The following is a 72,089-nucleotide window of genomic DNA, read 5'->3' on the forward strand; positions in this document are numbered from 1 at the left end:
ACGGTGGAGACCACCTATAGAACCAAAATTTATTAGATATATGGGAATATAACTTTTTAGGAAAATCATTAATGTTAATGTAATAGCAGAAGAATTTACCATATATTTTATGTGTTCTGCGGGTTTTAGAGACAAGAAGTGGCATCTACTCCCCTCTAAATGAGTTTTATGGTCCAAGAGGAATATGGTATCGAACTCATTGCTTGACCCATCTTTGTTAGTCTTGATATGCGTCACCACTGATAACATTTTTCCTAAGCTCTTCTGTTATTTTCTTTTCTTTTATTGAAGTCTTGTACTTTTCAAAGGTGCTCAAACTCGGCTCCAAACTTATTTCTTTCGCATATTGCAATGTTGCTGCCACCCCAACATCCATCACCACCTCTATCAAACTTTTAATTTGTGTTATTGTTAGTGCAGAGCTTGGTGAACTTATGCCAAAGTCGAATGAAGGTACATCAAAGTCATCTTCCAAATGCTAAGGAGGGGAAGACTGCAAGGTGACAGAGGAAAATTTTCAAAAATAATAAAAAAAAGTATTATGATATAATATCAAAATTAATAAAAAAAAAATTTCAATAGAATTTACTCATTATCAGGAGCTTCTTGCTCTGATTTTCTTGCCGAAGTTTTTGTGGGGACTTGCCGTTCAGGTTGTGGAGGACAGTTGAATTACATAGTAAAGTATTTCAAAATGAACCAAAATTATTATGATATGGCAACGAAATAATAAAAAGGATTTTAAGTAGAACTTACTTATTAACATAAGCTTCTTGCTCTAATTCCCTTGCCAAAGTTTCTGCGGGGCTTGCTATTAAGGGGGCAGCTGGATTACACAATAAAGTGTTTCAAAATGAACCGAAATTATTATGATATAGCATTCCTCATTAATAGAAGCTTTTTCTGTTTGAGTTATAAAGGGATAGAGGTAAAAGTTTTTTCTTGTTTTAGCTCTTCCTCAAGAGAACTTGAAAACGCAATTGCAATAGGAACTCTAATGAAGGTAAACAAGAAAGGAGTTAACATGCAGTAAAGTAAATTAAAAATTTGCACTAAATGAAATCTGCACATTAATTAGAATAGGAAAGTAAATTGAAAAACTCACATATCCAGAAGTTGAGATTGACTTTGTTTTCAAACTACAAGGATTTGTTCTTCGCGATCAGGCATTAGCTGTTGGGCTACTCATAGTAAATAAAATTCCGTGTCAATAATTAAAAAAAATATTATTACCTAAATTTAATAGAACAATGTAAGTATATAAACTTACAAAGTTGGAGGTTGTAAACTATGTTTTTTTCTTTTTTTCATGCCATTTTTTTCTTGTAAAAAATCTAACAGAAAATTAAGGGGTATTTTTTCTAAAAAAAAAGATACAAAATTAAAATCATCAACCAAGATATTCTAATTAAAAGCAAAAGAAGTGAATAAATGTTAAGAGAAATTAAATGGTATTGCTCGGTGCGTTTACAAACCCTTCCAAGCTTGTTTGTTTTTGAAATACAAGTTCATTTTCACTGCCCAAATTTACAGCTGGCAGTCTAAGATGAATCCGGTTGAACAACTTTTCTTTTTTTTTTTTTTTGCTTATTTTTTGCTATTCTTTGTGGTTGTTTTCGTTTTTTTTGGTGGTGTTTTTTGTATTTCTTCTTCTTCTCTGCAATACATACAAAATATTTTTGTTAAAATAACAATATATAATTTTAAATAAATAGATAGTTTCTAATAAGTCATAGTGAGAAGCATACTTATATTCAAAATCAATTTCTTCTTCCGAAGACAAATGCAAGATGGCAAGTTTTTTTTTCTTTCTTCTTTTTTTTTCCTTCGTTTTTCCTTTCTTTCCTTCTTTCTCTTCCCCCTCAGCTCTGCTCTTTTTACGATGTCCTAAAACAAAAACTTATTTAATTAGCACAATAATCTAGAAACAACTGAACCAAAATTTTAAGGGGAATATTTTCTTTTAGTTAATTACCATTTCATTCTTTGCCTCAAAGGCAATCCTATCAACCAGCCTCTTCCATGCCCAGTACGCCACCCATTGTGGTCTAGGAGTATCATCTTCTGCTGCGTCAGCGAACATTGATTCATGGAAATAGATAATCATCAACACAAAGACGCAACCTTCAACTGAAAATTTCTCTCTTGCTTTCTGGGCTTTGATCCCCTTTATCAGGAAGCTGAGCACATGAGATGCTCAATTCCATTCTTGGACTATGTCTACATGAAGGACAGATGACATATGGACTGGGGGAGATTTTGCTTTGTTGTCGGCAACAAAAAGTAATTCTAGATAAAGAGGATGAATATCCTATTGAATTTCAACAGGTTTTCCTCCCCCTTTAAAAGTCATCTCCAGCACAAATTTTGTCAAAGACACAAAAGTAAAACCCTTGAAGCTGTCAACAATTTTCTTTTGCTCCTTATTCAGTTTGTTATACACTTTTTCAAAAAAATTAGCCCCTACAATAGCACCAGCACCGAAATAGTTTAATATAAACAAATTAATATAAAAATAACAGCAAAACTTTATTGATAGAATATAGTAGAAAAGCTTTTTTTTTACTGCTTGAATTTAGGCCCAGTGCATCTCTTATCTTGGCAGGGGTTATGTAGCTTTTCTCATAGCGTGTCTCCAAGAATCCTTTATAGAGTTCGAAGGAAAGTATCAATTCCGTGTGAGACATTCAATAATGGAATATGTCTCAGTACACCAAATCCCATTTCTTCGACGATAGCTTTCTGTCGATCACTCATGTTGGCGAATACGTCGGCTATCGTTCTCGTTGAGCATCTTAAATCGTGAGGTTTTTATAAGGATTTGAAAAATTATGTCATATGATATATTTATAATACAAAAATAGAGTTGATCTAATGTGTATATGTTTACATCGTAAAGTGTCTTCTCCTTTTTTTGAGATGGTCTTTTTTGTCATTTTGGTTGTAAGGAATAAAAAATTTAGTCAATACTTAGCAGCAGTATCAAGTGAACCTCAATTAATTCACAAATAAATCGAAATTAGGTCAGATTTGAACAAACAGTCAAAAAAACTCGATCACCAATAAAAACACATCGAATTCATTTCTGGATCCAAATAACCTCAAATAAACTAAGAAACGAACTGAAATTATTTAATGGTAGCACCAGAAAAAAATCAAAACTAATAAAAATGTTAGCAAAATATTACAGTAAAAAAAATTATATCCTAACATTCACTAAAAAAGGAGAACAAAAGTAATTACCAAGTACTAAACATATCACTTGACAAGAATTGTGCATTGTACACAAATCATGCTTCTCTACCATTATGTGAAACATAACAAGGCTATAGTGAAAGATAAAGTTCACTATGCCATCACAAAAAGTATAGTACTTAATTGACCATGAACATTAAAATGATCCCAAAGTTTTCACTAAAATATACATACACATAATTAGCAACTATTAGTAAATCCGATTGAAGATATCCAAGCAGCACTTTTTGATATGAAAATGCTCAAACTATTAGAGTAAAGAACTACTTCATGTAGCTAACAATATAATTTTCATGAATGCAGAAGAACCTTACAAAAAAAATGGAAACCCTAGCAAAAAACATGACATATGACATCATTTTCCTTGAAATGAACCGAAATTATTTATCAGAACCAATATAAATATTAGCAAAATGTTATAGCGAAAAAAAACTTTATATTCTAACATTCATTAAAAAAGAGAACAAAAATAGTTATCAAATACTAAACATATCCCTTGACAAAATACGATTAGAGTAATGACTAATGAGTGATAAGAAAATTACAACCAACATATATATCGTAAGAAAAATTGCATCTTATTATAAATTATTCAAGTGTATACAACTGACAAATATCAGAGTTATAACTAACTAAACAAGTACACATGAACAAATTCAGCAAATTCAAGCGAAATGAAACCAAATAAACCTCAATTAAACAAAGAAATGAACTAAAATTACTTAATAAACCAAAATTACTTGATGAAACAAAACCAAATCAACATCAATTAAAATGCAGCAAAACTACTACAGTTTCATTCGATGCCATAATTACAGAAAAAAAAAACAAGAAAAATTGAATCAGAGAAACTTGATCTACTAAATGAAGATCCACTAAACCCTAAACCAAACTAATAGAAATGCGAAAAATGCGAAGGAGAAAACTAAACATAATAAACGCAGCACCGGATTTTTCTGTAGTTTTCGAATTCAAAATTCAAAAGATTTTTTAGAGATTTTGGGAGAGATTTCAAATTCCTTTGTTGCAGTTTTGAGTAGGAGATATGAATGGTTTTTCATATTAGAGCGAGAGGTAACGTTTGTTTGGGGTTTTGGGCATGTGTTACACACTTTTTTAATAAAAGTGATTTTTTGTTGGTGTTGGGCTTACTTGGTTGGATTTAGATGGTAATAAGGCTTGAATATGTAGCAAATCTAAATGATTTTTCAAACACTTATTTTGTCTCTCTTTAAATTGTGTAGAAATATGTGTCTTTAAGAGGAATTTCTGTCTAGTTGTAAGTATAGTTCTAAAGATTGAATTGGATAGATTGGTTTAATCGATTAACCAAAAATTAATTTTTTATTGGTTCGGTTGAAATAAAAAAAACTATTTGATAAAAAATCGTGAAAGAATCAGTCAAAACGACAATTAACCGGTAAATCGATTGAACCGGACGAATTTTTTTAAAGATTTTCGGTTTTAATTTAAAAAAAAAAACCCAGAAAACCCCGCCCTCCTTTTTCTCTCTCACAAACGATGATACAAACCCTACCACCAAACCCTATCACAGGCTCAGAGTTGCAGCCACCTTCAAACCTCAGAACGCCACCACTATCGCCGCTGGCGGTGACAGCCAGAAGTTTCCGTCGTCACCTCTCGAATGTCTGCTCGGCTCTCTTCTCTTGGATACGCTTCTCCTCGACGTTGCTAAAAGGTCGATTCGGAGCTGTTGGCGTCGCCGTCTCTGTCCTCATCGTCAAGCCAGTCTCCGTCGTCGTCGTCGTCGTCGTCGTCGGCGCTGAACTCGTCTTCTCTGTCCTCTTCGTGAAGCCTCTGTCTTCGAGCCCTCTCTCTTTTCCTCTCTCTGTGTCCGAGCTCACTTCCCTTCCTTCCTCGCCGTCACTTCCCTTCCTCTCTCGCCGCTGGTATTTATGTTTGCTTATTTTGTTAATTTTGCTGATTCTGAGTTGCTGAAATCTGATTCTGAGTTTTTTTTTTAAATTTTTGTTAATTTTTGCTTATTTTGTTAAATTTTGATGGATGATGGCTGGTGGTGTTTTGTTAAATTTCCTGCAATAATTTTGTTATTCTGAGTTGCTGATTTTCTGAAATAATTTTGTGTTCTGAGTTGGGATTGTTGCTGATGTGATTCTGAATTTAGTTTGGATTCTTTGCTTAGTTTTTTTTTTTGGATTCTCTGGCTTTGGATGCTGACAAGATTTTGGATTCTGAGTTTTTGTTGAATACTTGATTAGTATTGAGGATACAAATGTAATCGAACAAGATTCGGTTCAAGAAAGAATGATAGAAGAGTGTTAGACTCTTGGTTAGTTAGTTATTCGGTTTTTAGTTCAAAATAATATGATCCGTGTGTATTGATCCTCAATAATTCTGTTCTCAATTCTAATTTCAATTGCAAAATCTCTAGTTGTTTTTTTTGGTGACAAAATCTCTAGTTGTTTTATTTTAATAAATAAACACTTTCTAAAAAGATTTCCTAATAAAAAGGGTGGCATTGTACTAAAAAGGAAAGGAATAAGGCAAGCAGTATGTTAATTTTTCAACCTTACCTTAAAAGAGTCCTTCCCCTGCGCTGCATTCTTGGACAAAAAAAAATGGAGGTGAAATCAAAATAATATAATTCTAAAAAGTAAGAGCAGCAAATCAAGTACACGTAAAAAGAGATATGTCTTTGAAATCATTTCTTTGTTTCTTATATCACAAGAATTCCTCTCTTCTTTCTTGTGCTCATCACCATTCTCTTCTGATTCTCTTGGAGTGCTTATCTTGATTGTCAAGCAATTGAGCTTGATTACAGTTTAGAAGTTAATTAAAAAAAATTTATTGTGAATTTTTAATGATAAAATATGAACAAGTTACCATGTGAAATGGTAAAATTTTGAATTTTATTAGTTTAGAAAACATTGAATTTGAATATTTGAAATTGTATATTGAATTTTTAATAATTTTATTGTATATTTAATTAAACCGGCTCAACCATAGTTTGACACCGGTTGGACCATTGATCCTCTCACTTGATCGGTTCAATGCTGGGTCGGTTCTCGCAACCTTGTTCTAAATGGATCTGGTGAGTTATTATTTATGAGTTACTTAACAAAAACATCAAACGTTTTTTGAAATTAGTATTTGAAATGTCAGGTGATATTAGTTAAATGGGGATCTGTTCGCAATCCTAGATTTACAAATGGCTACTTTGTCATTTCTGTGTGCAATGTTGCTTATCCTCATCTTTTGTTGTCTAATCCTTTATTATTCTACACAGAGATTAATTTATTAGCAAGCAAAAGGTAGTTAGTAAATAAGTTAAAAAATAACAAAAATTATATTGTGATAAACCTGTTATATTAGATTCTTTTAATTGTGTTCAAGAATTAATTTATTAATATAATACACCATTATACCTAAGCAGTTGGTCTAACTGTCTGACTTAGACGTTTTTGTGGATCAACTGGGAGACAGTTTCTCAATAACTAGGAGCCAGAAATCTGGAACTTACAGTGCACTTATTGATATTTTAATCCCCTTTTTCTCCTTGCATGTGTGAGTTCTTGAGTTGTATAAGATCAGAGGATTAAAGTTGTTGCTCTTCTGCAGATGGCGAGATATTGATAATACAAAGTAACGCACAGAGGAATCAATGCAGTTATAAAGGTGAAAATCTGTTCTTCACTTAATGCTTTTGGTCTATAAGCTTGCTACAGACAGTAGAAATTCAATTATTGGAACAATTTTATCAACAATAGGGGTATGTTGAGGAATTTGCTAAAAGGGAATGTTTGGGGGGGTACATTTGAAATTATTTATGGGTGGGTCATTGAATGAATCCTGACCCTTAGTAGTTTGAGTTGTTTCTTTTCTTCCCCTAATGACATGAAAGCATGTACCAAGAAAATCTCATGCCGAAGCTTTGCCAAATTGACACATCCAAAACCGCACCTTCATGTCCGAACCCCCATAGACGCTTCCATCATCAAGACAGGCTTCATGCCCCAAACATGCCGTTTCAATTTCCTGATCAGGGCCTGTGTTCAACGTGGCGAATTGCGCCGTGCTCGGAAACTGTTCGACGGAATGCCTCACAGAAACACTTTCTCTGCTAACATGATGATCATGGGTTACATACAATCTGGCGATCTTGCCACTGCAACTAACTTGTTTGATGGCATGGATGATCGCAATGCTGTTTCCTGGACAATGCTGATTGGCGGCTATGCTCAGAACAATAGGTTTCGTGAAGCCTTTGGTCTTTTTGTTGAGATGTGTAGGCATGGAGTTGAACCAGATTATGTTACATTTTCCACTCTCTTATCTGGGTTCACTGAGTTCGATTCTGTCAATGAAGTAACCCAGGTTCATGCCTATGTCGTTAAGTTGGGGCATAATTCGGCCATGGTAGTTTCCAACTCATTGCTTGATTCTTACTGTAAAACCCGCAGCCTCGGGTTAGCTTGTCAGCTGTTTGAGCACATGCCTATGAAGGATTCTGTCACTTACAATGCATTAATGGCAGGGTATTCAAAAGAGGGGTTGAATCATGAGGCCTTAAACCTGTTCTTCAGGATGCAGGATTTGGAGTTTAAGCCTACAGAATTTACTTTTGCTACAGTTTTGTGTTGTGGGATACAGTTGGATGATATAGAATTTGGGCAACAAGTTCACAGTCTTCTGCTGAAGACTAATTTTGTGTGGAATGTGTTCGTGGCAAATGCTTTGCTTGATTTCTACTCGAAGCATGACCGGGTTGCTGAAGCACAGAAACTTTTTAATGAGATGCCAGAGTTGGATGGCATCTCTTACAATGTACTTATCACATGTTATGTGTGGAACGGAAGATTCAAAGAATCTATTGAACTATTCAGGGAGTTACACCTCACTAGATTTAACAGAAGGCAATTCCCATATGCTACGTTGCTGAGCATGGCTGCAAATGCATTGAACCTGGAAATGGGTAGGCAAATTCATTCCCAGGCTATTGTAACAGCTGCCATTTCAGACAATATGATTGGGAATTCTTTGGTTGACATGTATGCTAAATGTGACAGATTTGGGGAAGCAAATAGGATTTTTGCAAATTTGGCTCTTCAAAGTTCAGTTCCATGGACAGCCCTGATCTCGGGTAATGTTCAGAAGGGACACCCTGAAGAAGGTATAAAGCTATTCATTGAGATGCAAAGAGCTGAAAAGACTGCAGATGCAGCTACCTATGCCAGCATCCTAAAAGCCTGTGCAAATTTAGCCTCACAGGCTCTGGGAAAGCAGTTACACTCACACATAATTAGATCAGGATGCCTTTCAAATGTATTTTCTGGGAGTGCACTGCTTGACATGTATGCGAAATGTGGATCCATCGAAAATGCACTTCAAATGTTTCAAGAGATGCCAGTTAGGAATTCAGTCTCCTGGAATGCACTGATTTCAGCTTATGCACAAAATGGAGATGGTGAAAATACTCTTAGGTCATTTGAACAAATGGTTCATTCAGGTCTGAAACCAAATGCTGTTAGTTTCCTTAGTGTGCTGTGTGCATGCAGCCATTGTGGTCTAGTTGAAGAAGGATTGCAATACTTCAACTCCATGACTCAAATATATGAAGTTACTCCTAAACGAGAGCATTATACTTCAATGGTCGATATGCTGTGTCGGAGTGGGAGATTCGAGGAGGCAGTGAAAATGATGGCTCAGATGCCTTTTGAACCTGATGAAATAATGTGGTCATCAGTTCTAAACTCCTGCAGAATCCATAAAAATCAAGAGTTGGCAAAGAAAGCAGCAGACCAATTATTTAGCATGAAGGAGCTCAGAGATGCTGCTCCATATGTTAGCATGGCCAATATATATGCAGAAATTGGTGAATGGGAAAATGTAGGGAAGGTGAAGACGGCCATGAGAAGCCGAGGAATTAGAAAAGTGCCGGCTTACAGTTGGGTCGAAATCAAACACAAAACTCATGTTTTTTCAGCAAATAACAAGTCTCACCCACAGATGAAAGAGATCACAAGGAAGCTTGATGATCTGGAGAAGCAAATGGAGAAAGAAGGGTACAAGCCTGACTTAAGCTGTGCCCTTCACAATGAGGATAACGAACTGAAGGCAGAATCCCTTAAATATCACAGTGAATGCATTGCCATTGCATATGCACTGATCAGCACCTCAGAAGGGTCACCGATTGTAGTAATGAAGAATATAAGAGCTTGTACAAATTGCCATGCTGCAATCAAGGCAATATCCAAGATAGTTGGTAGGGAAATCACAGTGAGAGATTCAAGTAGGTTCCATCATTTCAGAGATGGAATCTGCTCCTGTAGGGACTACTGGTAGTGGTAGGTTGCAATTCAAAATCATGTTGCTTGTTTACTTCTTATTCTTAAATAAAACTTTGTAAAAGTTGGTCATCCTGAAGTTTTCAGGAACACATGATGAACATGCCTGTATTTTCTTTATCCGGGCTTCTGAGTTCTCAGATTGAACTTTCTTTTCACTTAAGAGTATTGAAAGTCTATTGTTGAGAGATTTAGGCTCTTGCTGATATATTACCAAAAGAAACACTTCTGTGGAAGCTGAAGCTGCTTAGATCAGCTTCTGCATATGCCAACTCACGCCTTCATGCTGTAAAAGCTCAGGCTTTGATACTATCCAGGTTCATACTCTTTGACACTGTCAATCTCATATCAGTTGTAATTTAGGATCATACGTACTTTGTTAACTTATAACTTCGTGTTTACTTAGCAGAAATGCTTTTCTTTTTCAATAAAAATATAAAAAAGTAAAAACTTTGTTGACGGATTTTTACTTTGAAAACATTATCTTGATGAAAACACTTAAGATTAACTAAGTTTACTGAAATGCTTGACTTCTGTTCATTCTTCAAATATTGGTGCACCTTTATTTTTTCTGGAATGTGGAAACTGAAACTGAGGTTCATCATTTGTCCTCTTAGTGAAAAAGACGAATTACTACCTAGCAAAGAGGAAGGCGAAAGGCTACGTAAGTTATTAGCTAACTCTGAGCTATGTAAATTTGCAGACAGTGGATATTTCCTATTCCTGGTATGATTCCCTCCATTGCTGTTTTTCTTCATCTAACATTCTTGTACTTGTGGAGTAAAGATATCTAATATGTTATGGAAAGTCTTAATGGATCCTAATATGGTGCCTCTGTTTTCCGCTAGCAGGAAGGCAATATTGACCTGGTAACAGTCATCAAGGGAACTTCTTTCTACTGCTGTGTAAAGAAGCATGATTATGTATCAGATTATATACCGCCAACACCTACGGAATTCAAAGAAGTACTGAACTCTTACAGGTAAATATTATGATAAAGTTGATCATATAAGGCATCAACACAGTTAACAAGTCTGCAGTGTTTAAACAAGCTTATCATGTCAAGTTGATGTCTTGGTGAGTATATATTCATGCTATATGAGATAAAGTTTAAAATCTATCAGAAATATATATGGTACTCCAAAGTGGGAAACTTGATTGAACTTGCTAATATCTTAGTTGGTCAAATCATGTATCTATGCTATATCTTCAGATGTGCAACCATGCTTTCTTGATTCATCTTCTTTCTTTTCTTTTTATTTTATTAATTAATAGAAGTTGCAATCATGTCCCCTTTCACTTATAATGCTTGCAGGCTATTGAACACTCTGACAAGTCCTGTAATGTTGTCAACTTTGGAGGATGGAACAATTGTAAAGGTCCTTGCTGGACTTCCTTCAGAGGGACCTGTTATATATGTTGGGTATCACATGCTGCTCGGAATTGAACTCGAGCCATTAGTTTCTCGAAGTTTGACCGAAAGAGATATCCTTGTTGAGGGATAGGACATCCATTGATGTTTAGGAGAAATGATGCTGGACTACTGCCAGATTTAGCTTCTTTTGATTCTCTGAGAGTTATGGGTGCTGTTCCTGTTGCTGCAACTAACCTATTCAAGCTTTTGTCTTCCAAGTCTCTTATCTTATTATATCCTGGAGGGATGCGCGAGGCTCTTCACAGGAAGGTAAATTCCAATATGTAGTTTTCTTTTTTTGGCAACAAGTTATTGCCATCTTTCATATTGAAACAATTGCTCGTTTTACTCCCTCTGTTCTGGCTTCTATACCATCTTGGACATGAAAGAGCATATGAAAATGTGAATTGAATGAGTTGTCACTAACTCAGTATACTGAGAAACATTTATTTGAGTTTATTTAATAGTGTAAGAATTGAAGTGTTTGAATGTATTGTATTATAAAATGTACAGGGAATCAGCCTCTTTATAGAGAAATTACAGAAATAGAAATAACTAGAAAATAGGAAAGAAGGAAAAAATACTAGCCTAAAATAAAGGAAAGATTTCTAATCATAAAATCCCTAAAATTAAGCTAAACCCAAAAAGGAAAAGATTTATAATTAATTCTATTTACATAAGATTCATAAAAGGAATTAGGAATCTGATTTTGATTTGATTTAGTCAACACTCCCCCTCAAGCTGGCTTGAAGATATCATTCATTGACAGCTTGCTTATTATGCTATCAAAAGTCTTCTTGGGTAATCCTTTAGTTAGAATATCTGCTAATTGTTCCGTGGTTGGAACATATGAGATGCAAATCTGTCCTCTCTCAATCTTTTCCCTGATAAAATGCTTGTCAACTTCAACATGTTTAGTTCTATCATGCAACACTGGATTATGAGAAATGGAAATTGCAGATTTGTTGTCACAATACAACCGCATTGGTGGAGAAATGGAAACTTTTAGTTCTCGTAGGATTTTCTCTACCCATATTGCTTCACATATTCCATGAGCCACTGCTCTAAACTCAGCTTCTGCACTACTTCGTGCCACAACACTCTGTTTTTTACTCCTCCAACTAACCAAGTTTCCGCCAACAAAAGTACAATACTCAGATGTTGACCTTCTATCCATGATATTCCCAGCCCAATCTGCATCTGTATAAGCTTCTACTTGAAGATGTTCATGCTTTTTATAGAGTAATCCTTTCCCAGGCGACCCTTTCAAGTACCTTAGGATTCTAAAGACAACATCCATGTGTTCTTGACCAGGTGAATGCATAAACTGGCTTACCATGCTCACAGCAAAGGCTATATCCGGACGTGTATGGGATAAATAGATTAGCCTCCCTACCAACCGCTGATATCTCCCTTTGTCCATTACATTTTCTGGTTCAGCTGGCTTCAATTTTAAGTTAGGCTCTATAGGTGTTTCAGCAGCTTTACAACCAAGTAATCCCGTCTCTTTTAAAAGATCTAGGATGTACTTTCGTTGGTTCATAAAAATGCCTTCCTTAGACCTTGCAAATTCAATTCCAAGGAAGTATTTTAATGAGCCAAGTTCTTTGATTTCAAATGCTTTGGCAAGCTTCTCCTTCAAGTCTTTTAGCTCCAAAAAGTCATCACCTGTCAGAATAATGTCATCCACATATACAATTAAGATGGCAGTTTTATTAGCTGCTGAATGCTTATAGAAAAGTGTATGGTCAGCTTGGCTTTGAGTATAACCAAGTCCCTTCACCACCATTCCAAGTCGTTCAAACCAAGCTCTTGGGGATTGTTTCAATCCATAGAGAGATTTCTTTAGTTTGCACACTTTATTCCTCCCTAGTTCAGCTTCAAATCCAGGTGGAAGTTTCATGAACACCTCTTCCTCTAGTTCCCCATTCAGGAAAGCATTCTTTATATCCAATTGGTGTAAAGGCCAATTGTAATTCGCAGCAAGAGATAAGAGAATCCGCACAGAACTGAGTTTGGCAATTGGAGCAAAAGTCTCTCGATAGTCTACTCCATAGGTTTGTGTATATCCCCTAGCTACTAACCTAGCCTTATACCTCTCTATGCTTCCATCAGCATTGCATTTGATGGTAAAAACCCACCTGCAGCCAACCAATTTTGTATTCTGTGGCAGATCTACAATCTCCCAAATTTCATTTTTCTTGAGTGCATGCCACTCTTCCATCACTGCTAATTTCCAGTTGGGATCATCTAGTGCTTCCTCTATGTTCCTAGGCTCAAATAGATTTGTAATTTTAGAAGTAAAAGCTCGATGTTTTTGAGAGAGATTTTGGTAAGAGACATAATTGGAAATAGGATGGTTGGTGCTGGTTTTAAGTACCTTTTTGGTGCAGGTTCTGGTTTCTTTCTTAAGGGCTATTGGCAAATTATTATTAGAAGTGACAATTTCAGATTTACCTGGAAGTTCCTGAAGTACTACAGTTGAGCCGTCTTCCGGGTTTTCAGATTGGGTTGGTACAGAGATGATGGGCTGGTCTCTAGTCTTCTTGGGATATTTCCGAACATAACACCGAAGCTCCTTTTCTTGTGGTATTTCTTTTCCTGTTTGGATTCCAACTAATTCTGGCACAATTTCAGAATTGGTTTTCACATCTTGTTTTGCAATTGTTTCAGAATTTACTTGATTAGTGAAAGTTGTATCCTCAATATGTAAGATAGGAGTAGGTAAAGGTTCATGCAAAAAATTTTCTTCCCTTAGACTCTCCCCTTGAAGAGAATTTTTTTGAAAAAAGGTTTCATGTTCCAAAAAAGTAACATCCATACTTACATGAAATTTCTTGGTGTGTGGATTGAAACATTTATAACCCTTTTGACTTGGGGAATAGCCAATAAAAATGCATTTTTCTGCCCTTGGATCAAGTTTACTTCGATATGAAGGTGTATGTAAAAACACAGTGCAAGCAAATACTTTTAAAGGTAAGTCAGAATGCAATCTACATGCTAGAAAATTCTTTTTGAAAGTATCCAACGGTGTGCAGTAATTTAACACACGTGTGGGCATTCGATTTATGATATAGGCTGCTGTTAGAACAGCATCTCCCCATAAATACTTTGGAACATTACCCTCAAACATAATGGCACGTGCTACTTCAAGAAGGTGTTTATTCTTCCTTTCAGCAATGCCATTTTGTTGGGGTGTATTGGGGCATGTAGATTGATGTTGAATACCTTTCTTTTGAAGAAATTCACCAAGATTTTTATTAAAGTATTCAGTGCCATTATCACTTCTTAATATTGAAATTTTTGTGTCAAATTGTGTTTCTACCATTATTGAAAAATACTGAAAAATTTTAGAAACCTCAGATTTTTCATGCATGAGATAGATCCAACATAGTCGTGTGTGGTCATCAATAAAAGTTACAAACCATTTTTTTTCAAATTGAGTTGTTATTTTCGATGGACCCCATACATCACTATGAATCAAGTGGAAAGGTTTAGATGCATGATAAGGTTGAGAGTAATAAGGAACTCTATGACTCTTTGAACGAATACAACTTTCACATTTAAGTAAGGAAGAATCAATATTTTTAAACAAACTTGGAAACAAGTGTTTGAGATATGGAAAACTAGGGTGTCCTAGTCTATTGTGCCAGAGAATTATTTGGTCCTTTATAGGCATAGAACTTATACCACTAAATCCTTGAGCTATTTTATCCTCCGAAATATCCTCAAAGTGATTAAGCCCATCCATCATCTTAGCACTGCCAATCATCTTCCCCGAAGTCCGGTCCTGAAAAATACCATGAGTGTCAAAGAATGTCACAGCACAATTGGAATCCTTGCAGATTTTACTAATAGAGAAAAGATTACAAGAAAGCTTTGGTACATGTAGGACATTTCTTAGGTCAATGTTTTCGGACAGTTTAATTGTACCTTTTCCAGCAATAGATGAAAAACTACCATCAGCAACTCTAATTTTTTCATTTTCAAAGCAAGGAGAATAAGTTTTAAATAAAGGGGAGAGGCTGGTCATATGGTCAGATGCACCTGAATCGACAATCCATGGTGCATTCAAGTTTGAGGTGCAGTTAAGGGACATAGGAATACTAAAATTACCTGTTTGAGCCAAAGAACCACTAGGAGTACTAGACACAGAACTGGAATTTAACAGCCTTATGAGCTGCTCAACCTGTTCCTTACTCAATGATGATTTTTCAGCCTCATGAGCAGTTGGGGTAGAGCGTATTTTGAGACCAGGTTTGCTGCCATTAAGGTGTGCTGGTTTTCCATGAATCTTCCAGCAGGTTTCTCGGGTGTGACGAGGTTTATTGCAGTGGTCACACCAAAGATTGGAGGGGTGCTTCTAATTTGATGAACTTTTTAAGTGCAGCAGGTGCCACTAAAAGTGCATTAGACTCCAAAGAGGTCTGTTCAGTCTTGCCTTTTCCCATCATCATAGCTCTACGAGTTTCCTCTCTTCTAACTTCAGCAAATACTTCTCCAATTGAGGGTAGGATTGCTCTTCCAATAATTCTGCCACGAACTTCATCTAGCTCCACGTTGAGGCTTGCAAGAAACTGGAATATCCTCCCTTCTTCCACTGTTTGTTGGTGGTGTTTGGCATCAGCGGCTGAATTCCACTTGTAGTTATTAAAGTGGTCAAGATCCTGCCACACCCGCTTCAATGTGTGGAAATATTTGGTGACATTGTCACCCCCTTGTTGAATTTCTCTAGCTTTTAGAGTAAGTTCATAAATCTGGGATTTATTCCCAAGATCAGAGTACATCTTCTTGACACTATCCCACAATTCTTTGGCTGTGGTATAGTACATGTAGTTACTGCTGATATCCTCCTCCATTGAGTTCACCAGCCATGTCATCACCATGGAATTTTCGGTATCCCACACATGATATTGTGAGTCAGTGATGTTAGGCTGGCTTCGCTCACCGGTGAGATATCCAATCTTCCCTCTTCCACGGATATACATCTGAACTGATTGAGACCACCTAAGGTAGTTTGACCCATTGAGTCGAAATGTGGTGATCTGAACTGAATGGGAGTCACCACTAACTAGTATCCGTTGCTCAGATTTTAAATCTGATGGAGTAGGAGTGGTGTTCTCCTTCTGTTCAGGATTAATGACTGAGGAACTGTCAGCCATAGCTATAAATCAGAGGCACAGTGCAGAGATCCTGCTCTGATACCAAATTGAAGTGTTTGAATGTATTGTATTATAAAATGTACAGGGAATCAGCCTCTTTATAGAGGAATTACAGAAATAGAAATAACTAGAAAATAGGAAAGAAGGAAAAAATACTAGCCTAAAATAAAGGAAAGATTTCTAATCATAAAATCCCTAAAATTAAGCTAAACCCAAAAAGGAAAAGATTTATAATTAATTCTATTTACATAAGATTCATAAAAGGAATTAGGAATCTGATTTTGATTTGATTTAGTCAACAGTAAGGGTTTTACATTGTTATATATGTTGGGTATCACATGCTGCTCGGAATTGAACTCGGTCCATTAGTTTCTCGAATTTTGACCGAAAGAGATATCCTTGTTCGAGGGATAGCTCATCCATTGATGTTTAGGAGAAATGATGCTGGACTACTGCCAGATTTAGCTTCTTTTGATTCCTTCAGAGTTATGGGTGCTGTTCCTGTTGCTGCAACTAACCTATTCAAGCTTTTGTCTTCCAAGTCTCATATCTTATTATATCCTGGAGGGATGCGCGAGGCTCTTCACAGGAAGGTAAATTCCAATATGTAGTTTTCTTTTTGGCAACAAGTTATTGCCATCTTTCATATTGAAACAATTGCTCGTTTTACTCCCTCTGTTCTGGCTTGTATACCATCTTGGACATGAAAGAGCGTATGAAAATGTGAATTGAATGAGTTGTCACTAACTCAGTATGCTGAGAAACATTTATTTGAGTTTATTTGATAGTGTAAGAGTTTTACATTGTTATTAGATACTTACCTTTGTAAGACTTGGATATTTGCTAATATGGTAATGCATATTTGGATATTTGCATTAAACATATACTGAACATTTTAATGATTTTCAGGGTGAAGAATACAAGTTATTCTGGCCTGAACAATTAGTTTGTTAGAATGGCAGCTTGATTCGGAGCTAAAATAGTACCTTTTGGATTGGTACTGTTGGAGAAGATGATCTTGCTGAGGTAAGCTTGGATCTTTGCCGAGCTATAATCATTTTACTTTACAAAGTGATTGTGCCCTTCAAGTGCTTGTCATGGAGACAAAAGCATGACCATATTGTTTATGGATGATGGGAGGATTTAATTTTGATTCATTAATCATATCTTATACTTCAAGGATTTTGACTTTTCAGGTGACTGTTAAGTGTTAACTGAAGAAGTTTAAATACTGTGATACTACATTATTCAAAAAATTCAATGTAAGATGCATAGCAGATAAAAATTGCACCCTGAACTTTTTGCATGTGTATTTGAATGTGGAGAGGATCGAATAATGAAGGCTTTGCAATTAGTGGGAAGGAATATATTTAACATTTTCTTTTATATATTACTGAATAGAAGAATTTAATTTGATAACCTATCACTAAACTCTAAACATAAACATTTTCATTTTAAATTACTGAATAGTCCTAAAGATTTATGAGAACTATGAGCTTCTCATATATTTCTGACGATGTTTTAGTCTTGTAGAATAGTTAGAATACAGGAAATACGTCACCTGCATAAAACATTCTTGTCAAGAGTTTCCTGATATATAATACGTTCATTCTTTAATTTCATTCTACGTCTTCTGTTGATGCCTTGAACATGGACTTATACCATTAACACCAACCTGCATTGGTCTTTTCAGGTTGTTCTTGATTATGATGACTTGGTCAACATTCCTTTATTCAAGTCTCTAATAGAGAAGCTCACAGCTGAGTCTATCCCTTTGAGGTATCTCCATTTTTTTATTTTCCTTTTAAATTTAGTTGTTCATTGTGTGGCATGATTCATATTACATTAAGAGTCACAACTTAGTATTTGTAAACTATATCGTTATATCTATTGAACCTTCTATAGATGCCATCTTACACATATAATTACGTATTTGGATACACATAAAATCTTCTTAAACTGCATATCAAAACTAAATTCTTATTTATGTCCGACATTTTTAAAGTTTAGGACTGATGCTACTGGTGAGGTGGCAAATCAACAAGTACATATGCCTGCATTCTTGCCTAAAGTTCCTGGCCGTTTCTATTATTATTTTGGAAAACCAATTGAAACTAAAGGTATGCTCAAGCCATGAAATTTGGTGGTAATTATTCAATATGTGATCTGTTACTCTAACATACGAGATAAAATGAGTACATAAAAAATTTATATGATATTGACTATGGCAGATTAAATTTATATATAGATATATTTTATGTTTGTTTGACAGGTAGGAGCATGTGCTGAAAGACAGAGAGAAATCTTATGAACTATATTTACAAGTGGAATCCGAGGTTGAGAAATGTTTGGCTTATTTAAAGGAGAAAAGAGAAAGTGACCCTTACGGAAACATAGTGCCTCGGCTATTATACAAGGCCAAACATGGTTTTGATGCTGAAGTTCCAACTTTCGAAATTTGAATGTTGGAAACCAAACCTGTTGGTGTCTTGTCTGTCTGTCTTGCTTTCTTTCTTTCTTTTGTTTTTTACCTCCTCCTCTTTTAATTGGTCAGATGTGCATTCCCCTATGTAAAACGAAAATGAAATCATCCATTTTTCTTTTTCCTTTTTAATAGAACAGTGCAATAATTCTTGGTTCAAATCAATAAGAGGTGAATGCGGGTTTCACGAATGTAATATAGTAATAGCACTATAACCAATTATTATATACCAAATTTTGTTTTATTTGTTTTCTTTTAATTTTTGTAGATTGTGGTAGGCTGGTAAGCTATTAAGATTTAGTTATTTGCATATAAATGTTGGTGACTTGCAGGTTGATGGGCTTATTAGTTGCCACTTCAATGGCGGCATGGCAACGGGTTTTAAAAGATTTCTACGTAAATTGTATTAGGCTGATTAAAACTCCATAGTTTACAAGGTTTCATGAACGTATAGAAACCCCTCTAAAGATGCCAAGTACCAGGTTTATTTACGATGTACGCACTATTGTAGGATACTGGATTTTATAACCAAATTATAAAATTAAGATTCTACAGCGACTTATAAACTAATAGAAATTTCTAAATAACCACCTGAATTTATTCAGAATTAACTAACCATGTAACTAACCATAATTAGGGCCTAATTGCTGGCATACGGTAGCATATAGTTAATACTATGGACTATAGTTAGATCATAGATGTGTAGTCAGTTGCTCGTTTTAGTATTAACACTTTAACAGTAGAGCAGTTATATTAGTTGGTTTGCTAATTGTAATATGTAGGGAGTTTAGCGCCTTTAGATGTAATAACTAGTATATCAATAACGTGTATATTGATTCACTCTTTTATTTATTAAATACGTATAAAAATAACAGAAAAAATTGTCGTGAAAATAACAAAATTGAATTAGGTGAGATGATAAGTGGTTTATAATTTAACTAAAAGATATTGGGTTCAAATTTTAGAGAAAACATGTTCAATGAATTATACATAACGAAGAGTATTTTAGGAGACAAAAAAGTTGGACACCAACCCTCCTCATATTCCCATATACATAATAGGAAGAATTTCAAGTGTATCAGGTATACCGATATTCTAAAGTATAAATCTTATTTTAAATCCTAAAATTTTGAACCCTAAAATTTTGAACATTAAATTCTAAGTTTTAAATTCTAAACTCTAAATTTTGAAATGAATTTTTTTAAAATGATTCTATACAATTTCAACTCGAAATTGAGAGAAAAGAAAATAACTAATGAGTACTATTTATCCTGCTCAACATAGTCATCAAGGATAAATAGACCCAAAGCATTTTTAACACAAAACAAGAAACTACACTACTAATGAACAGATCAAATTCAACCACATATATAACCCAAAAACAACACCAGCCATAAACATATCAAAATATCAAAGTTACTTGCATTTGCATCTTATACACATAATGGAACGCCCTATCCACATTATTCACTTTCTTTTCCATCAAACACCTCTGTTCACGTTCCCCTGCAAACAGTTATGAAAGAAGGGTTAGGTGTAGGTGTAGGTTTTTGTAATATGGAGAAAAAACAATCAGTCTACTTAAATTCTTAAGCTTAAGAAGTCTCTTAAGAAAGTTTCTCAACCAAAGTTGCTTTCAGTTCAGGAAATTTGAAATGTAGAACTCTCCTTCAATCTATACGAGGCATAATGCATGTGAAATGTATTTGTTATTTATTGGGTATATTTTTTTAGTAAACACCCCAATTGACCCTCAAACAATTTCTTCAGATTAGGCACTTTGATCTCCAATAAATTTTTATTCTTTAAAAATTCTGAAAATTACTTGTGTGAATTTCATCTTCCTTTATTTTTAGCAGAATCGACACCGATCATCTACAGAAGGCATACAAACAGACCTATGTTCTTCACATTCAATTTTATCTTCTCCCAAGATTGTTGCATGGTCAATTCAACAAGGAAATCAATAAAATTTGGGTTGTGTAACCTTATAGTTATTCTTACTTCTGCCAAAATTTCTCAACCCCAAAACAGGGGCTAAATCAATGACAAAACATCTAATTAAGAACGATAAAGCATTAAAACAAATTGGAGTATTGGACCATAGCATCTCCAACCTCGAATTAGTAGCAGAACTTAGAAGCAAAAAATTACTAATTTCATATATTAAAAAAAAGTAAGTAAACTGTTACAAAATTCTCTTCCAATAACACCATCCTAAATCAAAATGCAAGGTAATATAGAAATCCTCATGGTAAGGAACAAATAGAAGTACATATTACAAAAGTTTGCTACTTTTTCTTGAGAAACTCATCGGGAACAACCTTAAGCTGCTTCCTCTGCTTAGAATTGGCAATTCTCTTTAACGTATTAGGGTTCGTAATCTTCTGAAATTTGGTACCAGATCTCAAAATATTCTCCTGCTTCTTCTTCTCTCTCTCTTCCCTCTTCTTCCTCTTCTCAACCTTGTTCACGCGAATCTCCTCCTTTAGCTCCGTCATCCTCTCTCTATACGCCTTCTTGATCATCCTCTCCCTCTCCCTCTCCTCGAACGTCGTGCCCTTCCTGCTCACCTGCACCGACGAAGCCCTCTGCCTCTTCGCTTGCTTCCACTTCCGACCCGAAACTTTTCCGGCGATCACTCCATCGTAGGTCGGCCGCCCGAACACCGGCTTGTTCGGGTCGTCGGATGAAGGTATGGCGGATCTCTTGGCTGGTGGAGGAACGGATTCGTCGGTGTCCATTGAAACTGTGCCGCAATTTTCGTTGGTATTCGTGTTGATGCCGTCTTCGGCGTCAGCTTGAGGTTGGGACTGTTCGCGCTTGCGCTTGTAGGTTTTGCCGCCGAAACCCTCGTCGAGGCACCGGAAATCAACCGTGCACGCCATCGTTGTGGTAAAGTGTGATGTGCAACAACGAAACCCTAAACCTTTGCGGGGAACAGGGTTCAGAAAGATGTGAATCTTATCTCACGTTATATATAAGTATTTGGCTATTTTTTTTTTTTTTAAAATGACATTCCCTTTTTTTCAGAAATATAACATTTTTTGTTGGTGACTAGAAATATAACAAATTAAATATATAAAAAAAATTATATTACGTAAAATATATAAAAATTTTAAATTAAATATTTTGTGATTTGAAATATTTTATATCATAAAATATTTAAGATAAATGAAATTTATTATAATAAATATTTTACTATTATCATTATTATTTAAATTAATTAAATAATTATAACTAAGTTTTATGTAATTATAATTATTATTAATAGATATTTTGATAAAATAAATTAAAGTATATGTTATTTTAATTTTGTAGGGAGAAAAATGGATATTTTATAAGTTATTCATTTTATGAATTTTTTTTTTTGTATTTTACAGTTATTTAATGATCCTTGCCAACAAAAAGTTAGGATTTTTTTATTTATAAAATAAAAAAATTATTATTTTTCTCAACGTGATTTTTGAACTTTAATTTTTTAAATACGATTTTTTTTTATTTAAGCAAGTTTGCCGCACTATTTTAATCCATTATCATCATATCTAAATAGTATATAGATCTACAAACAGTATATACTATATAGGAATACACAAAAATACACGGACAACAAGTATGGTTTTTTCAAAAAAAAATTTAATTATAAATTAAAAAAATAATAAGCCATATTTAACAATGGCAACCATTGTTATCGTCTCTAAAAATGTATAGGTATACCGGAATAAGCAATATTTAACAAGAATTTTTTTAATTATAAATTAAAAAAATAACTATTTCTCAAAAATAACAAGGATTGTTATTTGTGTACTTTTTGTTTACTCTTATGTACTCTGAAAACGATAAGAATCGTTACCATTGTTGATATATTTGAAGTAAATTATTTTTGGAAAATAATTATTTTTTAATTTATAATTAAAATTTTTTTTGTTAAATATGACTTATTCTCTATGTATTTTTAGAGACGATAACAATAGTTGTTATTATTAAATTAAAAAAATCCTTGAAGAAGCTATGCTTGTTGTCTGTGTATTTTTGTGTATTCCTATATACTGTTTGTAGATTTATATACTATTTGGAGATGATGATAATGGATTAAAAAGTGGAATTGAAAAAACTTAAAAAAGGGAATTCGCTGGGGTTTAGGCGAACTCTATAAAATTTATAGAGTTCGCCGGGGTTAGGCGAACTTGCCAATTTTTATGGAGTTTGCGCGGTCCGGCGAACTTGCTTAAATATAAAAAAAAAAAAAATAGTATTTAGGAAATTAAAGTTCAAAAATCATGTTGTGGGAAATAATAATTTTTTTTATTTTATAAATGAAAAAATGCCCAAAAAGTTGCTATTCATAATTATTATAAAAATTAACTATTCATGGAATGAATTTAACTTATAAACACTGTTATGCTAAAAATTGTATGCAAGCATCTAATCAATAATTTTTTTATGATTTTTTTTCAAGTGATAATGTAAAGCTAGTTTATACTACTAACGCACAATCACTAAAATCAATAATAAAAATTGCATACGAAAAATACTAAAAGACTATTAAAATTTATTATTTTTAACTATCAATTCGTCAGTAATATTTAAAAATATAAAATAAAATATCGTTAAATTACTAGACTAAAATGGCCCTAACATTTCTTTATCTGCATATATTTTTTAAGCTACCGGAAGTGATTGGTGTTGCACATTTGCACTGTTGCTGCTTCCCTTCCATTCTAAGCTGTATCCGTTCTCTTTTCAATTCTTGTTTAAGTTCACTTGATGTGTCCTTTGGAAGATTCCCACTTCTGATGTTAATTCCCGAATTCCATAGTTTGTAACTTTGTATTCATTGGTTATTATTGAATACATTTCTAACTTTTTATCATTTGAATAAAAGAGAAAGTAAAAACACATAATAAACCCGTCTTTTTTTTTTTTGTTATCACAATTTTGTTTTTTATTTCTTAGAAGCAAATAAAGGATTGCTGTTCCTATAAACAAGGAAAAAATATGTATACATATAATGCTGCTTAAATTTTGTAACCACTTATTTGTTCTCAATTACAATTTTATCTTTGAAGTTTTAAAAAATGTCCCTCCCTTTACACTCATTAAAAATGTCCCTCCCTTTACACTCATTTTCGCACTCTCTATATCTCCCACTCCATATACTTAATTGTATTTTTATGAGAAAAACTACTACTAAATTTATTAGGTTTAATTACTCTATTGGTCTCTATAGTTTCGTAAAATTTTCAATTAGATTCCTATATTTTTTTTTCCTTTTAATTAAGTCCTGCACCAATTTTTTTTTCAATTGAATCCCTATACTTTTTTTTCTTTTATTTGAATCCCTGCATTAATTTTTTTTAATTAGATCCCTATACAATTAAGCCAATTACTACCAACAGGGACCTAATTGAAAAAAAAAAATTAGTGCAAAGACTCAATTAAAAAGAAAAAAATAGACACCTAATTAAAAATTTCGCACAACTATAGAGACCAACCGAGTAATTAAACCTATTTATTACAACCAAACAATTTAACGTTCAAAATTTAATAAGAAGTATTCATACAATACAATAATATCAAAGTACAAAATAACTTAACGCTCCTCTTGCTTTATCTTCTGCTTCTAAAAAATAGTCGCCAAAAATCCTAAACCAAACGTGCCCAATTCATCCAAACAAAATTTGGGAGTAATCCCATATATTATACAGGAACAGAACCATTCCCGTATATGCTGCTGGTTTAAGTATGCTATTCCCCTATGATATTGCAGGATGAGAGCCATTCCCTTGTATGCATTCATTTTCTAACTGGGAGGGCTCACTATCAAAGAAGGTTTTGTGGAGAGCCCTTACACACTGTTCTGCTTCACTGTCATTTACTATTAACGAGATATTCACCTGCAGGGAAACAAAATACGAAGTTAAAATACATGAAACAAAACATTTGAGAATGAAGTTAGACTATTGCGCTTGAAAATAAGTGTATCCAGGTTCAAGAACCAGCTAAAGCTGGAAGGGGTTTATAGAAACCCCTTACACCTCCCCCATGTGTGTGTATGAGCATAAATAAAGGAATTTAGAATACTGTTATAACTTTTACATATGTAAATCATAGCCTGAGTATGACAAAGCACCATGCTACAAAGCCAAAAAACATTGGTGCATATGTCATGCTATCCAGTTGAAGACATAATACGTTTGGTCAACACCGTTTCATGCCAACTAAGATTATATATGCATGAAAAATGTACAAGGTTGATGATTTCTAGATCACTAAAGACGGGTCAAAAGGACACAAAAACCATTTTCTTAAGGTAGGGATACCTTAGATGCACCCTGAGAGATCATTTGAACATTGACGCCAAGGGTTCGAAGAACACGGAAGGCCTGCAATAAAAGGCCAATCAGTAATAAAGGAAAGTGAAAAATTAACTTGCTACTGTAAATAAGTTTGAGACTGCTCACGTGGAAGGACCCAGATAGTGATATTACAAAATAAAACTCAGGATCAAAACAAAACAACAACAATTCTTGGAACACAATTAAGTTGGATAATTATAACACAGAACCTTCTCCAATATTAGTGATGATTTCTGAACATTTCCAATGAGAGAGATTATGGATCTATTTTGTAGGAGATTCACCACAGCAATTTTTTCCAGCTCTTCAACAACATAGTCTAGTTCCTGCTTAAGGGACTGACAATCAATTAGAATTACGCAAAGGCTGGTATACAAAAATGGCAGAGAAAGGATATTTCAATAGGTGTAAAATACAACATAATTCAAGTCTTGTCTCACTAAGTAGCGTATGTTACGTGGTCAAATGACACCATGAGGAAAAAGTTATTAAACACTGTAACACCAACAATATTGGAAGTAACTTAACAACAGGATATGGAGATGATCATCTCTATGTCTCACCTGTTGAATTAGTTCTCTGCTCCAAAGCTTTGATGGGTCCAACGTCAAAGAAATACTGACTTCACTTGTAGCTACAACATCAACAGATATGCCCAGGTCTTCAAAGGTTGAAAACACCTGCATAAATATAGAAATATGAAGACAAGAAGGAAGGTATTCATCACATAAAAGGACAGATCTGCAGGCTTTAGCTTTCTCACCTTGGCAAGGAACCCATACTGACCAAGCATGCGAGTGCTAACAATATCCAACATGGTCACATTACGTTTCAAAACAATGCTAGTTAAGACTGCCTGTAGGTGGACAAAGTAAAACTTAAGTATAGTTGTACAAAGTCATCCTTAAGATGATAGTATTTATAATTTATTCAGGTATAGATGTTCCACAAACCTTGCTCATATCTCTTGCTTTAGTGATGAGAGTACCTGGAGCTTTGGGGTTGTAAGAATTTTTAACCCTTACTGGAATATCACCTTCTCTAGCAGGTCTCATAGACTGTGGATGTAAGACCTGCAAATTACAAATATTTCCAACAAGCTTATTCCAATATCCCAAAGCGAAGTCATATAAATTATTTTTCATAATTGTGCAGGCAAAAACTCCCAAAAAGTTCTTTAGGCAATGGCATTCTCCAATAAAGACATGACACGTAAACCAACCCCCCCCCCCTCCCCCCCTCTCTTTTGGCAGCAGGCAAGTCCCCCTGTCTCTCTCCCCCCTCCCTTTTTAACCAAGGAATACCAGGCAGTTACAACAATAATACACTGTTATGTTCTCATTCAAAATTAGCTACACATAATGAACTACTATACAGTCTATACTTATGTTTTTCTTCTAATCCTGCTGTTCAGGATAGTTCTTAGAGGTGATAACTGATGACATACCTTGCATAGAGACCTCAGTTACAAATTTGAGACATATCATAGAAACATTGTACAACTGATGCTTATTAATAGTTCTTCAACAAGAAGCAAGCAAGGCTGAATGAGTTATATGGACTATGCCATGGAACAGGTATCTAGTGACGTAAGATGGATATCAAACCCAGAGGAAGATAAAGAAAGCTTTTGACTCTTCCCCAAGTTATTGCCAAAAGATGAGGGAAAAAAGAGAAAGGGAAGATATAACATGTTCTTCATGAAAGAAAGAAGTTTGGCATTTATGCACCACTTATAGAGGAAGAGGTAGAAGGGGAAGAAGGTCCGACAAAGACATCAGAGAGAAGGCAGAAGGCACAAGTGTTGTAGCACAGGAGACAGCATACTGTATATGCATACATATGATGGTATAGAATATAGATGCAAAGCAAGACTACCTTTACTCAAGAAGACAAGGAAATCAAATGATCTGGAAAGTCAAATATGAATTTGAAACAGATAAGAATTCTTATAGAAAAGTTATTTCAAAAAACTGAATTTGATAAAAGATAACTTTTGAAGAAGTGGTTATAAAATTTAAATTAAAGAAAAATTGCAACTTTATCTATAAAATATTTTATTTACTTATTTCATTATGGTTTAATTACTTTGCAAATCCTATAAGTTCACCAAATTTCACAACAATGTCATCCAATTTATACTCCAGTGAAAATTTGGTATAACAACAAAACAAAGCCCCAGGATTTGTAGGTTAAAACTTCATTGCACTATTAATGCAGAAGAATCGCAGGACCCCACAGTTCTTAATAAAATGTGGAAGTCTAACTCCAAACAATGGCCAAGTTAGCTTACATTATGGAAGCTACTTTAGTTTCATAATATATTGCTTTAAGTTCTTGGTGAAAATTTGGTATCTATTTTCCCCTTGGATCAGGTCCTTCCAATACATTTCAAAGGTTGTGCTAAGAAGAAAGATTCTGAATTTCTGCCAATACCTTCCAAAGGTTTTGCCATAGAAAGACTCAAAGAAGTTGCTGCTTGTGTTATGTGGTTCTTGTGTATTGGGAGTTGGGACTAAGCAGAATGACTGCATCTTCTAGTTTGTTCCTATGCCCCCGACAAGAATTATGGCAAAGAATTGCATTTATGGTGTTATTTGCTGTCTCTTCATGTTAGTTTGAAGATAGAATCTTTCTGATATGTCGAGAGATTGAACGACATTGTTGCATTTATTTTAGTATATTGGTCCTCCCTCCATAGTTTCTCCATTTTGAGGACCCAGTACCCCGTAGTTGTACACTAGTAGAATTAAATTTCTACTTTAATCAAGCTTAGCGAAGTTACATAATACATCACAAGATCTATCATGTCAAATAGTAAAAATATACAAACAACGACAATAACCGACCTATATGTAACTAAGCTGTCTTAGTTTAGCAAATATAATACTACTACAACTACTACCAAACCCTATTCCACTAGATTGGGGAGGCTACGTGGGCCAGTCAAAACCACAATGTCCTATCATGAATCTTGTTATATCTAAACCTAGCGAAGTATATATAAATATAAAATTTTACAAAATAAAATTTCTCATGATTTTTATGACAACAATGAGAAATGTGATTAAACCCCAAGCAGAACCAAGAACACTAAATAGAATCCATAAATGTTTTATAGCAATGAGAGAAATGGTAAATAGCATATTGTCAACAGAACAAAGTAGGTGAATATAACAATACCTGAGCACCAAAATATGCAAGTTCAGCAGCCTCGTCAAATGTCAAACATGGAACCGGTTCAGCTTGTGGGCATATATTTGGATCCGAGGTTAGAACGCCATCAACATCTTTCCATACCTGTTTAAAGAACTCCACATTATCTGTTTCCTTTCTATCTCAATTCAATCATAAATGGGCAAAATAAACTCATGTACTCTCACTCGTAAAAATTTGCAGTAATTCCTGCTAGTATTTTACATTATCAAGAAAAAACAGACACTTGCACTTCCTATAAACAGAATTATTACTAACATTAACATGTCAACTCAACAGCTCCTTGAATGTATAAATTAAGGGCACTAACGCACTTTAGACATGCAGAAGTTTTTATTACAAACCTGAATTTCTGGCAACCCAAGTGCTCTCCCAATTGTTGTAGCTGTCAAGTCACTACCCCCTCTACCCAATGTTGTAACTGCACATGATTTCCGGGCCTACAAGAAAAATACAAATGACAAATCGCATGTCCAATTTTACAAACCATTGTATCGATGCCAAAAACTATCATACCAAAAGAGAGGATGAAAAAACATAAAAATGAAAGGCATCACAAAAACCTTTCCAAGGAAGCCCGTAACAATTGGAATCGCGGGATCTGAGACCCAATCACCGTGTAACCTCTTTGCAACAGCAGGGTAAGTTGCTTCCAAAATGTCCGCATTTGTGAAGTCATCAGTTGTTATAATTCCCATCTCAAAGGCATCATACTGTTGAACCATTAAATTAGCATTCATCAACAAATTACAATGAAATGGATCTATAGTTGGACTGTCAACATTAGCATTTCAGAAGTAACTTTATGAGTTGCAATTAAGGAGAACATACTTGGCGGGCCTTAACACCCAATTTATTAAGATATGCAGCAAAGATCCTAGTGGACATGCACTCTCCAAATGAAACTAAATAGTCTTGAGTCCGGCGAGTTAACTCTTTCATCATAGCCACTCCCTTCAAAAGTTGTTCCAATTCTTCAAGATGCTCTAGAAGTTTCCACATAACATATCAAGTCAGCAAAAATTCAAGTTCAAACATGAAAATTTCTTGAGCAAAGATACTAAGAAGAAAGAAAGTAAATGGCACGATTAGTTCAATACACAAGTAGATGTAATAAAATAAAGATTTCGTAAAGATGTAACAAGCTCAAACTATGGTTTTTCCTTTTTCCTGTTACAATGATGATCATTATGGCTTCAATGCAATAAAAGAAAACCAGTATGCCAATCTATGCCAAGTTACTCATGCAATGGCCAATCCATGATGCCAATTGGTACACCACCATTTGCCTCACAAATTTCTTGGCAGAGTTATTATCAAAAAGCAATCGTGCTAGATAAAGCCCTTTAAATTAGCCAACACCTTCATAAAGCATTGAATGTCAATATCATAATTCCCAAAACATACACCACAAAACAAAATTATATATCCAAACAAGCAGTAACTAGTATAAAAGCATGTATTGTAAATAAACTCTTTTATTTAAATACATGATTGACACCCATAAGCACATTAGAATCGCACATAAATGCAGCACCGAATCATCAGTGAAATTTGATCTTGTAAGAGGGTTTAATAAAATAAATGGTATCAAATACAACCAAATCAACGATTAATCTAGTTTGGAAAGTAGCTCACTTGCAATAACATTTCTGTCTACTCCGAGCTCATCCACAGTCCTGAGTAAATAAATACAGAATACCAATGAGAAAGTAGTAGTCAATTTAAACATCTTTTTATTGTTTATTTTTTATTTTTTTTCTCAAAATTCTAGTTAGATTTGGAAAAAGCATTGAGTAAATCAATTTCCCTTACCTGAGATGCAGATCTTTTATAGTGCTAAGCTCCTCAATGTTATCAACATTAGAAACACCGCAACTTACAGCTTTTTCTCCAGCCTAACCAAACATAAAAAGTATAAGGTTCACAAACACAAGTCAACATTAATAGTTGATTTATCATAAATAAGATAACATACTAACTCCATCTAATTATTGCCGTACCACTCATGTATTAGTAATATAAACATAAATTCAAATAATAATTAAAAGATGTAAGTTAGACTCATCAGTGCTTCATGTTCATGATTACCATAAAGATTTTTCAAAAGAAGAAAAGGGAATAGAAAATACCAATAAGAGCAAGTTAGTTGTCTTTCCCATTGCAGATAGAACAATCACAGGCCTCTCCTCTGGAAAACTAATTATGAGGTTGGCAACTTCTCTCATCCTCTCAGCACTGGCAACCGAGGAGCCCCCAAACTTCATGACACAAGTGTAACTCCTCTCCGTTTCGGAAACGACGTCGTTCTCCTCAACCAAAACATCTCTCCCTGTTGCTGCCTTGCAACAGCTCACAGTAAATGCAGCCCTATTGCGAGAACCTCCCCTTGCGCCACAGGACGAAATTGGAACCGCCGCAGCAACAGACGCCGCGAATCCGATTCGACACGGCAACAAGTGAGATTGGCAATGAGATGCTTTCACAGAAGCCGCAGCGAATGTGCCGTTATAATGACCGCATAGGTTCATAGCGCTTGTCATGATTATTAACAATAAGTTATTTCAGCAAATTTACTAAATTGGAAAATGAAATCAAGAAAAATAAATATCAATAATGCTTTAAGTTATTCAATAGTTAGCCGCCAAATAATGCTTCATCTCTTTAATGCTCGATCTGCAAGAATTAACCATGACTCAATTCAGTTACAATAACAGACACAATCAATTGAAGTTTAACGAAATATAATGCAGAAGAAACCATTTTCGTTTTTCCCTCGAAAGAAACTCTTTTCGCATTAACAGAAAAAGTTTGGGAAAGATTCTAGGAATTTATAGATACCTTGTATGAAGGAGCTTTGTTGAGAGGGTGAGAATGGAGTTGTTGGAGTGTGTTAGAAAATAAATGAGAGGTTAGGGTTTTGAAACACTGTCGTTTTGTTGGGGGCCCTGAGAAGAGGGAGGAAAAAAGGTGAGTGGTGAGTGTGCGGTGGCGGCTTTGACTGAGGTGTGTCAAGTTGTGAAGTGATGGCGAGGGAAAAATAAGTGGGGAATGGGATGGAAACAGCGGCGTCCCTCCGCACTTTCTCTCTCTCTTACACTCACTCTCTTTCTCTCTCTGTCCAAATCATATATTTCATTTCATTACTATATTAGTTATTAAATATTAATCTTGGTGTTGTCATGGACCGCTATAAGTATCCACACAAATGTTGCCATGTAACAATGGTCCATCATTTAACTTGGATTTTTTTCTTAAAACGTCATGCCAATAAGTGTTTGTATGAGCATTATTTAAAAATATTATTAAAGAGAAGTTTTATAAAAAATTATAAAATAAACATTAATTTTTTTTTTAATTTTCGTAAGTTCAATGTATTGAGAAAATCTTTTTTTTTACTCTCTAATATTAAGTTACTTTTTAGGCAAATTATTTCTTAATTTTTTTAAAATTTGATTGGCACTTGAGTGATTTATCATCTTTTTTTAGGAGTATAAAATACTTCAAATTGTTTGATAACTATTCAGTAATATTTTTTTGAGTAAAGTATCGTTTTTGTTCCCAACATTTAGGGTAAATTCTATTTGTGTTTCTAATATTTAAATCGTTCTATTTGTATCCCTAACGTTTGTAAAAGTGATTCAATGTTATCCTGCTGTCAATTACACATCATGAGTGCTTTAGTTTGAGTTTTAAAAATCTCTTTTTGAAGGTAGAATACAAATGTCTTGAATAGAATCGATGATCTACTCCGAAAAATAGCTCATCAAATGTTGAAACTAATCCCTACAACATTTACATAATTCACTTTTCTAGGGACATAATTGAATCTAAACACAAATAGTATATGTAATATTAAAATCGAACACATCCAAGTAAGACCTAATTGAGAATAATTGAAAAATATAATCTGATTTGTTAGTATAATTGATAGTAGGATAACATTGAATCATTTTTATAAACGTTAAGGATACAAATAGAACGATTTAAATGTTAGGGACACAAATAAGACTTACCCCAAACGTTGAGGATAAAAACGATACTTTACTATATTTTTTTTATACCTTTTACTCTCTTCTTGAAGTATCTTGTGGTAACAAATTAATACATAGGAATAATCACTCTTCCTCCAAAATGAATATAAGAATTTCTAAAGACCTTTCTTAAGAAATCAAAATTCTAAAAAATAAAATAAAATATAAGAATTGATGCCACTTTTTATTTTTAAAATATACCTATTGAAATACAGGTTTATGAAGGGATACCGTAATTTATGATGATATGATATTTATAAGAGTAAAATAATTCTCACCTCCTAAGTTAACTTTGAATGTCAAATTAAATACACTCAATTCTAATAAATTTTAATAAAAAAATATACTTTTATAGTCTTATTTTTAAAATAATATATATTTGAATTTGTTAATCTTTTAAATATTAAGAAGACAATTAAAGGATAAATTAAAACTCAGTAATAATCAAGGTGGCAAGAACCGAACCAGTCATCGAATCGGTCGAATAACTGGTTTAATAGTTCAATGGTTTAACTGGAGTTGAACCGTGATTGAACCGGTTTAATTAAATATAGAGTAAAATTATAAAAAATTCAATATATAATTTTAGAAGTTTAAATTCAATAATTTCTAAACTAATAAAATTTAAAATTTAACAATTTCACAAAATAAATTATCCATAATTTATCATTAAAAAGTCATTAACAACTTCAAATATCAAAGTTTATAACCAAAAAAAAAAATCAAGACTCACATAAATGACAAACACAATATGTTTTGCAACCAAAAGAAACAACATTGAACAAACAATACTTCAACAAAACAAAAACACTACTCATCAAAAGTTATAATCATCATTAAGTGTTCCGGTCTCCATCATAAACAGGTAACCCAAAGCCACCATTTTTAGAAGTACCACCAAAAGAAGTATTTGAGGATTCAATTACAATATCCACCTCAACTTCCATGTCTCCTCCATCTAATAAAATAGGAGGAAAACTCAATAAGAAATCAATATTAATGACATATATCTTACCATGTTTAGTTTGTTATTACCATGTTGGTCCTTGTGAGTTGCTGCAATGACATTATATATAGATTTGGTTTTGTGCTGTCTTCAATACTTTAGTGAATGGACTTGGAAATTTTGTTGGGTGCATTTTATGTTATCTATATTCTATCTATAATGCTACTAATTTAAGTTCTCTGATTTGAAAGATTTTGGAGTCTAGTTTTATTGACCTGTATAAAAGTTCTCTCTTAATGATAAACTACAAATAACCTTTCTACTTTTCTCAAGATTATTGATTATACAGGGATCAAGCATCTTTTCTACCAATCATTTTGATTTTATTAGAAAAATATCAATTGCTGTGAATGCTGACCATTTTGTGGCTGTTCCATCTAAATTCAAAATGACAGCAATCCAAAATCCAGACGAATATATCAATTCATACGACAATCAACATCATTAAATTCAGCAATTCATCTGGTTAATTCACCAAAACTCAATATAGCCGAATTCAACAGAGCAGAATTAAATTTATTAAGCAAAATTCAAAATACCAAAATTCAAATAAAAATTCAAGAGAGCAGAATTTTAATTTATATAGCAAAATTCTAAAACTGAACTTAGAAGAACTCAACAGAACAAGAACTCAGAAGAACTCTGCATCTGAATTTGTGAACTCCAATCTGCCCTATATTCTTCACTGAATAAAAATTTAATTGAAAAAACCAAAAACCCATGAACTCAAATCTGCCCAATTCATACAGTTTTTGTCACCAACACCAAATACACAAAATTAATTGAAAAACAAAAACAGTGAAGCACTCACCGTGGGAGAGGCGGAGAACACAGAAGGTCAGAGCCAGACGACGACCAACGCTTGGTGACGACGACAAGCAGACGACAACCACGACGATGCTAAGCCGAGGACCAGACGACGCCAATGCTTCGGTGATTGTGACGCTTCGATCCGCGAGAGCTGCCTCGATCCGCGACGGTGACGCTTCGACACGCGACGGTGAGCTTCACTCCGGCCTTTGGTGGAGGTGACGGTGGCGTTTGTGGGGAAGAAGGTTGAGGAGAAATTTAGGGTTGGGGGTGACTACAAACTCAGGAAATGGCTCCAGCAACGTTATTTTTACCTCAGCCCCTTTTTTCATTTTTTTTTTTACCCAGCGTCAAAACGACGCCGTTTTGTGGCTTGGGGAAACCGGAACTTACTAAAAGCCGAACGGTTCGACCGATTTATCGGTTAACTATCAATTCGACCGATTTTTCATTAATTTTTTATAGGACGTTCTTATAAATAAACCAGACCGACTATCTGATTGATTTCTGGTTAATCTAATTAAACCGACCAGTCTGATTCGGTTTTCAAAACCTTGGTAATAATTACTTTTTCAAATTTTATACCTAACCTTTTTATAACGCATAAAAACTCTCAAATAAAATTAATACAGTTAAAAATCTCAATTTTTTCAATTTTACTTATTATTTTTATTGTTTACAGAAATATCATACACACACTATGAAATAATATCTTGTCTTGAATTATATCTTAGTATAATCTTCATATTTTATTTCAATAAAAAAAAAGTGCATACTGTTTTTTTTAAGAGACACTTCAAGTAAAAGTGTAAAACAACCATGATAGCGAAGAATAATATAATAGGGGACTACTTCAATAAAAATTTTATGATTATCATTATGTGAAGATACTTTACTTTGATTATTGAATGATAAATTGTAGAGCTTTATTTTTATATGTTATAAAAGTGTTATTTTTATTTAAAGTGTGATTATACAAATAAATTATATTTTTTAAATAAAGATCATCATAAAAAAATATTTTTGACATTTTTATTGAAGTAGTTGCCTAATACTAAACCTAAAGATCTTTTTGGGTGGAAGCAACATACGTGTCAACTGCCAAGAACTAACACCAAATATGCAAGTGATCTTCTCTTTGTCGTCTCTCTAAGTAAGTTGATCACTCAAAGTTTTTTTATCATAAAATATTTGAGTGTGAACAATTTTAATTATAAAACATGAAAATTAATTTGATATACATAAAAAAATCGTCAAGTTTAAAAAATCAAAGAAAAAATGTACGATTTAACTACCAAAAGAACTAGCTCAGTTTTTAATAAATATCAAGTTAATGTATTTTTTATTGTTAAAATTATTAATACTCTAATATTTTATAATTAGAAATAATAGTTCATTCATGCTAAAAATCTAAGAAAGCTGAGAAGGAGATCCGAAAACGAGTTATCAATATCTGGACGTCGGGTTTATCAACTTCTCTCTCCAAGATGATCATGGTACCCAAAAAAAATCGAGTGGCTAGACCAGGGGAGATACCCGGTTTGGCAACTATTCCATTGTGATGCACTGTTATATTTAATTATTGAGGATTAAAATTTGAGTTAAATCTCAATTTGACTCTAAAATTTGATCCAATACTCAATTTAACTCCTACAATTTTATTGGCTTCAATTAGAACTTCCAAATTAGTTAATGGATCTCAATTATCCCTACAATGATCTCTGTCACCGGAATGCTTATTCGGCACATTTACCTGACATGTTGGATTCCACCTTCCTACTGTGAAGTGAGTGTGTTGGGTAACGATTAAATGATATAGAGATGAAATTCAAATACTCAATCTAGCCCTTACGATTGAAATAAAATCCTAAACAAAGCCCCAAATGTCCCAAACTGATAATTCATCGTCGTGGTTGTAGGGATGATTGAGAACAACAGTCAAAGTTTAGGGAACTCTACTAGATCACGTTCACATGGAATCTGGGCGAGGACCACCAATCATAGCATAGTATGGAAGGTCTACCCATTGTGATGCACTGTTATTTAATTAGTGAGGATTGAAATCCCTTTAAAAACAAACAACTAAGGCACTGATAACTTTCTGTAGCAAGTCTATTTTAAAAATTAAACAGACACATTTTGAGGAAGCAAAATTTAAGAAAAATATTCCATGACCAAAATAAACAGACAAATAAAACAAACAAGATATAATCCATGACTTAAAAAAACAATGTGACATCATTTGCTTTGCTAAAAGTCATGACAAGATATCACAAGACAACTCTTCAACCTTCAAATTAAGCTAATCTGCTATTTGATCTTCCCAGTAATGCCTTACAGACAGTAATTATAATTTGTAAACATTTATTTGGATCCTGCTTGTAAGTTACAACAGCAATCACTATTAGCATTTCTGTAATTCCATTTACCAATTAAGAACTGCTTTGATTTCAGTGAATTCATTGCAAGCCTTTTCAACAATCCAGGTTGGTACATGGATTAATTAACACTGTTAGTATTAGACACAATGTGCATTACACCTCAATAAAATTAGGTCCAAGCATCATATAACATAAAACTTAAAGAAAAAGTAAGAAAGTGAAGTTTGGCAATGGATAAAGAAGCGTACCTCAGCTTTGAAGATGTCTAAAGCAAAACCATTGAAGCAACTAATAACAGCTTGCTGAACATCTAATCCAAAGTTATCCAGAGCCTGCATTGTAGAGACCATAAGACCTGGTCGGCGGCTACAAAACATGTGAATGTTGACAGCTTTACCGTCCCTTACCTTAACTTCTACCTAAAATTATTAGAAACACTTGAGAGTTAAAATAGTTTCTTCAATTTTCAGGCAAACAAATTCAGTGACCATAAAATTTGTAAATCAAATATAGTGGGTATTTCAATACCCACACGGCCACACCTGCCCTGAACATTAAAGATTTGCTCCCTTACTTGTCTCATTACTCGTAGATATTCTATTTATTGCCACAAATCTATATTACTTGGCCTTTTTTTTTATGACATTGTCTGAAATATAATCTATAGCCTATGAAAATAAAATACAAAATGCTAAAAAAGATTATATAAATTCTAGATATAATTAAATGCCTCACATTACTAATTGAAAGCAATTTTAAAAACGTTTAAATTTATCAAATTAAATCTAATAATATATCTCAAACATTCATTTGTGTGTGTTTGGGACTGATACAGGATGGGTGACCATTACTGTATCCATCCTATTTCAAACAATTATCATCACATTTTCTCTGTACCCGTCCCAAAATCTAAGTAACGGTTGAAAAATCCATCACCTTTAAAATGGGAAAAGTCGGATCAAGTCGAATGCTCAAATCGTTATCCCTAGGCATTTTGCTTTATTTTGGAGTGCTCAAATAATAATTTTTAGGCTATTTTCTTTTAGAGTCCTTGTTTGGACAATTTAGGAGCTAGTAAACTTTGCAATGAGGTTTAGTGTTCAACAAATTACGTGCAGTCGTGTACCACACTAGGAAATACTTATCCTATTACTTTGTATTGAAAATGGAGTTTTAAGACAGGCATATATTTGTAAGTTCATGTTAGCAGAGAGTAAGTATTGAAATTTATATAATGAGCTCACAATAGTTTTGGGCTTTTGGCAATCTAATTTCGTGATTATGCAAAATTCAGCTATTGAATAATTTTGGCAGGTCGGTTACTACAACATGCAAGTCATGCAAAAATTATCAAGCAACATTAATTTGCAATAGATAAAAGACCAATTCTATGGTGCCTTTTGTTTGGTGTCTAATTTTTACCTAAATTACTTTTTATAATAATTTTTAAATATTTAAATTTTTTTAACTTTTATACTTTTAAATTTAAAATTAATTATTTAACCTATTTTAGCAATTAGGCAATATCTTTTAGGCACCATAGCAAACACCTAGATAAAATATAGGTAACCAACTCTATATGCAACCAACTTCTCAAAAAAACTTATTTTAAAATTGAAAATAAAAAAGTATAAGAGATCAACTATGAACTCCCTTTTAATTCTAAATTTGAAATTTGAAATTTGAGAAATTTAGTTTTGTCACCCTAAGCCACAAACCACTCCGTATACGCACCTTCTGTCCTCTCTCTCACGCTTCTCCTCCCGTCAATCTCCTCCCGCACTTTGTGCCGTTGTCGTATCTCTATTGCGCCACCATCAGGCACCCTTCCTGGCGTGCAGCTCTCCCCTCGCCGCATCTCTACCGCGCGTCCTCCATCGCAGTTGTTACGCGTCACGCCTTGTCCTTGCACCAATCAGCCTCAGTAGCTGTGTCATCATCCATCGCCGGAGAGCTCCCGATGGAAGGTAACTAGCAGGCAGCAGCGTCCACGCCTTTCCCATCCATGCTCGTGCCGTCAATGGCTATGGCAATATTTTGAGAGATGCCAGTTGAATAGGTGAGAATCGGATCAGAGTAACCTTTGGCTTAGCACTAAAAAGAAGAGGTTATAGTTTAAGAATAAAATAGACCTGTTAAATAAAATCTTAATCTTAATAGGGTTAACCTCCATTGTGGTTAGGACTCAGGGGACTAAATTTTAACTTTAAAACTAGAGTAATTTGCTATGCAATAATGCAAACAAATAGCACGAAGACAAAGAAGTGAAAGAACTACTAAATTTATAAGGCAAAGTATTCTAGGAAACTTTTACAGAAAGCTCTATCCAATGGAATTGCAAAAAATAATTATAGATTCGCCTCAACCTATTATTTTATATTTACATATTTTTAACAAAATTTTTTAAATTTAAAAATTAAGCCCAAACCTAAAAAAAATTAAGGCTTAGTATCTTTAAAAAACAAAAAAAGAATCAATAAGAAGAAAGCAACCTACATGACCGGTAATAACCAAATTGCCCATGGCTCTGAACTCAACTCAATCGGTTGCAACCACAAGCGTTCTAAACCCAACGAAACAAAACTTCAAGTCCTCCAATTTAAGAACCAAAGCACTTTCACTGGAAATGCCGATTGCCCAGTAAATAGTGTCGTCGTTCGTGTTCGAACCTACGTACACGAACGAGCTACTACTTAACTCAGCATAATCGTCGTTCCTTAAAAGTACTTTCAGATTCTCCAAATTGACCCAATCTAATTGCCAACGTGGCAGCGAATCGTCGCTCGACACAAGTGCAAAAGATGCCAAGAGTTTACCATTTTTGAACGGCAAGACCTTGATGTCTAGGGAATGGCGGTGATGGCTGTGCTTAGATTCCGATGAACAAATGTTGATGTATAAGAAATGGCGTATATGAACATAAGTTCTATCAAATACTTGCCAACTTACAAATGTAATGTCTGAGAGTGACGGTGGTTAAGATTTGTTTTAAAAATATAAAAGATTTTGTCAAAAAATGTGTAAATATAAATTAATAAATTGAGATAAATTTATAAATATTTTTGGTAGTTCCATTGAATGGAGCTCTTTACATAAGTTCTATAAAATATTTGCCAACTTACAAAGTTCAAAGTATTTGTTAAAACTCTCTACAAGAGTGATATTTGATGATACTCTAAATTATTTAACCCTATTATCATGTATTTATGTATGAATATATGTAATTCATTAAAAAAATTTGACTCAAAAGATCACTTCTTTTTTGAGGGAATAATCATAATCTATCAAATCTATTATATATATTATTATAAGTAAAATGTGTCACATGTCACTTTTTTATTGCAATTGAAATCAAATATTTTTCTCTAAAGTTAAAGAGTTCTCCCGTCCTTCCCGCTTTCTTTCTATCTCCCCGTTTCTTATCCCATTCTATCTCTTTTTTATATCATTATCAATGACTAATTATAAATTTTACCATCAAAATATACAACATAACATTTGTAAACTCTATAAAATTAGTGAATAATTAATCAATAAATTAATTTTTAATAAAAGAAACTAGAAATGTGAATTTTATAGCTTAATAAGATAGAGCTAATTAAAATAAGAATTTTGACAATAATTTCAAAGAATTTATCCCAAGATTGGCCCAAATGGGTCAAACCGAGCCCATATTGATCCCAAGACCCAACCAATCAACCCAATGACTTAAAGAAGAATCATTCTTCTTCTTCCATTTAGCCAAAATCACGCTGAAGCAAGCTCAAGAACAAGGGAAAGAGAACAAAACCCTTGGTTCCACTTCAAATCACCATATTTTGTTACTCCGAGCCCCGGTCGCTGTACTATTTGCGGCCACGCATCCACGGCGTCGAGCTCTACAAAATTCGGTGCATAATTTGGTAAGGAACCTTTAGTTTCATTCTTAGCCTTACTTTTTCCTGATTTTTGAAAATTGAGTAGAGTGGGTGTTGAGATTTTGATTCTTTTATATTATAGGATCTGATTAGCTTGAAAAAAATGCTTAATCTTGTTTCATTGGTGCTTGGGTAAGGTGAGAATCCTTGAACACTAGTTAATTCTTTGATTAAGTGTGTTGGGTATTGAATTTTGGGTATGTATATGTGATAAAATATGTTAGGTGTGTATATATATGTGATATGAAGCAAATTGAAAATATTGGAAGTTAGAGTTGGTACTAGTTGCTAAATTTTGGTGTTAAGGGCTTGCAATCTTGCCTAAGTGGGTTGTCTTGGGTTATACAAGAAAAATCGGCCAAGCTTTGATTTTGGTTTCTCGTATTTAATAAATAATGTCTTGTGAAAACTTAGGCTAGATGACCATAGGATATGTTGGAATGATAGAGTATGTTAAATGCTTAGTACTTTTGATAATGATTGTTAATATAGATTGATTAATTATTGGTGGTTATTGTTTATGATGGAAATGGAATGCTAAATAGTGATTGAATGATGATTGACAAGTTGATAATAATGAATATGAATAGATGATGGATTGTTAATGATCTTGTTGCTTAAATTGAGGAATTTAGGTATGAGAGTGTGTAATATTGAGGTATGATTGATTGTGGTAGTATGTGGAGATTGTGGTGCCATAAATGGTGTGTTATGGTGCTATTTTTGTGTATGGCAGGTTGATTTTGAGTTTGGTTTTGGTAAGAATAGAGGTTTATAAACTTTTGTGAAAATATGATTTTTGGCCAAACTACGGCAAGCCATAACTCGGCTTCCGGACCCCCAAATTGTTTCAAACTTGTTTCATATGAAAATTGGGTCCGTTAAGTTTATGTCGTTTGAAGAATAAATGAAAAATGTTTTAAAACAAAAAAGTTATACGCGTCGAAAGTTTGGAGTGCAAAACTAAAAATTCTGCAGCATTCAATATTTTTGCCATTCTGCATGTCTTGCGTACGCGACCACTGCACGCGACGTGACCAACCCTATCGGGTTTGGCATCTTGCATACGCGAGCAGGGTACTTGCGTACACGAGTAGTGATTTTTGAGGGGTTGCGTACGCGACCATCTGCACCCAACGCATCCAACCTTTTCGGGTTGGGCATCTCGCGTATGCGAGCAAGGTGCTGGCGTATGCGAGGAAGGAAAAATGCACACCCACGTGTATGCGTGACCCTTGTTTTCAGCAAAAATAAATTTTGTGTTTTAAAACATAATTTCAAACTTTTAAACCTCTAGTTTTACTCTTTTAGCCCTAGATCTTAGTGGTATGCCTAGTAACGAGATGAAGCTAAGAAAAGGTGGTAACTTGGGGGGGTAAAGTAAGGTTGAAAAGTGATTAATTATGTATAAAAAGTGTAAAGAAGTGAAGTATAATGTGATGCCATGGCTATGATAAATGATTGTAGAATGATTATGAATGAATATGAATGTTTTTTAGGCTTATGCTCTTTATTTATTTGAGATACGAGAATTCCTGGATAAAGTACCGTGGCTTGCCACCACGTGTTCCAGGTCGAGACTCGATACTCTGTTGACCTTACGTCGTAAGAGTGACCGGGCACGTATAAATTCCCAGGTTGGATACCCTCAATGAGTAGATTTTATATATAAGAAAAAGCTATACATAGACTCTTGGGGATGTGCAACGGGAGATAGTCTAGGGTTTAGCAGCCAGACTTGTCGGGTTGGCTTGATAACCGACAGATGAGACTCATTAGCCATAAGATAGGCATGCATCATGTGCATATTGTTTGAATGGCTTGTTTGTGCATTAATTGAGAATGCCTAATTGAAATTACTATGTTAATTGTATATTTGCTATTTGCAGTACTTGTATTCTACCTATGTTTGCCATTGTCTACTTGTTTGTGTGTGCGATTTCACCGGTGTTGGAGGATTAGAGGAAAGGAGGAGGATTAAGGGTTTAGGTTTAAGTTTTGGTTAAGTTAGGAATCCTTAGAAAACTACTTTGATTTAAGGTTTCTACTTTAGTTCTTTAAGCTTTATATCTGGGTATCGGCATTCTAAGATTGCCTCTGGCTTTTTCGGGACCTTATATCTTATGTATGCGGCACTTTTACCATGCCAAGAACCCCTAGTTCTCATTCCATATGGATATCTGTGTTTTTCAGATGTAGGTCGAGAGGCACCTCTATAGGCGTCTAGAGTTTAACAGCGAAGTGGATCTTTGGGACATTATTTTGTGTTATGTTTGTATATGACCATATGTATAGAACTCTCCTAGTGACTTGTTTTAGTTTTGTACCTCTTAGAGATGTATGGAGAGCTAGGGTTTCATGTATGTATTTTGGATTGTGGGTTATATATATATATGTATGTATGTATGTATGTATGTATGTATGTATGTATGTATGTATGTGTTAGGAGCTTGTTATTTTGTACTCTTGACCCTCTATTCTTGTTTTCTGTATATATGTGTTTATGAACCTTAGCTTTCTTCGTACGCGAGTAATCCCTATTCTTGAGCGTTGCGCTTTTAATTTCGTGATTTTGTTTTACCTATTCTTCAAGGCTCCTAGTATACGATGTTCTTTCGATTATTATATGTATATATATTTTATCTTAGAGGTCGTAATACCACATCACCTCCGTTTTACAACTTAAGCGTAAAGCTCTGTGTGGAAGGATGTTACATTATGGTATCAGAGCAGTTCGTTCTTGTAGAGCCTGAGAGACGGACTGACTATACTTTTGTGCATTCTTTGTATGTGTGTCTATATGCTATTAGGATATCTAACTGATATATCTGGCATAAACGTTCATGAGCATGCATTTGGGACTTTGAAGCACTAGACTTGCGATATTGAGACTGATTAACTTAATATCACTTATTTGGTGTGTATAGAAACCAGATGACACCTCGTGGACGCAGTTGAGGGGGAGGTAGAGGAAGATTAGGCAATGCTAGTCCTGAACCGACAGGGAACAACCCTATAGACTTTATAGCCTTGGAAAATATGGCTACGGCTATGCAAGCGACAACCGAGGCATTGGATAATCAAATGAGTAAAGGGAATAATGGGAACAACATGGAGGAGGGTCCTATGACACTCGCCTCTTTTCTGAAAGTGCACTCTCTGGCTTTCAAGGAGACCTCAAACCCTACTGAAGTGGATAATTGGCTCCAAGCAATGGAGCGAGAGCTGCAGGCTCAGCAAGTTCCCAAGGAACAATGGGTCGAGTTCGGGACCTATCAGCTACAAGGTGAAGCTTAGTATTGGTGGCAAGGAACACGGCGTATCATGCAACCAGATGGTGCTGTGGTACCGTGGGAAGTATTCCAAACAGAATTCTATAGAAAGTACTTTCCCAGTTCAGTCAGGAACACCAAGGAGCTTGAGTTGCTGCAATTAAAACAAGGCCAGATGACTGTTACTGAATATACTAACAAGTTCAAAGAACTGTGCCGGTTTTCTCGCATTTGTCAAGGCGCTCCAGAGGATTTTGCTGAATGGAAGTGTATAAAATATGAGGGAGGCCTTCGGAGTGACATTCTGGGCTCCGTTGCACCGATGGAGATTAGGATATTTTCTAAACTTGTGAATAAGAGTAGGATGGCTGAGGAGTGTGTGAGGAAGCCGGCATTGGAGAAAGGAAGTCAAATGATGCCTTTTTAGAGGACTCAAGGATGGAATTTTGCACTAAGGGGCAAAAACTTTAAGCGTGGAGGTTTTGTTCCACAACATACTCAAGGCCATAATAACTTCAGGAAGCCGAATAACAATGCCAATTAAGGAAGAAGGTATGGAAAGCAGCCAAAAATTGATCTAAATTGTTAGAGGTGCAGGAAGTATCATCCTGGAGTCCCGTGCAGATTGGGCTCAGGGGTATGTGAACCTGAAATCACTCAACAAACACATCAAGGCATCGAATAGAATTAAAGTGAATTAAAATCACCAATTTAAGGGCCTAAAAAGTATGTTTTTACACTTAAGCACAAATTAAGGGAGAATTACAAAACCATGCTATTTCATTGAATAAATGTGAGAAAAATTGATAAAATCCCCTAAAATAAGCACAAGATAAACCACAAAATTGGGGTTTATCAGTATGCTACTTTTGTGGACAACCCGGACACCTAGCCTGGAATTGTCCAGAGAAGAAGTATGAGACCGGTAGAGTATAGCAACCGGGAAGAGTGTTCACTACTTCTGCAGCAGGTGCTGAGGGATCCAAGACACTAATCCGAGGTGAAGTAGCTAGTAAATCTTAAATGCTTTGTTTGATTTGGGAGTGACGCATTCATTTATAGCATTTGACAAGGCTAGTGAACCAGGGTTAAAGATTGTGGTCTTGTGTTATGATCTGAAGGTACATAATGCCACTTCTAAAGCCGTTGTGACTAGGTTAAGTTGTCCACAAGTGTCATTCCGAGTTAAATAGCATGATTTTGTTCATGATTTGATCTGTTTGCCAATGACTGGTTTTGATCTCATATTGGGATTGGATTAGTTGTCTAAGATCCATGTTTTGCTAAATTGTTCTAAAAGGATGCTGCATTTTATGTCAGAATGGTCGCAAGGGCCGGTTGTAGCGAAAGATTATTATCTCAACTCTGTAATTGTGAACTGCAATTGGTGTGAATGTGAGGGTGTAGTTCTGTTGGCGGCAAATGTGTCGGGTGAGGAACAAAGCTTAGAGCAAATTCCGGTTGTATGTGAATTTTCTGAAGTATTTCCTGATGACATACCTGAATTTTCTCCTGCTCGAGAAATTGAGTTTGCAATTGAGTTGGTACCTGGAGCCGGACCAATCTCAATTGCTCCTTATCGAATGTCACCACTAGAGTTGACTGAACTCAAGTCTCAGTTAGAAGAGCTAATGAGTAAAAGTTTTATCCGGTCGAGTGTTTCTCCGTGGGGAGCGCCAGTTTTACTAGTGAAGAAGAATGATGGGAGTATGCGCCTAAGTGTTGACTATCGGCAGTTGAACAAGGTTGCCGTGAAGAATAAGTATCTGTTACCAAGGATCAATGACCTAATGGACCAACTTCAGGGAGCTAGAGTATTTTCCAAGATTGATTTGCGATCCGGTTATCATCAGATAAGGGTTAGAGACGAGGACATTCCAAAAACTACTTTCAGAATGTGATATGGTCACTACGAATACACGATAATGTCTTTTAGGTTAACCAATGCTCGGCAGTATTCATGGACTACATGAACCGAATCTTCCATCTATTTTTGAATAAATTTGTAGTCGTCTTCATTGATGGCATACTGATTTATTCTAAGAATAATAAAGAGCATGTGGATCACTTGCGAATTATGCTACAAATCTTGAAGGAGAGAAAACTATACGCAAAGTTATTTAAATGTGAATTCTGAAAGAGTGAGTTGAAGTTTCTTGGCCATGTGGTAAGTCAACAAGGGATTGCTGTGGATCCTGCTAAGGTTGAGGCGGTAATGGACTAGGGGCAACCAACTTCTGTGACATAGATTAGGAGTTTTCTTTGCTTGGCGGGTTATTACCGAAGGTTTATTAAAGGGCTTTCGCAACTCGCATTGCCTTTAACCAAGCTAACTAGGAAGGACGCGCCGTTTCTCTAGACTTCTGAGTGCGAGGAAAGTTTTCAAGCATTGAAGCAGAAGTTGACCACTACACCTGTATTGGTGTTGCCTGAGCCGAATGAACCATTTGAGGTATATTGTGACGCCTCACTAAGGGGTCTGGGGTGCATGCTGATGCAGCACCGTAATGTCATGGCATACGCCTCACGCCAGTTAAGGCCGCATGAGATGAATTGTCCGACTCACGACTTAGAGCTTGCTGCCATTGTGTTTGCTCTAAAGGTTTGGAGGCATTACCTCTATGGTGTCAAGTTTCACGTTTTCTCATATCACAAAAGCTTAAAGTACCTCTTTGAACAAAAAAAAACTGAATATGCATCAGAGGAGGTGGATGGAGCTTCTAAAGGACTACGACCTTGAATTGAATTACCACCCTGGAAAAGTGAATGTTGTGGCGGATGCTTTGAGCCAAAAGTCTCTATGTGCTGCTTGGATGATGCTACAAGAAGAAGAATTGCTAAAGGCGTTCGAAGGTCTGAAATTGGGGATTAGAGAGGAGTCTGGTACTCTATGTCTAAGCCAGTTGCAAATTTCAAGTGATTTTAAATCCAAGATCGAAAAATCTCAACAAGACGAAAAGGAATTGCAGAAAGTGTGGCCGGCAATTGAGCAAGGAAAGCGATGGAGGGTATCATGGGACGATGACGGAATATGGAGATTCAAGGATAGGATCTGTGTGCCGGACGTTGGAACCTTACGGCAGGATATCTTGAAAGAGGCACACAAAAGCGGGTTCTCTATTCATCCGGAAAGCACTAAGATGTATCGAGATCTGAAAGCAATGTTTTGGTGGCCGGGAATGAAGAACGACAGAGAATTGAATGTATCTAAGTGCCTGACTTATCATAAAGTCAAGATCGAACATCAGAAATCATTAGGAACCCTTCAGCCCTTAGAAATTCCGCAATGGAAATGGGAGAGTATCGCGATAGACTTTGGGTCGGGCTTACCTAGAACTCGAACTAGTTATGACCTTGTTTAGGTGATTGTTGATTGACTGACAAAGTCGACTCAATTTCTCCCCATTCGGATGAGTTGTACATTGGAAGAGCTAGCACGTTTGTATATTAAGGAGATTGTGAGGTTGCATGGCGTACCTTCCACCATTATATCTGATAGAGATCCTCAATTGACATCAAGGTTCTGGGGGACTTTCCAGTGAGCATTTGGAACTCATTTAAGCTTGAGTACCGTATATCACCCTCAAACCAATGGTCAGTCAGAGAGGACGACTCAAACCCTAGAAGATATGATCAGGGCTTGTGTTTTGGACCAGCCAGCAAGTTGGGATCGGTATATACCACTAGTGGAGTTTGCATATAATAATAGCTACCATGCGAGATTTGGAATGGCTCCGTATGAGGCTCTGTATGGGAGAAAGTGTCAATCTCCACTATGTTGATATGAAGCTGGAGAGAAAAGCTTGTTAGTGCCTGAAATGATAGCTGAAACCATTGAGCAGATAAAGAAAATCCGAAGTCAAATGCTTGTCGCTCAAAGCCATCAAAAGAGCTATGCTGATCAGAGGCAAAAGTCTTTAGAATTTGAGGAACAAGAGCATGTGTTTCTAAAGGTTACCCCAACAACCGAAGTGAGTAAAGCAATCAAAACGAAGAAATTGAATTCCCATTACATCGGTCCATTTGAAATTCTGAAGAGGATTGGACCGGTAGCCTATAGGATTGCCTTACCGCCGCATCTTTCAAACCTGCACGACATGTTTCATCTGTCGCAGCTTTGAAAGTATAATCCTGATGTAAGTCATGTTCTGGACCGAAATCAGTTCAAGTAAGAGAAGATCTGACACTTCCAGTAATCCCAGTTAGGATTAACGACACCAGCATCAAACGATTGCACAGAAAGGAAATATCATTGGTAAAAGTAGCTTGGAGTTAGGCTGGTATCGAAGAGCATACTTGGGAGCTCGAATCGGATATGCGGAAGGACTACCCACACCTCTTTTCAAGTAACTAAATCTGAATTTTGAGGACAAAATTCTTAATTAAGTGGGTAGGATGCTAACCCCGTAAAATTAGCGAATAATTAATCAATAAATTAATTTTTAATAAAAGAAACTAGAAATGTGAATTTTATAGCTTAATAAGATAGAGCTAATTAAAATAATAATTTTGACACTAATTTCAAAAAAATTGGCTCAAGATTGAATCGAACGGGCTAAACTGGTTGAACCAGCTGAACTGGTCAAACCGGGCCATGTTGGGCCCAAGGCCCAACCCATCAGCCCAATAACTTAAAGAAGAATCATTCTTCTTCCTCCATTAAGCCAAAATTATGCTGAAGCAAGCTCAAGAACAAGGGAAAGAGAACAAAACCCTTAGTTCCACTTCAAATCACCATATCTTATTACTCCGAGCTCCGATCGCCGCACCGTTTGCAGCCACGCGTCTATGGCTTCGAGCTTTACAAAGCCCGGTGCATAATTTGGTAAGAAACCTTTAGTTTTGTTCTCATCCTCACTTTCCCCTGATTTTCGAAAATTAAGTAGAGTGGGTGTTAAGATTTTGATTCTTTTATGTTATAGGATCCGATTAGCTTGAGAAAATGCTTAATCTTGTTTCATTGGTGATTAGGTAAGGTGAGAATCCTTGAACCCTAGTTAATTCTTTGATTAAGTGTGTTGGATATTAAATTTTGGGTATATATATGTGATAAAATATGTTAGGTGTGTATATATATGTGATATGAAGCAAATTGGGAATGTTGGAAGCTTAATTGGAAGCTTGGAGTTGGTACCAGTTGCTGAATTTTGGTGTTGAGGGCTTGTAATCTTGCCTAAGTGGGTTGTCTTGGGTTATACGAGAAAATCTACTAAGATATGGTTTTTGTTTCTCGTATTTAATATATAATGTCTTGTGAAAATTTAGGCTAGATGATCATAGGATAGGTTGGAATGATAGAGTATGTTAAATGCTTAGTACTTTTGATGATGATTGTTGATATGGATTGAGTAATTATTGGTGATTATTGTTTATGATGAAAATGGAATGCTAAATGGTGATTGAATGATGATTGACAAGTTGATAATATTAAATATGCATAGATGATGGATTGTTGATGATCTTGTTGATTAATTTGAGGAATTTAGGTATGAGATTGTGTGGTATTGAGGTATGATTGATTGTAGTAGTATGTGGAGATTGTGGTATTGTAAATGGTGTGTGGTGGTGCTGTTTTTGTGTATGGCAGGTTGATTTTGAGTTTGGTTTTGGTAAGAATAGAGGTTTATAAACTTTTTTGAAAATTTGATTTTTAGCCGAACTTCAGTAAGGCATAACTCGGCTTCCGGACCCCCAAATTGTTTCAAACTTGTTTCATATAAAAATTGGGTCCGTGAAATTTACGCCGTTTGAAGAACAGATGAAAATATTTTAAAACGAAAAAGTTATGCGCTCGAAAGTTTGGAGTGCAAAACTGAAAATTCTGCAGCTTTCAACATTTTTGCCATTCTGCATGTCTTGCGTACGCGACCACTGCACGCGACACGACCAACCCTTTCGGATTCGGCATCTTGCGTACGTGAGCAGGGTGCTGGCGTACGCGAGCAGTGATATTTGAGGGGTTGCGTATGCGACCACCTGCACGCGACACGACCAACCTTTTCGGGTTGGGCATCTCGCGTATGCGAGCAAGGTGCTTTCGTACGCAAGGAAGGAAAAATGCATGCCCACGCGTACGCGTGATCTACTCGTATGCGTGACCCCTGTTTTCAGCAAAAATAAATTGTGTTTTAAAACCTAATTTCGAACCTCTAAACCTCTATTTTTACTCTTTTAGCCCTAGATCTTAGTGGTATGCCTAGTAACGAGATGAAGCTAAGAAAAGGTGGTAACTTGGGGGTAAAGTAAGGTTGAAAGTGATGAATTATGTATGAAAGGTGTAAAGAAGTGAAGTATAATGTGATGCCATGACTATGATAAATGAGTGTACAATGATTATGAATGAATATGAATGTTTTTATATGCATGTTTTTTATTTAGTTTTAAATTTTTACTGCTTAGTTTTCTAACTTATATTTTCACTTTTCTTCCTTTAAATATTTATTATATATAATTAGGATATTGTGATTAAAAGTTAGAATCAAAATTCAATTGTTTAAAAAAAATATTTTGAGTTAATTTTATAACTTTCAATATAAATTTTTTTATGCTAATATCTAATTATATTTTTATACATAAAGAAAAAAAAATATTATTTTTAAATAGTAAGTATAAAAATTAATTATTTCTATTTGTGCAACAGATTTAACACATAATCAAATATAAAAATATACACATTAAATTCTTTTAAATTTTAGATAATGAATGTCAAAATTAATTAATGGTAAAAAATTAAACTCTTTCACATGAAAATAATAACTAAAAATTTTATTATTTAATTTTTTTTGTAAAAATAATTTGATTCTATAAATTTTTTTTGTCATAATCTATAATGTCATGATAAAATTGATCATATAATTTTAAAAGATTTATATTCCCGTAATGTTATTACGGGTAAAAATACTAAATTTTTCCAAATGTTCACTGTCAATAGTTTTAACTTAATCGGTTTAACTGAAGAAATTGGGTCTTTTATCGAGTGTGAGAGGTTAACAAATATTTTTGATAGATTTTCGGAATCGCTGGAATTTTTTTATTAGTTTAGGTCCATTTCAGTTTAATTCATCCTTTTGTTCGGTATTTTATCCATATCTAATTAAATTTGATGATTTTTGAAGTCTTTGCGTTTCTTGGGAGTTCTATTACACCATGAAACAGGTGGTTGAATGAAGAAAAGTAGAAGGAAGTGGATGAAGACTTGAAGATTAAAGTAGCATACTGAGGCCTTAAAAAGAAACAAATGAATTTTAGATTTATTGATGTGGTGTTGTTCTGTGCGAATAATAAGACTTAGATGTTACTCATGCTTAAATACAACATAATAAGTTGGAGCTATTTTATAAATATTTTGGACAACTGAATCAAATAAAACTCAACATCAAATACTTTGCCTACAAAATTATGCATGCTATGTTTCGGGTTTGAAGCTACAAACACCTAACTTCATCAAACTAAATCACAGTATGCTGTAAGAATTAATTTAAACTACAAAATTACTGATTAATACTTATTTTCAACCTAAAAAAAGAACAAAATTCTTACCGATAACATATTCTCAATAGTTGTTAGTTGTTACTCTTAATCATGAAAATAATCAACATAAACCTTCCAAATCAGGTGAATGAGGGGAGAAAATAGAATTAGATCCACTATGAATGAGAACAAGCTGTGAAGCTCCACTGTATAAGGTATGGGGTACTGAACGATCGAGCTCTACTTTCAGTTTGTAGCACAAAATGAACACCACCTTTAAAACCCAAGACCAATCAAGCATCACTATGAGCTGGTGTCATTGAACGATATCCATGTCTGCGAAACAGGACATGCCTACTATTAATGTTCTGAATGGGTAATTAAACTACAAGCAATTTAAACACCCAAAATATATTATATTATAAAAAAAAAGAAAACTGAGAAACAGATTGATTTTTTTTGTTTTTTTGTTTGCATCAGGTATCCATTAGGTCGAAAGCTTAATGACTAATTCCTCGGATACTACAGAGGTAAAGTGGACAACCCTTTCAAGTAAGCAAGCTCCATTCCCATCTTCCAGTGAATATTGAATCCGAAAAAGATAGTTAAGGGACACAGATTGATTTTATATATAGTCTTTCATTTAACTAGAAAACTGTTATGGACTAGCCCAAATTAGGCCCATATATCATACTAGGCAAACAAAGCCCAACATAAAATTAGGACCCCAAGACAAAAAAAAAAACAAAATTAGGACCATATCCCACCAAAATGAGAGAAGATCTTATAAAAGTCTCTCCTGATTCCAAAAACCGAAGGCTATAAATACTAGGCACAAGAGCCTCCACAAACACAATTATCATTCTTGATCCTAATCCTAGTAACACTGGATCCTATTGTAAGTAATTCTATCCCACACCAAAAACAAAATTTTCCTTTTGTTTATGGTATTTCTTAACCTGACAAGTTAAAGATTAATCCACTACGAATCTAAGTTCTATTTAAGAATTTCTCTAACCAATAAATTATTGCAAAAACAAGGTGGGATTAACTTGCAATTTTGAACAAATGGGCTTAAGATTATATTCAAAAACTAAGAACGTTTAACAATAAATTTGACTCTAAAAACCAGAATAGTGAATTCAACTATTCAAATCTAATTCTTGTAGCAACATATAAAGAAACCTTTAACTGCAACCATAATTCAGAGCTGCTAGTCAAAGTTTGCGCATCATCGTAAATAGACCCCAAAAAGTTAAAACTTAGACTCCAAAGCCAATTAAGACACGAGGCATAACAATGAAAAAGGCCAGACAAGATTGAATATTAGAATAATCAACATTTTAAGTTTTAAGAAAAAAAAGGCAAGAATGCAATGTTGGATAAGACTGATGAGAGAAAGTTATGCGAATGATATACATAATAAAAGAAACGCAGAATCTGTATGTAACACTTGCAAATTGAAGCCTCAATCATGGAACAAGATAGTACACTTAGCTAAAATGCAGCATTACCTGCTCGAACTGCTTCAAATAACTAATTTATATATTATAACAATCTAACTTTCATGTTGGCTAGCTATGTGCATTGATTATATTATCTTTTATAAGATGAACATACCCAACGACAAATCAACCTGTTCGGTTGCTCGCAGAGATGAGGTGTCGATTGGGCGGCTAGTCAGGAGAAACAGGGGTACGCGGTATCTGAATCTGGGCACGAGCTCCGCAAGGAGAAGTGCAACCTCGATCGTCGGTAGGTTGGCGGGTGGGACCATCTGCAAGGACATTCCGATACTAAAGTAAGTGCATGTACGATGAGGCAAGTAGCTTGTGCCCTTATTTATTGAACTCCAACTAAGTACAACTAGTTCTTTACTATGCCAGGTCATGTGAGGGGTCAAACTCATTGATATATACAATTGTTTTAGCCTAGGAATTAAAGACAAGTAGTGCATCCGTTTGTTTGGAATTCTCTTTAACCGATATTTATCAATTCGTTCTCTCTCGACTTGAAATCTCAGTGCATCACAAAATCTACAAGCAGTTAGATCTACGTTTCCATTGTAATACAGCATACAATCATTCAAACAACAATAGAGTTTCACCGAATTTAGATCCAATTTAAAAACTAACTTTTTTATTTCGTAGTGACTCTGGGGGATGCCACTAGCCCTGACAGGTACTAATTTATTACAAAAGAGTTGCTCATTTATCAAAAGACTCTTGGGTGTGATTTGATTCAAACTTAATACTCATCATTCTAATATATGCAGACAATTTTGAATGAACAGACCCCTCGTACAAGGGTTTTGTGGCAAATTCTAACAGATGATAAAAGCTCTTTGCCTCTGGGTTAGGCTCTTGTTCAGCATCTTCCATATTAGTAACACCTATTGCATCAAACACCATCTCATTGTATCTCTCTTGGTTACACTTTCAATTTATTTCTTCCATGTTTAGTTCTCTAACATACTTAATTTCCAAAACCAAACGTTTCCAAACCCACTTTTCCCACACTTAATTCATGAGCACTCTCACTAGTCTAAGCTAACCAAGAATTCAAATTAAGGACATTATTGTTTTCCGCTTAGAGTTAGTGATGAGCTAAAGTAAAGAACAAAGGGGTATAATAGGCTCAACATTGGTTTGCAAAGGATAATGAAAGGATAAGGCCATATGGGTATGTAAGCTCAGTGAAACAAAGGCCTCAATCATATAAGTGCATGCCTACGTCAAACAATGGAAATATAGAATTAAGCAAGACAAAGATCACAATTTTAGAGAGAATAACACACACCAAAAATAAAATATTGGTTGATAGAATGCAACCAATTCAAATAGGCTCAAAATCTCACAGGTTTTGTGTGTTCGAGCTCTAAACCATGTTCCAGTATAATATTCCTTCAAACAAGTTTATCAAAAATTTTAAATCAAATTAGTGAAATGTTATAAAAAGTTTCTTGAAAAAGAAAATATTACTTTAACCAAGTGGTGGTAAAATATGCACAAAATCAAACAAATATGCAATCAAACATGCAAATGCAACAATGAACAAACAAAGAAAATAAAACATTGGTGTCGAGAAGGAAATAACTAACCCATGGAAGTCGGTATCGACCTCCCCACACTTAAAGATTGCACCGTCCTCGGTGCATGCTAATATGTGCGAGTGGACGGGTTGCTCCAACTGACGCTTTTCTCCATAGATTGTGCAGATGGACTTATCTGTCACCCCATTGAGAAGCTTCTCGTTTCCCTTCTCGATGGCCATCTTGAAAGAAGAGGAAAGAGAAGAAAAGTAACCCAGAAATAAAGATAAGAAAATAAATAAAGTATGGGTGAGTTAATGCCAAATAATGAGGGTCTCAATTACATGGTAGCTACAACATGCAAGAGAGAAAACAGTAGAAGCAAATGGTATATCAATAGTACAAAAGTTACAACAATGGGGAAGAGAGTGTGGGTAATGCAAGACAGTGTGAGTGCATGTCAATACAAGTATCAGAAAAGATCAACATTGACTTAAATAATATTACCCAACAGTGGAAAACAAGTCATTAAGCACCAAAAGAAAGCAATAGAAATGCAACAGTGGAATAAGAACATTTAATACCAATAGAAAAATAATAACATAGAAAAGAAAATAAAAACATGCATACAGTTAAAATGCAATGAATGAAAATATGAAATTAGATTAAGTAAAATAGAATGAAAGAGAATAAGGAGGAGAAGTCAAAGAAATGAAGAAGAAGGAAGTAAGAAAGGAAGAAGAAAGAATAAGAAGGGAGAGAAGAGAGAAGGAGAAGGGAATCTGCGAAACGACACGTAAGCGTCGCCCACGCGTACGCATGGGTGTGCAAAAGAAGAGGCGACGCATAAGCATCGTCCACGCTTACGCGTGGGTGAGCAAGAATCCTAGTGACGCATAAGCGTCGGTCACGCGTACGCATGACCACTGGTTGTGCTAAACGCACAATACCAGCACCAAGGCAGCACAACTCTCGGCCAAATCACCCATTGACGCCGATCTGGTGATCCACACGTACGCGTCGCTGACGCATACGTGTGGGGTGACTAAAATACGGGTGACGCGCACGCGTCGCCCACGCGTACGCGTGGGTTGGCTCGTGCGCAAGGCACCCTTCCTGCACAGCTCCCGCGTAACTTTCTGTAAGGTTTAGCGTTGCATGTGGCGCGTGCGCATGGTTCACGCGCACGCGTGGGACGCGCTTTTCTTTCTTTTTCTTTCTTTTTTTATATATATATGCAGAATGCAGATGATGATGCAGAATTTACGAATTAACACTGATAAAATTAAAATTAAATAAAACTGAGAATAAAAAGAGACGATCATACTATGGTGGGTTGTCTCCCACCTAACAATTTTAGTTAAAGTCCTTAAGTTGGACATTTGGTGAGTTCCTTGTCATGGTGGCTTGTGCTTATACTGATCCTTGAATCCCCACCAATGTTTGTAATTCCAATGGCCTCCGGGATCCCAAACTAGGCGCATACAGCCGTCAATCAATCTAAAGTAAGTGACAAGGCCCCAAAAGTGTTGATTGTTTGAATGAATTCCGGGGTCCCAAACCTTGCTTTTGCACCCGTCTTTGTGCTGATCATCATTGTTCCAACCGGATGGTAAGCAATCCGAATTCTCACTGAGGCATCCAAACAGCTTCCTAGACCCATACAATTTAGTATTCTTCCAACCATGATAATTCAGCCATGAGCTTCCTACCACAATGAACCTAGGATTGTGTTGCCAACCACTAACCATCTCCCTCTTACTCTTATAGCCACAAAGAGCTCTAAGTTGCTCATCCGTCTCAAGCAAAGCATATTCAAGTGGGCTAATTAAGCTTAGAGATGAAAGATTTACCCACTTGAATGAAGGAATGGATGGTGATGGCTTTGGGAGAGAGGTCTCCAATAACTTTGGCAAGGTGATTTCCAGCTCCATTCCCTTGAGCTCTTCCTTGACAACTTCCACCTCTTTGTAAGCTTCTTCAATATCAACCTCTTCCTCTTGGTAGCTTTCTTCCAATTTGATCTCTTCTTCATTGTTCACCAAGGGCATGGGAGGTTGTGCTTCTTCTTCTTTAATCTCCATGTCAAGTCCAATGGGAGAGGATTCAAATGTAGATAAGAATTCATCAATGATTGAATATATCTCTTGATCATCCCCTTCAAAGTCTTCAACCATGATATGCCTTGGAGGTTGTACGCCCTCCTTAACATCAAATTTAAACTCCTTAGAAGGGAGCTCTATGACTGGGCTTTCCCATGGACGTTCTGCATCTCCTAAGTCTTCAACCAATTCTTCTTCTTTGATAATTCTGGCTTCCTCCACTTGTTCCAATACAAAGTCATGCTCCTTACTGTCCACCGGAGTTTCTAGCTTCTTCTTCATGCTGCGTTCTTCAGTTGATTCTCCACATGAAGCCATGGGAGTTCCTTGAGTGTCCAAACGTCAGGAAGCTAATTGATTTATTGCTTGCTTCAGTTGATGAAGGGTTGCATGAAATTGATCCACTGTTTCCTTGAGACGATCCTGTGATTTTTGTTGCGCTCGACTATCATAAGTAGGATCATAGTGCTCTTGGATTGATGGATATGGACATGTTATATATGGAGGTAGTGGTTTTTGGGAGTAATTGGGTTGGAATTGGGGTGGCTCTATGTATGGTTCATACGGTTCATAGGGTGGTTGGTATGGTGGATATGAGTTAGGGTCATATGGAGGTGAATGGTGTAAAGGGGCTTGTGAGTATGGTGGTTCAAAGGTATGTTGGTGAGGTGGTTCATAAGCATATGGTGGGGCTTGTTGGTAACTACAAGGGGGTCCACCATATTCATCATCTTGGTACGCTCCCTGGAATGGCTCTTGACCATAGTAATTTGGTGGAGGTGGTTTGTCACGAAAGGGTCCACCATAACTATTGTCTTGGTATGCATCACAGAATGGTTGTTGGTTATAGCGCATTGGAGGGGGTTGTTGCCAAGAGGGTTGATCAGATCCTTGTGGCTCCTCCCATCTTTGATTCTTCCAACCTTGATGCATGTTCTCATTACAGCTTCCATTCCTTACAACAACATTGGAACCAAACTTAAAGCCAGAGGGGTGAGAATTCATAGTAGCTAATAAAAAATTAAAAACAAAAACTAACAAAAATTAATGAAATTAAACTCCTAAAACTAAAAATACTAACAAAGAAACGAAAAAGCAAAATTATTTACAATAACCAATAATAAGGCACACGTTTGCAATTCCCCGGCAACGACGCCATTTTGACGAATGGATTCTCTGATGGTAAAGAATTTTACAAATAAATTCCCGTTGTAAGTATAGTTTCTAAACCAACAGAGAATCCTTTCGTACAAAAATTTGGTTGTCACTAAAGTAAACCCAATAAAATTTATAACCGAAGTATTTAAACCTCGGGTCGTCTCTCAAGGAATTGCAGGGAGGTGTAGTTATTATTGGTTATGAATTTTCTGAGAAATTTTGGAATGAGAATGGAAAAATAAATAATTATAAATTAAAGCAATGAAAATTAACAAGAGGTTTTATGTAATTAAAATAAAAAGCCTTGACTGGGGGAATGATTAATTGGAAGTTCTATCCTTGTTGGAATTCTTTCAAGTGTAGTATAAAGAGGTTGTTATTTTCACTTAGTTAACCCTTACTAAATAAAGGAAACTCAAGTGATTGAGCTAACTCTTATTCGCAAATCCTAGTCCTCTCCCTTGGGAAGGACTAGCATTAGTAAATAGAAAATTAGCCAACAACTTCCAATTTAACTAATCACTTAAGCATTCCAACTCAAGTGTCTCCTTTTAATCAACCCCATGTCAAGTTGGGAGTCTACTCTATCAACATGCATACCATCTTCGTTGTTGGGAGAAGGGAGTAGAAAAGAGACATGATAATGGAAATAAAATTGAAAGCAATTAAATAAATAATAAAATTGAGAAGAAACAAATTAAATTAGAAGAGAAATCAAATTAAAGGAACATTGAACCTGGAATTGAGAAGAAACAATCCTAAAATTAAGAGAAATCCTAAATCCTAAATCCTAAAACCTACAGAGAGGAGAGAGCCTCTCTCTCTAGAAAACTACATCTAAACCTAAAATTGTGAATAATTAATGAATGATTTAATGAATGAATGAGTGATCCCCCCATTCTGTAGCCTCTATTTTGTGTTCTCGGACTTGGAATTGGGCCGAAAAGGAGCCCAAAAATCGTTGGGGGCGAATTATGCAACTTCCTGCACGTAGCGTCTGTCACGCGTACGCATCGTCCATGCGCGCGTCGCTGCCAGTTTCTCAAAAATTTCATTTTCTTGCGTTCCTTCTACTTTTGCATGTTTCCTCTCTATTCTCTAAGCCATCCCTGCCCTGTAATCTCTAAGAAAACACTTAACACACATATCATGGCATCGAATGGTAATAAGAGAGGATTAAAATTAGCTAAATTAAGACCAAAGAAACATATTTTCAATTATAGCACAAAGTTAGAAAGGAAAATGTAAAACATGTGAATTATATGAACAAGTGTGAGTTTAGTGGATAAAATTCACTCAATTAAATACAAAATGTACCACGAAATAGTGGTGCATCAGCCACCTTTGCAAAGAAAAATTAGAAAACATTGTCCTCATGAGGTTTGATCCGAAATCCTTTAGGGTGGTTCCGAATTGTAGCAAACGCTCCTTTTAAAGTATCAATTCCAAAGTCTCTATCCGCCATAATTCTCTCTATTAAACTTCTTGAGCAGATGTCCAAACCCTCCTTGACATCCTCTTTTGTCTAATGTTATAGTTTAAGTTTAATTGTATGGCTTATTAATCCTAATCTAAGTAGCATATACTTATAATTCTCATTGTATTGATGCAGAACAATAAACATGATAAAAATATACAAATAGTAAAAAACATAAACAAAACAAAAAATACAAAATTCATAAAGTCATTCATTATAAATTTGAAAAAAAAAAAGTTACAAAATTCAAATACATAATTTTTCATCCAATCAATTAGTTATCTAAGTTAGTACTGTAACTTAACTCTATGATTGATCAATAATGTCTTAGCATCAATAAAGTGGCAAAACTCATTATTCTACCATAATTTTTCTAGAATTCTTTAGCTTCTAGTACCATGTAAAATTTATACCTAATTTTAGTATTTTTTTTATTATAATTGGCCTGAACAAAATAAATAATAAAATTCTAAATATTAATTATTACAAAACAATATTTATTCCTAAAAATTATGAGTACTAAATTACTTGAAAAGATATTAAAAGTGCAAAATGATGCCATAAATATATATATTTGAAAAGAAAAATATATTGAAAAAAGTGATTGATGTAGAATTGAGATGTGCAATTTGATTTTTTCATGTTTTAAGAAATCAATTGACAATTTAATTTTCTGCAAATATTATAAAAAAATATATTGAGCAAAATTTCATCAAATATATTGCAGTAAAATTTGAAATTGTTCAATAAAAAAAATACCTTTTTAAAGAGTAATATTGTGATCTTCAACTTATTTGTTTCTTCTAATAAATCTACAATTTTGGTTCCAGGAAGCAACACTTCCATGTTTGACTTGCTAAGCAATTCTATCGTTGTAGCTTTAATAAGGGACAACACAATGCTGGTCCCCATTAGGGACACCATCGTCGTAGCGTCCATAGATGGAACCAGCATGCTCATTTCACTTGGTGACTCCATCATCTCCTCTATAACTATCATGCCTTTTATGTTCAATAACACCGTCGTCTTCAATGTCTGTATGGTATTCTCTATCATTTTTCACTGAATAAAAAATTTATTATTATATACATTCAGTTTTGTAGAAACTCAACTTTGCACACAATCCTTACAAAGTGGTGCATTTTTCTTTTTTATTTTTTAATATTTGACATTTTGATTCCCTTTTTGAAGGTTACAGAAGACTTAGAGAAGGGCGATTGAATCTATGGCCTTCTTTTACTTTGATTCGATTATGTCTTTATACCCAACTTCAAATTTGATTTTTGTTTGAACCGTGAAGTGAAAAATTTAAGAGACAATTTTATTTTGTCTCATAAATTTTAGAAAACAGAACAGCAAGAGAAAGGAAGAAATTGATATAGACATATATCCTGGTTCAGTTGCCTTGTGCAATGCAACATACATCCAATCTCTACCATAACAGTAGTGAAATTTTCACCATAGTCAAAGTATTACATACACCAATTTCCTAGGATTCACACAATCCTATCTGGACACACAAGTTTCTTCCTAAACTTGACTTGGTTATGCTAATACCTAACTCTTTACACTAAGTGCTTACCCAACTTAGCAAGGGGTACCTCACTGGTACAAGACACAAGACAGAAAATTACAACCAAAGAAAATCTGAAATCACTCTTGGCTTTTTTTTTCAAGTATTTCAGTCAGCCTTTTTCACTCTTAGGCTTTTTCTCAATGTCTCTCTCTCTTAGCCTTTTACCTCTCAAAGACAATACAGAAAGATATACATTGAAACTGAGATACAAATCAGTAAAACAAGAAGGAGATTGATGCGTAACAACCTATGTTGCTATGAGTTGAACTGGATTTAGCTATCTTCGATGAAGCTCTTCATCTTGGCGGAATGTTTCTTTAACTTAAAAACACTGTCCAAAACATTGAGCTCTTCATAAGGAAGCTCTCAAACAAACTCAGATTCTGGTTCTCTCTCCCTTCTTCCAAAATTAAAAAGCAATTTTCTTTTTGTACCTTGTGCAGAGTCACAGTTTGGGTTTTTCTCAAGTCAACTCTTTGGACTCTTCGCTTCCTTAGCTTGTCACCTCTCTTTCTTCATTTAATCCCCAAATTAGGGATTTTAAAGCTGGTCCTTTTTGCTTGACCGAAGACCTCAGAGCAGCATGAAAAAGCTTGTTCACTGGTAAACCCAAATTCAAATTCTTGAGATAGTGCTTTAGCCCCAAGTAACAATCTGAGCCTTTGATTCACAGCAGTGACTATCAGAAATCACTTTCTCCATATATTCCAAATTGACATTACAGAATTTTGAAGAAAGAGTGAAGAAAATAAATTGCATGCAAATGGTAATAAATTACCTTTATCCTTTGACTTAGCTTAAACTGATTTCATTTGGACGATTAGACCTTTGCTTTCTTGATCTACTTTTCTCTTTCTTTCTTCTCTAGTGAATGAACCAAGAAGAAGAAACTCTCTCTTTCTTTTCTCAAGAATCTGACCGAAGCAAGCAATGTGAACATTGGCTTCAACTTGGATGAATTGCATTGGGCTTGGATTTTCTTGTCAATTCATTCGGCCCATTGGATATGTTTGTTACTTTCACTTGGGCTTCGATTGAAGATATGGGCAGCTCCTCTTTCCTTATTTCTATTTGTTTGGGCTGCTTTATTTATTTTGCCTGCATCACTAACTAAAAACAATCAAAACTAATTGGGTATTTATCCCAATAATTCAATGTTTGTCACCATAATTTAAATTAGTTGTGTACTCAACTCAATAATCCCCCCTTGATGACAAACATAGTTTTAAGAAATATGATCAAAGGGATTAAATTGAAAAAAGTTAAATTACTTCCCTTTAGATGATGTCACTTGTTTTTGACTTGCTCCTCCTTTTCTTTTCAAGGGTTGCTCCCCCTGAATTTGTGCTTCTTCTTTAGTTTCCTGTTCAGGTATTTCCATAAAAATAGCACAATTATTCACAACATACATAATTTAATCAATGTAACCAAGCTCACAGAATTCCAATAGTACAATAAGCATTAACCAAAATCCAGCAAATAAACTTAAATTTGGATTCTTGTACAAAAATTATTTAAAAATACTTGATTGTGTCATGACCAAACATAGGCTAGGAAAAATTCAAAACAGACCATTTGAATAACATTTCAAAAAAATAGAGTATGCAAGCCAATAACCAGAGAAAATCATCAGACATTCATCATCTGCTCTTTGCTACTCTCCTTTTTGTCATCAAGGGAGAAAATAATAACGATTTCAAACCTGTAAAAAGTTGTTAGAGCAAAGTCCAGATAACTAGATAAATCAAGAGCAAAATAAGGCAGTAGTTAGTTGTTTACAGTCATCCAAAACAAGACAAAGTGCAAAATAAATTACAATTGTTCCAAGAGACAATTATCCAGAAACACAAAAGACAACAATGGAGGAGACATCCTCAAGCATCAGAACCATACTCCTCAGAATCAGCAGGGTCTTCAGGGTCAGAGCCCATATTGTCATCCTCAATGGTGTTTTCAATAAACTTCATGAGAATTGCCACCCTATCTCTGAACTTTTCGAGGTAGTTTTCATGCTTGGTAGCCAGTTTTTTCTGCTCTTTGCTTAAGGTAATTAGATGGTTGGATTGAGAGACAAATTCTTGTACCATATCCTTCACCACTCCATATAGAAGTGATTTATGTTCAGTGGAAGCTGAAGTCCCGGAGGCAGATCCTTAGGCTCATAGTCATCATCATCATCATCAAGAACCACTTTTTCAGTTCGAGTAGGTCCTTTTTTCTGCTGTTTCACTGAACCACCTCCTTTTAGATATGAGTATCTATTTTCATATGTCTCATTTGACAAGTCAATACCAAAATGTTTAAAAATATAAGTTAAGAACATGCCATAGGGAAGAGCTTTATCTTTCTCACTTCTTATGCAATCAAACATATGCCTTACCATTAAGTATGCAAAAGAAATTTCAGATTTTGTGAGAATAGCATACAAACCCATAGTATCACAGAAAGATACCCTCTGATAAGAACCACTTTGAGAAAGAATAATATGGTTCACTATACGATACAGCTGAGCCCGAAGATAACCAAGGGCTTTGTAAGTTGGTGTGAGGCCATCAAGCAAAGAGATGTTTTCACATATAAATAGCCAGAGCATCTCTATAGGAAACACCTAACCATTCGTCCCATTTACCAGAGGTATAAGCACATGCACCAATATTAGAATATTTTAGCGTGTCACTTATTGATTCCTCATTCAAAATAAGGTCAAAACCTTTCACATATGAATGAATGTTGCCTTCATGGTAACTCATATTTGCATAGAACTATTTAACTAAGACTGGGTAGGCAAGTTTTTTTATTTTGAAAAGATGGTTTCAGTCCAGAAATTGAAGATTATCAGCAAAAATAAAACCTTTCTTTTTCAGGGTTGGTAAATCAGCAAGAAAAGTTAGACAGATGGTACGATGAACGACAACACCATCATAGAAATCATAATTCATGGCAGATCAAAAACGAAGGGGGTCGTAATTTGAGTGAGAAGTCATAAATTGTGACTTGTGTTCAAAAGGATCAATGGAAGGTTCCTTAACTGATTTGAGAGCGACATTAGGGTTACCTCGTTGAGGACGTTGAGGGACAGACCTAGGATTAGGTCGAGACGGTTCAGGCACAGTCTCCTCAGCAGCAGGACGTTTCCCTTTCGATGTTTTTGGCTTTGAAGGAGCACTGGAAGGATTCGTCGATTTGGAGGATGAGGGATACCTTGGAGTTGTTTTGGTGCGTGCCATTAGATCAGTGCGAGGAGGAGAGGTTGGAGGAGATGGTGATGGTGTGAAGGTCTGATCTTTGGAGCAAGGAGAAGTTCTAGGTTTTTTAGGGAGTTTGAGGATTTTGGCCCTTGGACTCTTTTGAATAACAATTTTCTTCCTCATTGGTGTGGACAAAAATTTCAAACAAACAATGCACTAATGATAGTGGGGAAGAAACGAAGAGGTAGTGGAAGGAGTTATGAAGAGAGAGGTTTGGTTACTGCAACAAAAAAAGGAATTTCTTGAAAATATGTAACTGCATCACCTATGACTAGACCTTGAAAAGACTTGACATCATAAAAAGTGATTTGATTTTATTAAAAAAATACTAGGTAAAATAGAATTAATTTAAAAATGAAATCTTTTTTACTAAAAGACAAAACACAAATTCACACATGGGTGATGTAACACTCATTGGGCCCAGAGATGATAAAGTTTAAAGAAACATATTGGATCACAATAACTCATAACTGAAAAATTGGCCCAGAAGATTCAGAACTTGCCATTGAGCCCATAGAATATTATTCAGGATGATGGTTCTTCATTTGCCAGAATTGTCTCATACCAACCTGAGAGACAAAAATTTTAACAAACACATTAGCAAGGCACAAATAATGAATCATAAATTAGAATCCCTAGATTTGTCCTAAGTTTACAAAATCTATCTTCAGCTAGAGGTTTAGTAAAAATATCAGCTAATTGATTCTCTGATTTCACAAATTGAATGCTAATATTCTCTTTTTGAACATGTTCTCTTATTGAGTGAAATCTCAGCTTGATATGTTTAGTTCTTGAGTGTAAAACTGGATTTTTGAAAATATTTATAGCACTCATATTGTCACACAGCAAAGAAATATTTTCAGCATATAATTTATAATCAGCAAGTTGAGTTTTCAACCAAAGAAGTTGAGAACAACAAGATGAGGAAGCAATATACTCAGCCACAGCAGTGGATAATGCCACTATAGACTACTTCTTACTAGACCAGACATTTAAGGACTTTTCAAGAAAATAGCAAATGCCTGATGTACTTCTTCTATCTGCTTTATCTCCGGCAAAGTCTGCATCACAATAACCAACTGCAGAAAACTTATTAGTTTTAGGATACCATAAACCAAAATTGGATGTGCTATGAACATATCTAATAATCCTTTTATCTGCAGAAAGATGTGATTCTTTCGGTTTTGATTGGAATCTTAAATACATTCCAACACTTTGCACAATATCAGGTGTAGAGGAAGTTAGGTACATAAGAGATTCGATCATTCCTCTATAATTAGTCTCATCAACATCTTTCTCAATTTCACCCTTTTCTATCTTTGAGTTAGGGTGCATGGGTGTTTCCATGGGTTTGGCATTTTTCATACCAAATTTCTTAACTAATTCCTTGGTATACTTCTCTTGATGAATACAAATTCCATTTTTAGATTTCTTTATTTGAAGCCCAAGGAAGAAATTAAATTCACCCATCATACTCATGTCAAATTCACTTGTCATGAGTTTTCCAAATTCAGTACAAAGGGTCTCATTGGCTGATCCAAAAATAAATTTAGACCAAAATAAAAGAATCATTAGAATTTTTCAATAAATAGAGTAGTATCTGTGGTATCTCTTTGAAATCTATTTTTCAAGAGAAAAGAACTAAGTCTTTCATACCAAGACCTAGGTGCTTGCCTTAGTCCATAAAGAGCTTTTGAAAGTTTGAAAATATGACTAGAAAATTCCTTATTTTCAAAGCAAGGTGGCTGAGCCACATACACTTCTCTATCTATTACTCCATTCAGAAATGCACATTTCACATCCATTTGAAATAATTTAAAACCACAATAAGAAACATAAGCAAGAAGAAGTTTTATGGCTTCCATTCGGGCAATAGGGACAAAGGATTCATCAAAATCTATTCCTTCCTCTTGATCATATCCTTGTGCCACTAGTCTTGCTTTGTTTTTAGCTATGCTTCCGTCTTTACCCAATTTGTTCCTGAAAATCCACTTGGTGCCGGTCACTTTCTTTCCATTTGGCTTTGGAACAAGTGTCCAAACTTGATTCTTTTCAAATTTATTAAGCTCTTCCTATATAGCCTTTACCCATGAAGGGTCATCAAATGCTTCCTTGATGTTTTGTGGCTCCATTTGAGAGAGAAAAGCTAAGTTTGATTCTTCATTTACTTTTCTAGTGGAGGATCGAGCTTTTACACCTTGAGAGACGTCCCCAATGACAAATTCTTGTGGATAATTCTTTAAAAATCTCTAATCACGAGGTCTAGTGGACTTAGGAGTAGATTCGGTCACTGAGGGATCCATGGAATTGGTGTTCTCAGGAATTTTGCCTGTTTCTGGAGACGAAACAGAATTGTCTCCTGCAGAATCTCTTGCAGCAGCAATTTCAGATTTAGGTTGCCCATAAATTTCCTTTTCATGATTTTGGGCTTCTCCTGTGTTGCCTTGAACCCGATTTCCTATATCACAATCTTCCAATATACTTTGAACCAAGTTAGTGTCACAAAAGGTAACATGTATGGACTCCTCAATAATTCTAGCATCTTGATAATAAACTCTATAAGCTTTGCTAGTAGTGGAATATCCTACAAATAAACATTCATATGCCTTTGAATCAAATTTTCCTAAATTTTTTTTGTTATTTAGGACAAAACATTTGCATTCAAAGATATGTAAGTAATTTAAGTTTGGTAGGTGACCTTTCCAAAGTTCATAAGGAGTTTTCTTCAAAAAAATTTTATGGTTGTTCTATTCAAAATGTGGCAAGCCGTGTTAACAGCTTCAACCCAGAAGAATTTCGGAATATTACTTTCACAAAGTATAGTTCTTGTCATTTCTTGAATACTTCTGTTTCTTCTTTCAACAATACCATTTTGTTGTGGTGTTCTTGGATAAGAAAAATTGTGTGATATTCCAAATTCTTCACAAAAGGATTCAAATAATTGATTTTCGAATTCAGTTCCATGATCACTTCTCATTGAGCTAATCTTTAAATCCTTTTCATTTTGAATTTTCTTGCTAAAAGTTTCAAAAGACGAGAAGGCATCATTTTTGTGTGCAAGAAATAAAATCCATCCAAATCTTGTGTAGTCATCCACAACCACCAAACCATAATGTTTACCACCTAAGCTTTGAGTTCTTGTTGGACCAAATAAGTCAATATGTAGCAATTCAAGTGGTCTTTTAGTAGAAACATCTTCCTTTGATTTAAATGAATTCTTTGTTTATTTTCCCATTTGACAAGCACCACAAGTGATATCTTTGTGAAATTTTATCAAAGGAAGACCTCTTACTAATCCCTTCTTGACAAGCTTGTTTATTTGAAACATGCTAGTGCGGCCCAATCTTTTGTATCATAGTCACTTTTCAGATTCTTTGAAATTAAAACAAACTATATTTTGATTATTTAGTTCATCAAGAGTGAGACCATACACATTATCACAACGATTTGCTACGAATAGCACTTCATTGAATTTTTCACTCACCACTCGATATTCTAATCTTTTGAATATTATCAGGTAGTCTAAGTCACACAGCTGACTAATACTCAAAAGATTATGCCTCAAACCATCAACCAAAAAGACACTATCAATGAAAGTAAAATGATTGTTACCTACTTTTTTAACAGCTATAATTTTATCTTTTCCATCATCTCCAAATGTCACAAACCCTCCATCATACTTATTGAGTTTGATGAAGAAGGTTGACCTTCCAGTCATGTGCCTAGAACATCCACTATCTAAGTACCACATATCTTTCTTCTTCTTGGATGCTAGGCAAATTTGCACACAATCTCAAGTAATCTTAGGTATCCAAATTAATTTGGATCCTTTGAAATTAATCCACCTTGGCTGCCCAAGTGCATTAAAATCACAAATAACATTGTAAGTTTGGTTTCCTACTCTTCTTTTTTAATAAAGCATTGTAGATCAGAGTGACTAATTTTCTTACAATTGAAGCAATAATTTTCTGATGCATGTTGCTGAAATTGATTTAATTTTTTATGCTAGGAATAATTAAATGACTGAGGTTCTCTGGTTTTTGAAAAATGGGCATTTCTCTTGACAAAATTATTGTTGTTATTAGTGTTTCTTTTTGCAAATACATTCAAACTAGAATTTTTGAAAGCATATGAACTTCTTGAGTAAGAGGTTCTTTTGGAAATTGTGGATTTTTGAAAGCAACCTCATTGTTTGAGACATACCCCAGACCCGACTTGTTTGGTGTAGGTTTGGTTTTTGAAGATGATGCAGTTTTATCAAAATAAGATTTTTCAAATTCTTCTTCATAGGTGAGAACATATCCAAGACCAGATTTGTTAATGTTGGATTTTATTTATGAAGAAGAGGCCATGAATTTTGTAGAGAAATGATAAAAAACTGCACACTCTTTTGTCACATAGCCTAAACTAGATTTTTCAAACAATAGTCTTTGATTTGAAAGTAATTTGTCCAAGTTACTAGAACTATGAGCAAATTTTGCTAAATCACTATTCAATCTTTTAATCATTTTATTTAACCTTTCATTTTCAGCAACAAGCTCTTAAAAAGGATCCACAATGTGCTTTCCTTTAAGTTTCTCAAGTTCAGATTTCAAAAATCTATTTTCTTTAACAATATCCAAAACACATTCGATTTCCTTCGCCTTTTCTTTTAAAAAATCATTTTCATCTTTCAATATTTCTTTTTCAGATTTGCATTTATTGTATTTGTTTAGTAATTTTTCAGAATTGAGGGTGAGATCATCAATGGTAACATGTAAATCATCTATGGACAGGTCATAATAATTTACCTTATTAAGTTAATCCTCACCAGCTATGAAGCAGATTTGAGCTTCACATTCGGAGTTTTCTTCCTCATCCGAGTCGTTCTCAAGATCTTCCCAAGATGTCATGAGCACTCTCTCCTTTTCTTTCTTCCCTTTGTCCTCTTTCTTAAGTTTCGGATAGTTGTATTTAAGATGTCCAGCTTTCTTGCAGTTGTGGCAAATCACTTTGCTCATATCCTTCTTGTACTCCTTTGATCTCGAGCCTTTGTACTTGTCTTTATTCCTCATTAGCCTTCTAAGCCTCCTAGCAAAAAATACAAGTTCATAATCTGAAAAACTGTCACTAGATTCACTCTCTTTTGGTTCGACTTTTGACTTAAGGGCTATTCCTTTTTTCTTTTGAGTCTTGGCTTATGTGTGTGGTTTCATAAGCAAGAAGTTTCCTCTCAGCTCATCATATGTTATGGGACTTAGGTTGTTACTTTGGGCTAGGACAGTGGCTTTTGTTTCCCATTTCTTTGTGAGGCTTCTAAGGATTTTTCTCACTAGGATTTGTTCTGTGTGTGTTAAACCCATAGTATCAAGGCTGTTGATTATGATTGAGAATCTCTCAAACATTTTATAATGCTTTCTCCATCCTTCATGTTAAACATCTCATACTCTTTTCGTAGCATATCAATCCTTATTTCTTTAACTTGTTTGATGCCTTCGTGTGTAACCTAGAGTTTCTCCCAGATTTTTTTGGCTGTCTTGCATCTAGACACCTTTTGGCACTCCTCAAAGCTGATAGCACAGTGTAGTAAGTTGATGGCTTTAACATTCAGTTCTACACTTCTACTTTCTTCTTGTCGTCGTCATTCCATTCAGTTTTCTCTTTTGGAGTCACCATTCCATCAGCACTTATCTTTGATGGAATTTTGGGGCCGCTCACAACAATCTTCTATATGTTGTAGTCAATGGACTGGATAAAGATTCGCATCCTTTCTTTCCAGTAAGCATAGTTCTTTCCGTTGAAGAATGGAGACCTGTTGTTTGATTGACCTTCTGTTAGGGTGTAGGCAACTGTAGTTGTACCAAAGTTGTTTGCCATTGGATCTTTGCTCCAAGCTGTTAGGCTTGATTCTTGAGACATTGACTTTTGATACCAATTGAAGGTTACAGAAGGCTTAGAGAACGGGGGGTTGAATCTATGGCCTTCTTTTACTTTGATTCGATTATGTCTTTATACCCAACTTCAAATTTAATTTCTGTTTGAACTGTGGAGTGGAAAATTTAAGAGACAATTTCATTTTATCTCATAAATTTTAGAAAATAGAACAGCAAGAGAAAGGAAGAAGTTGACACAGTCATATATCATGGTTCAGTTGCCTTGTGCAATGCAACCTACATCCAGTCTCCACCACAACAGTGGTGAGATTTTCACTATAGTCAAAGTATTACATACACCAATTTCTTAGGATTCACACAATCCTATCTGGACACACAAGTTTCTTCCTAAACTTGACTTGGTTATGCTAATACCTACCTCTTTACACTAAGTGCTTACCCAACTTAGCAAGGAGCACCTCATTGGTACAAGACACAAGACAGAAAATTATAACCAAAGAAAATCTGAAATCACTCTTGACTTTTCTCTCAAGTGTTTCACTCAGCCTTTTTCACTCTTAGGCTTTTTTTCAATGTCTCTCTCTCAGCCTTTTACCTCTCAAAGACGATACAGAAAGATATACATTGAAACTGAGATACAAATTAATAAAACAAGAAGAAGATTGATGCGTAACAGCCTATGTTGCTATGAGTTGAATCGGATTTAGCTATCTCTAATGAAGCTCTTCATCTTGGCAGAATGTTTCTTTAACTTAGAAACACTGTCCAAAACATTGAGCTCTTCATAGGGAAGCTCTCAAACAAACTCAGATTCTGGTTCTCTCTTCCTTCTTCCAAAACTAAAGAGCATTTTTCTTTTTGTACCTTGTGCAGAGTCACAGTTTGGGTTTTTCTCAAGTCAACTCTTTGGACTCTTCACTTCCTTAGCTTGTCACCTCTCTTCATTTAACCCCCAAATTAGGGATTTAAAAACTGGTCCTTTTTGCTTAACTGAAGACCTTAGAGCAGCATGAAAAAGCTTGTTTAATGATAAACCCAAATCCAAATCCTTGAGATAGTGCTTTGGCCCCAAGTAACAATTTGAGTCTTTGATTCACAGCAGTGATTATCAGAAATCACTTTCTCCATATATCTCAAATTGGTGTTGCAGAATTTTGAAGGAGTGAAGAAAATAAATTGCATGCAAATGGTAATAAATTACCTTTATCCTCTGACTTAGCTTAACCTGATTTGATTTAGATGATTAGACATTTGCTTTCTTGATCTACTTTTCTCTTTCTTTCTTCTCTAGTGAATGAACCAGGAAGAAAAAACTCTCTCTCTCTTCTCAAGAATCTAACCGAAGCAAGCAATGTGAACGTTGGCTTCAACTTGGATGAATTGCATTGGGCTTGGATTTTTTTGTCACTTCATTCGGCCTAATAGATATGTTTGTTACTTTCACTTGGGCTTTGATTGAAGATATGGGCAGCTCCTCTTTCCTTGTTTCTATTTGTTTGGGCTGCTTTATTTATTTTGCCTGCATCACTAACTCAAAACCATTAAAACTAATTGGGTATTTATCCCAATAATTTAATATTTGTCATCATCATTTAAATTTGTTGTGTACTCAACTCAACACTTTTAATGCATTTATTTATTATTTATTTATTTAAGATGATAAACACCATTTATATTTTAAGGGTTTAGATTAATTCACTTTTTTTTTAAGTGACTAAACAATTTTAGAGAAGGCAAATTCCATAACTATTTGCATATGTGAGACATGTGTGTGGTGTGTGTGTCATCCAGATAGCCACTTTAGTTTCACGTCACCTGTGATCATGTTTAAAACCGTTCTTACATGATGAATTAAAAGAAGAAAAGAGATCATCTTAATTTTTTTTTTCAATTGAAGGAATAAAATATAATTTTTAATCTTTTAATATTTTTTTTGTTACATCTATAAAATAAATTATAAAAGATTATATTTTATTCTTTTAAGAAAAAAAAAAAGAGAAGATTCAATCCCGAATAAGAAGATGATGAAACCAGAAATTTATTTTAGCTATGTAACGAAAATGGGAAACATCTTATTTTTCTTTTTAATTGAAGATGAAGTTTTCCGAAACCCCATTTAGTACGAAGGTCAATTTAGGGGTCAGTTTGTGTTTTTGTTTGATTGCTTATATATATATAGAGGATAAAATTGGACGTGTGTGTGTGTGATTGAAATCAAAGTCCTAAGCTTGTGGCAAGAGTACAGAAATGCAAATTAGACGTGTATGTAGGTAGCTAGCTGTCTCTTAGATGAGGTAACCAAATTTGAGAATTTATCTTTGCATTCTTTTTGAGGTTACAATTTTGTGACATCTTATTTTTAAAGTTTATCTGAATTTAAATCACACAACTTAATTCAAATATTGGCATAATGCTCATATTTTGTATCATGTAAGTATTATATGCCTAAGTTATTTTAGTTTACAAATCTTAATAGGTTAAAATTTGTTCTTGTAAGGAGCAAATGTAAATCAGGGACTA

At 34.8% G+C, this 72,089-nt stretch overlaps 3 protein-coding genes, 1 long non-coding RNA gene and 1 pseudogene across 12 annotated transcripts; 2 read left to right on the plus strand and 3 right to left on the minus strand.

Moving 5' to 3' along the window:
- Nucleotides 1-4,750: 4,750 nt before the first annotated feature.
- LOC112755012 (putative pentatricopeptide repeat-containing protein At2g01510) lies at nucleotides 4,751-9,701 on the plus strand. Of its 2 annotated transcripts, none has more exons than XM_025802865.3 (3): nucleotides 4,751-5,165; nucleotides 6,856-9,581; nucleotides 9,662-9,701. In XM_025802865.3, the coding sequence occupies exon 2, from the start codon at nucleotides 7,132-7,134 to the stop codon at nucleotides 9,577-9,579; it is 2,448 nt and encodes an 815-aa protein (XP_025658650.1). In that variant the 5' UTR covers nucleotides 4,751-5,165; nucleotides 6,856-7,131; the 3' UTR covers nucleotides 9,580-9,581; nucleotides 9,662-9,701. The 2 variants fall into 2 exon arrangements, with proteins under 2 accessions (XP_025658650.1, XP_025658652.1); XM_025802867.3 differs by having other exon boundaries at nucleotides 9,669-9,701.
- LOC140172964 (phytyl ester synthase 2, chloroplastic-like) lies at nucleotides 9,684-18,898 on the plus strand (annotated as a pseudogene).
- Nucleotides 18,899-20,775: 1,877 nt separating this feature from the next.
- On the minus strand, nucleotides 20,776-21,682 carry LOC112755013 (uncharacterized). Its single transcript, XM_025802874.3, has one exon. It carries the CDS (start codon nucleotides 21,525-21,527, stop codon nucleotides 20,931-20,933), a length of 597 nt encoding a protein of 198 aa, XP_025658659.1. The 5' UTR covers nucleotides 21,528-21,682; the 3' UTR covers nucleotides 20,776-20,930.
- Nucleotides 21,683-24,168: 2,486 nt separating this feature from the next.
- Nucleotides 24,169-34,366, minus strand: LOC112755014 (aspartokinase 2, chloroplastic). Of its 8 annotated transcripts, none has more exons than XM_072219305.1 (14): nucleotides 34,066-34,366; nucleotides 30,347-30,749; nucleotides 30,030-30,112; nucleotides 29,853-29,893; nucleotides 29,046-29,200; nucleotides 28,778-28,927; nucleotides 28,559-28,654; nucleotides 28,182-28,298; nucleotides 25,952-26,071; nucleotides 25,762-25,854; nucleotides 25,562-25,678; nucleotides 25,208-25,324; nucleotides 24,963-25,025; nucleotides 24,169-24,536 (listed from the first exon to the last, which is right to left on the minus strand). In XM_072219305.1, the coding sequence occupies exons 2-14, from the start codon at nucleotides 30,743-30,745 to the stop codon at nucleotides 24,396-24,398; spliced, it is 1,692 nt and encodes a 563-aa protein (XP_072075406.1). In that variant the 5' UTR covers nucleotides 30,746-30,749; nucleotides 34,066-34,366; the 3' UTR covers nucleotides 24,169-24,395. The 8 variants fall into 8 exon arrangements, with proteins under 8 accessions (XP_072075406.1, XP_025658664.1, XP_072075404.1 ...); XM_025802879.3 differs by having other exon boundaries at nucleotides 25,208-25,336; XM_072219303.1 differs by having other exon boundaries at nucleotides 30,347-30,890; nucleotides 34,066-34,364.
- Nucleotides 34,367-36,535: 2,169 nt separating this feature from the next.
- On the minus strand, nucleotides 36,536-38,697 carry LOC112755015 (uncharacterized). Its single transcript, XR_003178878.3, has 2 exons — nucleotides 38,180-38,697; nucleotides 36,536-36,864 (listed from the first exon to the last, which is right to left on the minus strand). It is a non-coding gene; the product is annotated as an uncharacterized lncRNA (long non-coding RNA).
- Between the last annotated feature and the right edge of the window lie 33,392 nt (nucleotides 38,698-72,089).

This window comes from Arachis hypogaea, chromosome 16, assembly GCF_003086295.3.
Source record: "Arachis hypogaea cultivar Tifrunner chromosome 16, arahy.Tifrunner.gnm2.J5K5, whole genome shotgun sequence".
Taxonomy (NCBI): domain Eukaryota; kingdom Viridiplantae; phylum Streptophyta; class Magnoliopsida; order Fabales; family Fabaceae; genus Arachis; species Arachis hypogaea.

What these genes read in the sequence shown, in the direction of transcription:
- LOC112755012 (XM_025802865.3), top strand. Translation starts at nt 7,132, where the DNA reads ATGAAAGCATGTACCAAGAAAATCTCATGCCGAAGCTTTGCCAAATTG.
- LOC112755013 (XM_025802874.3), bottom strand. Translation starts at nt 21,527, where the DNA reads ATGGCGTGCACGGTTGATTTCCGGTGCCTCGACGAGGGTTTCGGCGGC.
- LOC112755014 (XM_025802876.3), bottom strand. Translation starts at nt 30,757, where the DNA reads ATGACAAGCGCTATGAACCTATGCGGTCATTATAACGGCACATTCGCT. An exon ending in TTGGGTTGCCAGAAATTCAG is followed by an intron (nt 28,299 to 28,558) that starts GTTTGTAATAAA and finishes TTCTTTAAACAG; the next exon opens with GTATGGAAAGATGTTGATGG. An exon ending in CATCACTAATATTGGAGAAG is followed by an intron (nt 25,026 to 25,207) that starts GTTCTGTGTTAT and finishes CTTTTATTGCAG; the next exon opens with GCCTTCCGTGTTCTTCGAAC.